The following is a 57,031-nucleotide window of genomic DNA, read 5'->3' as shown; positions in this document are numbered from 1 at the left end:
GACACTACATTATTTAGCTACAGCTAGCTGTGTGTGCAATCTTTTTCTGTTTTACCTTTGAAAGCCTTACACATTGCATCTCTCTTGCCATGATGAAGATTCTAAACTCGGAGAAATGGCAACACACACATAACCAGATAAGAAAGATTCAAATGCTCTTTCTTTGCCAGAAGAGAACGAAATATTTCCAGGGTTCACAACTGTGGATGTTGTGTGAAGGATGAAATACCCAAGATGCTACACTTGGTCTAGGGAAGAAGCAACAAGCAGAACTCTTAAGTGAGCTAGAATGATGTAAGGCAGGAACTGACAAGTTTTCTAGAAAGGCCAAAGCATTAAGTATTTCCAGCAATGTGATCCATACCAAACTCTATGATTATAGAAGGAAACCATCCACAGACAATATATAGATGGCTATATATTGCATGTCTATGTCCCAATAAAATTTTATGAACAATGAAATCTAGGTTTTTATAACACTTTTACAAGTCTCAAATTATTAATCTTCTTTTGATTTCTTCCAACCATGTATAAATATAAAACAGGTATTAGGGCCCATTTTAGCCTTATGGATGACAGTTTGCTGACCACTGACACAGAAAAATAAATACTTTTAGTTCTTATATAATTAATTAATACTAGGTTAGATTAGAAATTATGAATGGGAGAAAATGAAATGTCATTAGTTTGTAGGGTGGTTACTTTATAAGGAGTATTTTGAAATAAAGAAAAAAGATATAAGCTGGGCATGGTGACACAGACCTTTAATTCCAGCAATCAGGAGGCAGAGGCATATGAATCTCTGTGAGTTCAAGGCCAGCCTTGTCTACACAGTGAGTTCCAGGACATCCAGAGCTACATAACAAGATCCTGCCTCAAATATATATATAAAATCAAAATATTGTACAATATAAGTATTAGCTTGTATCACATATTTCCCTAAATATTTTGTTTGTCCCTCCTCAAACTAGGTGGAACGAGACATTCCCTCTGCGAAGAGTCCTCACACTCAGAAATATCAGAAATGAAAGATAAGATTTCAGACATTGAGGAAACAAAAAGATGAACACCAGAGTAGTTCCTACTTCTCACCGTTTGCAGGAGAAAAAGAGATGATGTGGATGTGAAATGAAAAGAACCCGATGCTTGCCCTTGCACCTCTGTGAAGGAGGACGAAGGAAGCTCAGTGGCAAGGGGTATGGATTGATAACGCGGGTCCAGTGACTGCAGCAGGAACCGATGCCACCGTGGTAGCGCACTAACCTCACCCTATTCAAAGCCCCGGAAATCCTGTGCCATTCCCAAGCCAAAGAGAAATGCTTAAATTGTCTGAATTGAATAAGATTAAACTTCTCCGAGGCTCTACAAGGGAGCTTTTAGGACACATGAAAGTTGGTGACTTGGGTTACTATACTTGCCTTGCTAATGCTACTCAAGTGTTAGCTACTCGAATGTTCCCAAAGCTTCAAAGTACAAAAGTCAAATCTCAGTCGAAGACACCCCCTCTATGAAGTTCATGTTTTTCTGTTATTTCCTGCTTGTGCTGAATTCTTGTGATTTTTCTCAAGTGTAGCTTCCTTGTTGCTCATTTGTCTGTCCTTCATCATTCCCAAACTCAAACAGCCTCTCTCTTTTTTTTTTCCATTATTTTCTCAGAATACCTTCAACACTAGACATCTCTGCACTGTGAATTTCACTGAAAACTTTGAGCTCACAGGGAAAAGAAAGGGAAGAGAATGCAACATGGAATGTCAGCTTCAGTAAACATCTCCAAACTGAATATTCGCTATCCTGTTCTTTAAAGATCTCTGACCACGACCCAGAGCTGCTCAGGCGCTGTCTTGCTCGGTCATCTTCATGGAACCTTTATACTCTACTCCCTCGGTCCCTGTTCATGCCTCCTCCTTTTACCCCTTTCTTCCTGGAATACTAACAAGAGTTTCAAATGTCTAAGTCCTTTCTGCGTTAGTGGAACACTTTTGTTCTCCTAACCCCATCTGGAGCATTTGCCAGCTAGCTCTGCTGTGGAAGTAAAGAGTGTTGCTCTTCTACTGTCACACCACTTAGTGTGACCCCACCCCTGCACAGCATTCTAAGACGTGAATGTCTTCTCTGAAGACTGAAATTCATCACACAAAGCCCTGACAGATCCTGATTAGCAGATGCTTCGAGAAGCCCCATTTCCATCCCTCTGACATCATGGACCCTGATCCTCAGGAGTGAGGCAGGGGACTGCCAGCTTGGTTATTCGGTGCCAGTGTTCGGTTCAAGACATAGTGAGAAAGGACTTAGTGCGTCCACTTTTCTACGTAGGCCCCACTGTTGTTTGTGTCTGTTACATCACCCTCATTGGGTCACTTCAAAAAAACATGCTCTGGCTAGTGATGGAGTTCAGTCAGTTCCGTGCTTGCCTAGCCTGACAAAACCTGAAGTTCGATCTCTATCTAGCACTACAAAAAACTATGTAGCACATGCCCAGAAATCATAAGCACTTAGAGATAGAGGCAGAAAGATTAAGGTTCTAGGGCATCCTAGGCTACATGGTGTAGTTTGAGGCCAGCCAGGCGTATCAAAAAACTAGAAAATAAAAATCTCAGTGTTCAAAGGCTGTAAGTACTCTCTGCAGCAAATTCTTCTGCTCTGACAGAACCTTTTGGGGAGGAGGGTTGGTGGAGAGTATATAAGAGAGCGAAGAGGGGAAGTTGGGAGGCGCGGGGGAGAGAGAATTTTACAGAATTATAGAGAATTAGGAAGATGTGGAAGAAACAAGTCTTGTACTGTTATGGGCCAAGTTAAACCTTGGCTGACACTGATGGTACCTCCACTCTCTTTATTCTACTTCGCCTCCAACACAGCCCAAAACACTGCTCTCCAGAGCTGATACCACACCTTTTGGGCTACTAGCCTCAAAACTTGTGAAGTAACCTTTTCTGTGTTACTTGGCCTGAAGTTTTTGTTATAGAATGGAAAAGTACAGAAGAGGTTTTGTTTTGTTTTTTTAAGCCTAAAGAAAAATAAGGGTTTTTTAAAATACATTATTACTGATTAAATTTGGACAACTATTTATTTGTTTATTTATTTATATTTTATGTTACGGATATTTTGCTTGCATGGATGTCTGTGTATATGCGTGCCGAGTGCGAGACGAGTCAGGAGGGGACATAAGATCCTCTGGAACTGGAGTGGCAGGTGTGCGTCCTAGGAATCAAGCCCAGGTCCTCTGGTGGCCTATTTTGAGTAGTTATTGTAAAGGGATCAAAAAGGCTTTGGTTGAAGAATACATGGGAAGAGAGTGTGTGAGGTAAGTGAGTATGCATAGCCATTTTACAAAGCTTGGTCAAAAAAGAAAAACAAGTTGAAAAGTGTCTGGAGTGTATGCATGACAGCAATAACAAAAGAGGAGTTAATATGGTAGACTCAATATCGAGGACAGTCATGGGAGATGAGAGAGTACGTTTGCTAGGCATTGTTATCGAACCAAGTAATTTTCAATTTAACCAGATACATTCTTCTTTTCCTCAAAATTTCTGAATGCATTAAAGGAGACACATACCGAGAAGACATTCTTGCATACAGTCATTCCCCCATCAGTCAAAATTATCAAAAGATCAGGAGGCTAGCTCTGATATCTAGATTTACAGTCACATACAGGTCACCGGGCTAATTGGATGGATTTTTCTCTCCTGGAGATTTGAAGTTTACATGGAAAATTACAGAGGCTACATTTCCACTGAAATTCAAACTCAAACATTTTTAATGTGCTGTACACTATAGATAAAGTCCAAGAACTCTTTTTTTTTTTTTTTTGAGCCATCCTTAAGTGCTACATTTTTGCTCGTCTGTGTCAGTCTTTAATTGGATCTGTTATTTGTCTAGCATCTCTCCAACAAATCCAATATATTTTTGCTCCAGATGTCAAGATGACGCCTGTTAGCTTCTAACAAAAACACAACAGTCTTAAGTGGATATCTCTGGAACTGGGCCTCAATATTTCAGAAACTTTCATTGCTGATGTCAGGCACAAAATGCATTCTAGAGTTTTGAATTATGAGTGTTATAGAATTTCCCCTTAATGCCTCTACAGAGAAAGTAGGAAAAAACCAAACCAATCAACCAAACAACAACAACAACAACCAGCTCAAAACACTTCCATTTTAGAGGAGTCTCTCGATTGGTGTTCATTCCTGGTCCTTCACATGTGCAGCAGGCAGACTTCGCTCCTCAGAGAGTTCTAGTTGTTGGTAAAGCCATTCAAGTGCAAACATAACCTTTTGAAATAAGAACTTCATTTTGTTTTCGAAGCAGAGTCTCACTGTGTATCCCTGGCTTGTCTGGAATTCACTATGTAGACCAGGCTAGCTTTGAACTCACAGAGATCTACCTGCCTTTGCCTCCTGAATGCTAGGATTAAAGGCATGCACCACCATGCCCAGCCACAAATTTATGTTTTAAAAAAGCAGATATGTCATTATTGAGTAGAATTAAAGCATAAGCCACATTTTCTCTCTCTTCTTTGTTTCTACAGCTGTCCCATGCCTCTGCCTCTGCCTTTGCCTCTCTCTCTCTCTCTCTCTCTCTCTCTCTCTCTCTCTCTCTCTCTCTCTCTCCTCTCTCTCCTCTCTCTCTCTCCTCTCTCTCTCTCTCTCTCTCTCTCTCTCCTCTCTCTCCTCTCTCTCCTCTCTCTCTCTCCTCTCTCTCTTTCTCCTCTCTCTCTCTCTCTCTCTCTCTCTCTCTCTCTCTCTCTCTCTCTCTCCTCTCTCTCTCACATACAGTCTACACATACATAGACATATTTTTAAAAAATAGAGATGACCGTAAGACAGTTGTTTTCAGCTGAGGGTGGTTTTGACCCTTGGGGGCCCACTTAGCAGTATCTGTGTTCATTTTGGTTGGCACAACACAGGAAAAGGGGCAAAGATGTTAACAGCAGCCAGAAGGTAGGTGCCAGGACCACTGTTAAACATCCTACCACACACAAGACAACCACCACAGAAGAACCATGAGAAAGAATTGCTTAAACCCAAAATATCAATTATACCAAGGTTAAGAATCCTTAATGGACAATTAAATGTAGACACACAAAGCAGATTCAGACCAGTTTTGGCTTTTTACTTTTTGTGCTTTTGGCACGTGCTGACATATGGTAAGTATGAAAGTATTTGATAAACCTTTGTATTTTTTTTTTAATTTTAAAAGGCATATTTTAAAATGTGGTTTCACTTACCATGTGCTCTTGTTTTCTTTTTTCCCCCACAGATTTTCTTTTACACAGTAAAGCTGAAGTTCTTTTTTATATGAGAAGTGTAAGAAAAGAAAATCTGTTTTTGATTAGAATTCAACCTTTATTCGGTGGAAAAAAAATAATGGCATATGATCTTATGAGGAGAAAAATGGTGCTGTTCAAAAGCATAAAATATACACAGTTCCAAAGCCCTTTGTATGTAGAAAGGGAAACAAATATGTTTCTTGGTTGAAGCTTGTTTTAGCTTTTATAAGAAAAAAAAATGGCATAAGAAAAGACTTTTAAATGTTCTTCTGGCTAGATAACTAACATACTCTTGCTTGTATAATCAGAGCTAAAACAAAAGATTGAAATAAATGAGAAACTGGAGTACCAAGTAATCATTTCACTGTCTCTCAGCCAGAACACGGAAGAGGACACAGGCTTTATGGAATGTGAAGCTAAACATTTCTTGGAAACCTGACAAGTGCTTATCAACATTATGTTTTTACATTCTTCTTGTACAGGCCTTTAGGGAGGACCAGGCAACCTTTCTTCTTTCGCTCTTCCTTCCTTCCTTCCTTCCTTCCTTCCTTCCTTCCTTCCTTCCTTCCTTCCTTTCTTCCTTCCTTCCTTCCTTTTCTCCTCCTCCTCCTCCTCCTCCTTCTCCTCCTCCTCCTCCTCCTCCTCCTCCTCCTCCTCCTCCTCCTCTTCCTTCTCCTCCTTCTTTTTTTGAGACTGGGTCTCTGACAGTCCTGAATCCTAAACTGATTACCCATCAACCATCAGGGATCCACCTGCTCCTGCCTTCCAGTGCTAGTATTACAACAGCAAGGCACCATGTCCAGATTCTTCCTTAATGTGCCACCATGTCCGTTTTTGTTTTGTTTGATTGTTTAATACCTGGGACCTGGGGATCATCCTCTGGTGTTTCCTGCTTGTAGGACAAGCACTTTGGGGACTAAACCATCTCTCCAGTCCTGGTCTCACTCCTTATCCTGCATGTTTTCATTGACTTTTTTTTTCTGATCGTATCTTATTCCTTCCAGTGTTCCTGGAAGCCTTAAGTGAAAATGCTTCCCAGATCAAATTCTCTGAGTTATAAAATAAGAAGGGCAAAGGGTGAACAGTGTATGAATGAAGAGCGTAGGCACTATAACCAAGTGAGGAAGGAGTCTTTATGTATCTGCCTATCTATCTATCTATCTATCTATCTATCTATCTATCTATCTATCTATCTATCTATCTATTGATCCACTTGCCTCCGCCTCCCTAGTGCTGGGATTAAAGGTTATGCCACCATGCCCAGCTGAGAAAGGTGTCTTAAAATAGCATTTCCCCAGTCCTTCTATTTTCTGCCTTGACTGTCGTCCTTGATTTTCCGTGGCTCTTTTGAACCCTCCTCTGAAAAGCATTTGCAATCTCTGTTTGTTTTGTTTTGTTTTTGTTTGTTTGTTTGTTTTTTGAGACAAAGTTTCTCTGTTTTACCCTGGCTGTCCTGGAACTTGCCCTGTAGACCATGCTGGCCTCGAACTCAGAGATCTATCCAACTCTGCCTCCCAAGTGCTGGGATTAAAGGTGTGCACCACCGTGCCTGGCCAGCACTTGCCATCTTTCAACTCATGTATCATTTGTGTTTTCTTTGGTATTGCCAGTTTATGCCTCTCTATTTCATTATTTTCATTTTTTAGGGGTTTGGAGAGGGAGCACAGATTAAAGTGTATAGTTAATTTCTCACATTTATTAGGAGGTTTTGATGACAATTTAATATTAGCTAGGGCACGAACCATATCTCTTGTAGGTGGAAACTTCTCTGGTTTTTGGTGGGTGACCTTTTAATGAGTTCTTACTACATAAAAGTAAAGCCCAGATTATATTCTAAAATGGAAACCCTATGGAAATAAAAATCAATATTCCTCTGCATAAGTCTGTGTTTATCTTTGTTGTGCTGATGTTACTAGTTTTTATTCTTATCTTTGATGGGGAGATAGAAATTTTGCCCTTTTTTATGTGGCAAGAGAGTAGGTAAGGAAAAAGCATGTTCAAAAACACCTCACTCATGGGAGATTTGATCCCTTGTAACCACAGCACTTGGGAAGTAAAACAGGAGGATGGGGGTGGGGGGTGGGGGATTCAAGGCTAGCTCAGGCTACATGAGACCTTTTCTCAGAAGAAAACAAAGCGCCCACCTGATGTACCAGCAGCACATTCAAGGGATCAGGGCAGTTCCTGAGCTCCCAGAGTGACCTGGAGCAGACCAAGACAACTAGGCTTTCAGACAACACTGTAGGGGTTTCATTTGAGGATTGCAACAGCTCTTACAATTACAATTGCCTGCAGAGAGCACCAGGGAACAGTGAAAGTTTCATCCATAGGACTCTCTACCCAAACTTGACTTTAATCTTGACCACTTACACATTAATATCTGTCATTGCTGTTTGGTTGTATATGAAGTTCGGTCTTACATAATATATATATTTATATATATATATAAATCTCATAGGGTGAGTATGGTGGCTAGTTTTATGTCAACATGACACAAGCTATAGTCATCTGAGAGGAGAGATTACCAATCAAGAAAACACCCCCATAAGATCGTGTTGTAGGCAAAACTGTGGAGCATGTTCTTTTTTAATGATTGATGGGGGATTGCCCAGCCCATTGTGGGTAGGGGCACTCCTGAACTGGTGGTTGTGGGTTCTATTAGAAAGCAGACTGAGCAAGCTGTAACTGCACTCCTCTGTAGCAGGAATCTTAACAGGTCTTATTAATAAAATCAAACCTGATGCCAGTTATTGGGGTGAATGCTGGAAGATCAGAGAAGCAGAACAAGCCACAGCTACCTCACCTTGCCAGTTCCTCAGCTGATCCTGTTTCCTCAGACTGGATGCCTCTGAGTCCTCATCCAGAATGAATCTCAGCTGAACTGCTGCTCGAAAGCCTGAAAGCTTAACCAGCCAAATGCTTCTAGTTCCTGGTCTTCACACCTTATATACCTTTCTGCTGTCTGCCTCACTCCCTGGGATTAAAGGCTCACTTCTTGGGATTAAAGGCGTGTATCACCATGCCTGACTGTTTCCAATGTGGCCTTGAACTCACAGAGATCCAGAGGGATTTCTGCCTCCGGAATGCTAGGATTAAAGGCGTGTGCTACCACTGCCTAACCTCTATGTTTAATATTGTGGCTGTTCTGTCTCTGACCCCAGATAAGTTTATTAGCGTGCACAATATTTCGGGGAACACGATACCACCACACTCCTCCATGGCCTCTGCATCAGTGCCTGCCTCCAGGTTCCTGCCCAGTTTGAGCTCCTATCCTGACTTCCTTCATGATGAACTGTGATGTCAAAGTGTGAGCCAAAGGGACCCTTTCCTCCCCAGCTTGCTTTCAGTCATGGTGTTGTGTCACAGCAATAGTAACCCTAACTAAGACAGTAAGGTAGGTCTTTTGTTACTGTTGTTTTGTAAATTGTAACAATTAAGCAACAAATAAATAAGAAACAAAAGTGGGTCTTATGTCTAATTTGGTTCAATCACTTAGTTTTATAGATGAGAAAACGGGTGTTCAAAGAGAAGAAATGGCTTGTCGAAGTGAGCAATGACGGATCTTGCAAAGTAATGCAGATGCCAGTCTTCAATAAAATGAAACAATGATCCCATAATTCTACAGCTCATATTCACAGTAGCTGAGAGGAAACCAGCCTATATGTCCATCAACCAATGAGCTAATAAACATCACACACACACACACACACACACACACACACACACACACACACACACTCAAACTTTATTCAGTAGTAAGAATAAAATTATGTGAGTAGCAGGAAAATGGATAGAGCTGGAGACCATCATGTTAAGTAAAACAACCCAGGCTCAAAAACATCAAATATTCCATACTCATATGTGGATTCTATACTTGAAACTATATACAAAAAAACTGAAACAGGAGAAGAGAGAGTGACTAAACTCATTGTCTATCAAAAGTGGTACAGAAGAAATCCAACTTTTGATAATGAGTTTGGATTAAGGCCTCTTATTGGATCCTACAATCAGTACTCTCTGCTTTTTCCTCATACCAGTGCTGCTCTTTGTTGTTTTCCCCTAGCTCTGATGTCTGATGCCTCTGCTCACACCCAGACTGTGTGAAATAAAAAACTTTAATTGACATCTGTTAATAGCTACCGATGAATAAAGACCTGATACTTTCCAAAAGGTTAAAAAAAAAACTATATCCACCAGACATAAGGTACAAAGAGGACAACATGGTATGTGTTGGGGAGGACCTGAAAGGAAGGGGGAACAGGAGAGCAATGGGGGAAAACAGAGAGAGAAACATTGCATTCTTTCCTTCACATGCAAACTCTACCTTTAGCTACACACATGATATGAAAGCAGAAGAGGAGTTCCTTGGGAGGAAGATTGGAGCCAAGAGGAAGAGGAAGGGGAGGAAGGGAAGGTAATGGGTGGTGAACATGAGCAAAACACAATGAAAATATTACAGCGAAACCCCTCACGTGCTATGCTAACTAAAACAAACCAATAGAATTTTACAAAGAGAACCGAATCCTGGGGCAATACACTAACAGACAGAAGATCAGTTACCTGGGTCTACTTGGTGAAAGGACTGAGCGCCGACTTGTCACTGCTGTAGTTTGAGACGACAGGAGACGGACAGACTGAAATTAAACCCTCACACTAGGATTTGCTCAACTATCACATACCAGGCAGACATCCAATCCAGATGGCACAACGCAGGGTCCAGCAGGTTCGGATGACAGCGCCCTGTGTCTGATGTATAAAATGAAGGGTTCCTCGGTGAGGTATTCCAGAAAGAGAAGAAAAGGATTTATTCGCCACCACTTAGCTGACTCATCCCAGAGGCAGAGAATCGTGATCCTGAAGGACCCGTACCTTCTGCTCAATGAAAAATGTTCTTGGACCAGAGAAATCCAGCGAATAAGAGCATTTCTTAAAAAGAAAGCCCCCAAGATTATCCAGTGTCCTCTGCTCTCCGAGTCTCCTTGTTTGGTTTTTAGTTCAGAGCCACAGCCCACAATGAGCAGGTTTGCTAGGTGTAGTGAGTGGTATTCGGGACCACGGGGCCGGGTGGGACCAGAGAAATTTACAGCTACAGCTAGGTAAAAATACAGCAACAAGTTAGAAGGCAATTCTCTTTTTTTCTATATTAATATATCAGCATTTCTATTTCACATAGTCCTTGAGAAAGAAAGTATTGAGTCAGCTAGTCTAGAGACTGTACGAGAGCCGCATAAATCCAGCTTCTATGAGATGTGCATCTTAATGACCTTACAGTTTAGTTGAGTGAAGCTTGTTTTAAAACCTGTACACTGGGAGCCAGGCGTAGTGCCGCACGCCTTTAATCCCAGCCCTTGAGAGGCAGAGATGGGTGGATCTGTGTGAATTCAAGACCAGCCTGCTCTGCATAGTGAGTTCCGGGACAGCCAGAGCTACATAGTGAGACCTCTGTCTCGAAAACAAACCAATAACAACAACGACACAAACAAGCGTTGGTGGGGCTGGAGGTGCTCATCTGACGAGAGCCCTGGCTGCTCTTCCAGAAGACCCAGGTTTGATTCCCAGCACCTGTATGGTAGCTCACAACCTTCCGTAAGTCAAGTCTCAAGGGATCCAACACCTTCTTCTGGCCTCTATGGGCAGCAGTCACACACGTGGTGCACAAACATACATTCAGACAAGACACCCATACATAACATAGATAGAATTAAAAACCAAAACAAAAACCCATTAGGCATTGGGCCTGAAGAAGCAGCTCCGTTGGTAGAGTGCTTGTCTGGCATGCATTACTGTGGCATTGAATGCCTGTAATCCCAGCACCCTGGGAAACGGAGTGGAAGCTGGAGGAACTGCAGTTCCAGGCCAGCCTGAGCTACGTGAGATCCTATCAACAAACAAATATTCATGCCTTAAAGTATGCATCCCAACCTTCCTGTTTCCGGTCCAGTGTCTCAACACTGGACCAACCTGCTCCTCTTATTTAATTTTTTTTCTTACACTTTTCTCAGATCTCAGGTCTGATTCTCATTTCCAAGGTTTTATACAATTATATAATTTTCACTTTTTTTTTTTGAGAGGTGGGAGTAGATCCAAAGTCTTGTGCCATGCTAGATAAGTGCTTTATAACCTTAATAACTGAGCTCTAGCACCCACTTCCTCCCTCCTCCCTGTTCTCCTCGTCCCGATTCCCTAGTAGCCTAGGCCAGCCTTGAACCCGCAATCTTCCTGCCTCAGCCTCCTGGCTGTTGATAGTACAGGCTTAGGCCACCATACCCAGTGCTTCTGATCTTTCTTTATGACTATTCTCCCACTCTGTTCTCCTGCACCCCTCAAAATCTGCAAAATTCCTAGAAATTGCAGTTTGGGGCAGACCTTTATAGGGCACTGACTCTAAATTTGGTTCTCACCGTCTGAATAGCTTTTCCTGGCTTTCTTCTGGGACAATGACCTGAACTAAGTCCTTAATTAACAGCACAACCTATCTTTCATAGTGAGGTTCATGAATTCAGAGCCAGATTGCCTGTGAGTTCTGACTCCACCTCTTGCTAGCTCTCAAGTTACTTAAACTTCTGGGCCTTATGTCCTCACTTGTAAAACAGACAGTTGATAGGCCAGTAGGACGTTGAGGCTGAGATAATGTAGTCACTGCTGTGGCAAAGGTATGTAGCTCACTGGTAAAACAGGTTCTGAGTATGTGCTAGGCCATGGGTTTAATCCTCAGCATCACCAAAAGGCAAAGAAAAAAAATCTTACTATACTGGGCACGTAGAAAATGTGGTGAATGTGGTAGTTCTTGTCATTGTCACTATTGTCCCTTCCTGCAACTTTAGAACTTAGTAATTTTTTTCTGAATGGAGAGAAAGCAATAAAGATACAAGGGAAAAAAGTAAGTTCAAAATATCACACTTCACCACAGTGGTTATTATCACATGAGCTTTGAAATCCCATGTTTTCCTTTCAATGGCAGCAGCTTGAATTCTCTACCATTTCAAATTCTGTATTTCCACTTCTCCTGTGAACTGTCCACTTCAGTTTAAATGACATTTTTTCCTTTTTTTTTTTCATCAGGACTAACTTTTCTATCATAACTTCCAAATCCTTCTAAGTAAATCATAAGAAAGTGTTTTACGGGAAGGTCAAACACAGGTAATGCTTTCACTCGGTAAATGACAAAGGACAGAAGGAAAACAACGTGCGTTTTACTGGAATCTGAGTTAGGAAACAGGAGCAACAGGACAAACAGCAAACAGCAAACAACTCCTTGAGTTACATCAGAACGAAAAGAGAGCGATGACCTGGGTTTCCACTCTGAAACTGTTACCCAACATGATTAGTGGAACTGGACCTGGAAAGTAACCTATCACGTGTTAGAAACTGCTGCAGAGGCTTTGAACAAAAAGCTTGTTTAGAGGAACAGCTGGTGTGTGTCCTCTAAGGTAAGTGTCACAATTTTACACATCAGACAATGCTTTGGCTAGTGGATAGGCCCACATCCATGAACCTGTGGGCAGCACTGATTGGACTTTATGGGGTTATAGAAAAAAGAAAGAGAGAGAGGAAGGGAGAGAAAGAGAGAGAGAAAGAGAGAGACACACACACACACACACACACACACACACACACACACACAGAGAGAGAGAGAGAGAGAGAGAGAGAGAGAGAGAGAGAGAGAGAAAAGTGAAGTTGGGAGGGGACGCACTGCTGAGGACATGGGGGAACTCAGAGGGGAATGGGAGATGGATAGGAATTTCATGTCTTCATGTCTGAACTTCTCAAGAATAAAGAAAAACGATGATAAAACAGATCAAATAAATGGGCCATCCCATCTTGGTGATTAGAAACCTGTGATGGTGAGGTTTTCATACCTAAGAAAAAATGTGGCCTCTATCCACGTCTTAGCTAAAGTCATACTTTAGCTCCCCTCTTGACAGGTGGCAGGTTATTAACTTTAACATCTATAAGGCAAAACTTCAGATGCACTTTGATTTTAGGATAGTTAAAGTACAAAATTCCCTGGGTGAGCATAACTATAAAAGGCTGAAGCAAGGATATGTAATCCAATAAAAATTTCATGTAATTGGGGGAAGTTGAAAATGTAAGAGTATTGGGGTTTGCCCTTGATTTATTTAATTTTTTTGTATTCCTTGATTTATTTTTTTGTATTCCTTCCAGTTAAACTGATTTCCTCATGTTGTTTTTGGATTACAGCCAGAATCAACTTTGCCTGTTTCTAATCAAATAATGGAGCAGACAATTTAGAAATTCTGACTTCAGTTTGAAGTTCCTGGGAGGCTGTGTCTGGACTGAGCCTAGCTGAGGACTCATTCATTTTGACTGGAGGTAAGTTATCTGCACTCTTGACTGGACTGTTATAATGCTGACTTTCTTTTTTTCATGAGAATGAATGACATTCACCACAACTTAAAAGAATAACCATGGGCCTTTCAGAGAGATTGGAATGACTGACAATAAAGGCAGGCCTGTAGTTTGGAGGAGAAATTCAGAACGAGCTTCCAGTTTCTTTATATTTTGAGTGAGTTGGATGGGAGTTCAAAGTATAACGTTCCATTTCAGCCTACGGAAAAAAAAAAAACCAGAACAGACCACATTGTGATCTGGGTGTCCCAAATGCTTTTCTTTACTTCAGCTATTTGGAGATCAAAAAAGTTTAGTTTTTTAAAAATATAAATTCTTAATATAAATAACAAGGATACAGTTATATTCCATTTTCAGAAAATGAGGGCAAGTTTGGAAAAAGCAGCATAGCATAGCAAGAGTCTCTCAGGCTATATTTTTGGGTAAAATTTTAACTGTCTATATGAAGGTTATAGCTCATGTGTGACTTCTAACTTAGAAAGCAGACTGCTTTAAATGACTTTTCCCTTCTTTTAAATGTATTCTTTTTCATTATGTTGAAAGGTTTCCCCCTACCCTCCCTGTGCTCCTCTTAGTTCCTTCCCACCTCCCCTCCCATCTGGATCCCCTCCCTTTCTGTCTCTTATTAGAAAACAAACAGGCTTCTAAGGGTTAATATAATATGATAGAACAAAGACCAACACATCTGAGTTGGACAAGACAAACAAATAGAAGGGAAAGAGCCCAAGAGACGGCACAGGACACAGAGACCCACTTGTTTGCACACACAGAAGTCCCATAAAAACACTAAAGTGAAAGGTGTATTATGTATGCTAAGGACCTGGTGCAGCCCCATGCAGGACCTGTGCATGCTACCTCAGTCTCTGTGAGTTCATACGAGCTTTGATCTCATTTTGATTTAGAAGGCCCTGTCTTCTTGGTGTCCTCCATCCCCTCTGGCTCTTCCATTCTCTCTGCTTCCCCCTTTTCAGGGTTCCCTGAGCTCTGAGGGGATGGATTTGAATGGTGGCATCCCACTTAGGACTGAATGTTCCAAGGTCTCTCACTCTCTGCATGTTTGGCTGTGAGTCTCTGCTTTTGTTCCCATTTACTGAAGGAGGAGGCTTCTCTGACCATGACTGAGCAAGGCACTGATCTGCTTCACTGGCTGGAGTCCCTTTTTTAAAAATTTATTTTGTCTTCTATCCTCTCATAATGGCCCATTCAGAACATATCACTTAAAAATTTTTATATGCTACTAACATACTTTGTGTTTTGATTCTATTCATAAAAGGCATGTACTAACCACAGCACATTTTATTTCTAAAGTTAGACATTTTTGCCTTTACATTTAATGTAGCATAATTGGTTAAGTTTTAAAACTGCGCCAGGTGGCGGTGGCACATGCCTTTAATCCCAGCAACTGGGAGGCAGAGCCAGGTGGATCTCTGTGAGTTCGAGGCCAGACTGGTCTACAGAGTGGAAATCCAGGACAGGCATCAAAACTACATGGAGAAACCCTGTCTTGAAAACCAAAAACCAACCAACCAAACAACAGCAAAAAAATCAAAACCAAACAAACAAAAAAACTGCTAGTCATAAATGGGGCATAGTGGCACATGCCAGTAACTCAGCATTTGGGAAGCAGAAGGAAGGGGATTATTTTAAGTTTGAGTCCAGCCTAGTTGACACTAGGAGTTCTGGGTCAGTCAGAGCTACGAAGTGAGACCCTTTCTCAAAAAAGTCACACACACAACACTGCCTCCCCCCACCCCACCCCCTGCCACACACATACACTTACTGGCCAATGAATTAAAATTTATGGCCTTAAAACTATTTATTTAGGTTCCCGGAACTGAACCAAGAGCCTTGGTTCATGCAACACATATTCTACTACTGATCTACATCCCCACCCTCCTTAAAATAATTCATTTTGGGCCGGGCGGTGGTGGCGCATGCCTTTAATCCCAGCACTCGGGAGGCAGAGCCAGGCGTATCTCTGTGAGTTCGAGGCCAGCCTGGGCTACCAAGTGAGTTCCAGGAAAGGTGCAAAGCTACACAGAGAAACCCTGTCTCGAAAAACCCAAAAAAAAAAATTCATTTTGAATAATAGAGGCTATCTAAGAGCAGCTATTTGAAAATAATTTCAAGGGATGATTAATTTTATAATAGATTTAAAGTATTATGATTTATAATTCAAAAATGCCCAAAGCAAAAATACTATAAAAGAAATATAACAGTCATAGTGGATGATAAGGGACAGGGTATTTGATATGACATTAGTATAAACTAGATGTGCAGAATACAGGATGGTTTATGGTCATAAATAATGAAGACTGGATTTTCATTTAAATTAATTATTTATTTGTGTGTGTGTGTGTGTGTGTGTGTGTGTGTGTGTGTGTGTGTGAGAGAGAGAGAGAGAGACAGACAGACAGACAGAGGCAGACACACACACACAGATGTGATGCATGCAGTTGTGTCTGTGGTTATAGAACAACTTTCTGAGGGTCAGTTTCTTTTTTCCTCCCACCATAAGTCTGAAAGTGGAATAAATTCAGACAGTAGGTATATATTAGTTACTTTTCTATTGCTGTGGTAACATCCCACGACCAAGGCAACAACTAATGGCAGAGTTTATTTGGGCTTCTGGTTCCGGAGTTAGAGTTCACAACTGTAAGGCAGAGGCAGTAGGTGTAGCCGGAACTATGAGCTGAGAGCTCACATCTTGAAGCGCAAACCTGGAAGCAGGGAGAGCAAACCTGGAATGGCGAGAGGCTTTGGAACCCCCAAGTTTGTCCCCAGTGACACACCTCCTCCAGCAAGGCCAGACCTTCGAAACCTTCCCAACCAACGCCACCAAGTGGGGACCAACGATTAAACATGCCTGAGACTATAGGGCAACATTTCTCATCTAAACCGTCACTCATGGCTTTCTGCAAAGTGCTTTTATCTGCTAAGCCTTTTCCCTGCCCCAAGGACAGATTTTCAAGGAAAACTCTGCAATACTCAAAAAATTCTTCCTTAATGAAGTAGATGTTGGGTAGAATTACAAATCAGGGCGCAAAATTTAGCAGACAGCATATTCCTCATAATGTGTTTGATAGTCACATTACTATAAACCCTTTGAAAAAGATAATGACATTCTGAAATGTCTTTTTATTTAAAGATCTGCCAGACAAGGGGTTGCTTTTGAATTGGTAACACTAGTCCACCAAGAGACAGAAACCTGTCAAAATGTTTTCATTGGCGTTTACAATTTTTTGTTTGTTTGTTTATTTATTTTCTATTATGAGCTCGATACAGTACAAATTCTTATCCTAATAGTGAAATGTTTCATTGAGGCTTGCCCAGTAATTGAGTAAAACCAAAACTTATTATAAGCCACAGTCATCCTAGGGTCCCCCCTGCTATGTAACCTCCCTGGTTCTGTGGGTTGCAGTCTGATTGTTCTTTGCTTTATATCTAGTATCCACTTATGAGTGAGTACATACCATGTTTGTCCTTCTGGGTTTGGGTTACCTCACTCAGGATGATATTTTCTAGTTCCATCCATTTGCCTGCAAATTTCATGCTGTCATGTTTTTCTCTGCTGAGTAGTACTCCATTGTGTATATGTACCACATGTTCTTAATCCATTCCTCAGTTGATGGGCATCTAGGTTGTTTCCAGGTTCTGGCTATTACAAATAGTGCTGCTATGAACATAGTTGAGCATGTATCTTTGTGGTATGACTGAGCATTCCTTGGGTATATGCCCAAGAGTGTTATGGCTGGCTCTTGAGGTAGATCAATTCCTAATTTTCTGAGAAACCACCATACTGATTTCCACAGTGGTTGTACAAGTTTGCATTCCCACCAACAGTGGAGGAGTGTTCCCTTTGCTCTGCATCCTCTCCAACATTGACTGTCATTACTGTTTTTGATCATAGCCATTCTGACAGGTGTAAGGTGGTATCTCAGAGTCGTTTTGATTTGCATTTCTCTGATGACTAAGGATGTTGAGCAATTCCTTAAATCTCTCTCAGCCATTTGAGATTCTTCTTTTGAGAATTCTCTGTTTAGCCCTTTAGCTCATTTTTTCAATCCATACTGGATTGTTCAGTATTTTGATGCCTAGTTTCTTGAGTTCTTTATATACTTTTTATTCAATATAGTACTTGGAGTTCTAGCAAGAGCAATAAGACAACAAAAGGAGATCAAAGGGATACAAATTGGAAAGGAAGTAGTCAAACTTTCACTATTTGCAGATGATATGGTAGTATACATAAGTGACCCCAAAAATTCTACCAGGGAACTCCTATAGCTGATAAACTCTTTCAGTAAGTAAGGTAGCAGGATACAAGATCAACTCAAAAAAATCAGTAGCCCTCCTATACACAAATGATAAAAGGGCTAAGAAAGAAGTCAGAGAAACATCACCCTTTACAATAGCCACAAATAATATAAAATACCTTGGGATAACACTAACTAAACAAGTGAAGGACCTTTTTGATAAGAACTTTAAATCTCTAAAGAAAAAAATTGAAGAAGATATCAGAAAATGGAAGGGTCTCCCATGCTCATTGATAGGTAGGATTAGCATAGTAAAAATGGCAATCTTACCAAAAGCAATCTACAGATTCAATTCAATCCCCATAAAAATCCCGACACAATTCTTCACAGACTTGGAAAGAAAAATACTCAACTTCATATGGTGTTTACAATTTTTTTTAAAGATTTATTTATTTATTTATTATGTATGCTATGTTCTGTCTGCATGTATGCCTGCCCACCAGAAGAGGGCACCAGATCTTATTACAGATGGTTGTGAACCATCATGTGATTGCTGGGACTTGAACTCAAGTCCTCTGGAAGAGCAGTCAGTGCTCTTGACCTCTGAGCCATCTCTCCAGCCCAGCTTTTACAATTTTTCTACTAAATATTAATGATAAGCAATATTTCTTTAATTTAGAAAACCTTTTCTTTAATAATTTATTTGTGTGTGTGTGTGTGTGTGTGTGTGTGTGTGTGTGTGTGTGTGTGTAGATATGTGCATGCCTGCATGTATGTAAGTCAGAGGATCCCAGAAGTGAAGAAGGCTTTAAGATGTTTTTTGGGTGTCCCTTCTCTCCTTCCATCATGTAGGTCTGAGGATGGAATGCCTGTCTTCTAGTTTCTTGGCATTTTTTTTTTTTTTTTTACCATTGAGCCATCTTGCTGGTCCCCTAAGCAATATTTATATGTGTTATGTAATATATAATGTAATAATAGTTATATATGCATATCAAATTATATGTTATATACATTCCAAATATATATTCCAAAGCACTTTTTATTTACCTGATTTTAATTTTTATTTAATGTTTATATTTTTTAAAAAATTTTGCTTTTTTATGTGCATTGGTGTTTTGCCTGCCTTTATGGATGTGTGAGGGTGTTGGATCTTCTAGAACTGGAGTTAACTGGAGTGAGCTGTCATGTGGGTGCTGGGAATTGAACCTGGGTCCTCTGGAAGAGCAGCTAGTGCTCTTAGCTGCTGAGCCATCTCTCCAGCCCCCTAATGTTTACATTTTTAAAAAAGCAGTTTTATCAAGTCCATTTTACCATTCTCTGTACTCTCCTCTCCAATTCCTTCCTTATCCCCTGACCACTATTCTCTCCCACCTTTATGTGCTCTCTATTTTTTAAAATCTACTAACTTTTTCTAAACCTTCTGCCTCTATGTGCAAGGGTGTGGGACCACCTACTTGAGCACGGGAAGCCTCTCAGGGGCCACATCTGAAGGAAGTTAACTCTCCCCCATCAGCCACCAATTGCCAATAACTACCCAGCTGAAGGTGGGACTTTGTGACTCCCTCTCCCATCCATGCTTGGACTTTGTCTGAACTCATCTTGTGCAGGGTTTGTGCACAGAATCATAGCATATGAATTCATACGTGTGTGAATGCTCATGTCTAAAAAATACCATTTCAATGTAGTCATCAACTAACCCTGTCTCTTAGAGTCTTTCCTCTTCCATTATTCCCCTGTAGTCCTTTGTTCCAATGTACGGTATTTTCCCACCCTCCAAAGCTCCACTACCAGTGGCCCTTTACTATTTTTTAACCTCTATAGGTATACCAAAGGAAACATATGTGCACATATATATATGTGTGTGTATATATATATATATATATATATATATATATATATATATATATATATATATATATATACATACACAGATGAGGGAAAGCATGAGATGTTTATCTTTTAGGGTCTGGGTTATCTCACACAGAATACTTGTTTCCTACTCCATCCATTTACTTGCAAATTTTCTAATTCAATTTTTCAATAGCTGAATAATTCCGCTATGCAAATGTACCACATTTGCATTAACCATTCATCGACTGGTGGACATCTGGGATGCAATGAGCATGGCGAACTCCTATCTTAACATCAGGGGAAGAGCCGGTTGGGTATCTGCTCCAGAGTGATACAGCTGGATCTTATGGTAGATCTATTGCTAGCTCTTTGAGGAACCTCCTCTCGGATTTCCACAGTGGCTGCACCAGTTATACTCCCAGCAGCAGTGAAGTTCCTCTTCTCAACATTCGTGCCAACATATATTGTCATTCATTTTCTTTTTCTTCTTTAACTTGGCCATTCTGACTAGAAAAGATGAAACCACAAAGCAGTTTTAATTTGAATGTCCCCAATGGCTAAGCATGTTGAACACTTAAAAAATGTTTCTCGTCTAAACTTATATTTCACCCTCTGAGAACTCTGTTTAGTTCCATGTTCCATTATTAATTGGGTTGTTTGTTTTCTCTTTTGAGTTTCATCTTTTGAGTTCTTTGTACACTCTAGATACTAATTCTCTGTCCAATGTGTAACTGGTAAAGATTTTCCCTATTCTGTAGATTGCCTCTTCACTCAAATAATTATGGTCTTTGCCATGGCCTTTTAGTTTCATGGGGTCCTACTTATCAATTTGATTGCAATGACTTGGCTTCTGGGAGCCTATTTAGAAAGTTCTTTCCTGTACCAATGACCTCTGTGAGAGTGGAGGTATCAGGTCTTATGTTGAGATCCTTGATTGGTGAGAGATAAGGATCCAATTTCATTCCTCTACACGTAGCTACCCAGTTTGACTAACATCATTTGTTAAAGAAAGCATCTTTTCTCAAATGTGAATTGTGGGCCTCTTTATCAAAAACCAGGTGTCTGTAGGGGGCTGGGTTTGCATGTGGGTCTTCAATTCTATTCCATTGATCAATGCCCTTCCCATTCTAGAACCATTTTTATTGACCCCAGGGGAACTGAGAACTTCCCAACTTATAGGTGTGGACTTCAATAATTGTTTAAGTGTTAAATCACTGTGCTCAAACTTTGCTATTCACTAGAATTTCTTGGAAGTCTTCAATACATTCTAGTGCTTACACCTGTAATCCCAGTGAAGGCAGGAAGAGTGCCCCAAGTTCAAGGTTAACCTGGGAAACAGTGAGTTCCAAGCCAATCTGAGCTACTACCACCTATAGACATAGAAATTAATCTTTGGACACAAACGTTACAAAGTTTTCTTTGTAAAGCTCCTCACTCTGATCTCAGTGAGTAATGAAGTTTAGGAACCATTTATTTTGTTACAAAAAGGTAGAGAAAGTGACTGATAAGAAAGATTAGCCATCATACGTTCTACCAGAATAAATGGGCCTATAAATAATGCAGCTCATTCAAGCAGGAATTGTACATAAAACTTAAGATTATGCAAATATCTTCTGCCATTAACTTCTAAAGTTTATGAAAAACTCATCATGCGACCACACCCTGAAGTTATTCTGAGTATGAGCAAAGGTTTTCAACAGAAGTCATGACTTCAGGTCTGATGTAAAAAGCTTGAGCTATAGCTTAGTGGGAGAGAACTTGCCTAGATGCACAAGGCTCCTGGGTTTGATTTTTAGCCCTGAAAAAGGCAATCTCAAGAAGTGGAAGCCAGGCATTCAAGGTAGAAGCAGGAGGGTCTTGAATTTGAAGTCAGCCTGGGCTGCAAAATGAGACCTTGGAGAAGGAGAGAGAGGAGGGGAGGGGAAGAGAAGAAAGGTGGGTGAGGAGGGGGAGTGAGAAGGAGGAGAAACAGCAGCTGTAACGTTAGCTTTCTCCCACAAATTTAATAAAGCAGAACTTAACATTTTACGTTATCATGATTTCTTAATACATATTAAGAAAAATATCAAGATAAAGAGTTTACAGTACTTGGGAACCAGAGTCTGTGAGTTCAAGGCCATCCTGGCATACACAGGGGGTTCCAGCCCAACCAGGGATACACATAGTGAGACCCTGTCTCAAAACAAATGAAAGAAAGAAAGAAAGGAAGGAAGGAGGGAAAGAAGGAAGAGAGAGAGAGGAAGAAAGGAAGGAAGGAGGAGGAGGATGGAAGGAAGGAAGGAAGGAAGGAAGGAAGGAAGGAAGGAAGGAAGGAAGAAAGAAAACAGTGCACAGCAACCCCCTATTATAACTTTCTTCTTCTAAAAATAAAAATAGTCCTCCCCTTAGAAATTCCACATCATTATCTGGTATTTATTTAGCACATGCATGCCCAGATACCTAAAAGAATTATCTCAGAATTTCTGCAGTATGTAAGATGGTTAGGAACCTCCACTTTACAGAACAGGAACACTTTAGTAAGTTGCCTGGAGTCATACAGCTAGGACCTGGCTGAGCCAAAAGGTGGTCCCAGGTCTTTCTTCCTTTTCCTGTCCTTTTCCACACTCTCACAAAGCAACACATTCGAGCCCTCGATGAAACTGGAAACCCTGTGTCTGTGTTACCAAGCAGGTTCAATGATTTCTAAGCTTTGATGTGGTTGGCTCCCATCGTTTTGTGTGACAGAAGGCTGAATGGTAAGTAGGGGATACATTTCTGGGTAACCCCCAGGAGCTCTGGGGTTTTATCTGAACCAGTTGAGTCTGGTCTCATGAGGAATTCTTTCCCTTGTAGTTCTTTCAAGTGGGAAGAATGGGGGAGATTCACAGCTTCGTCCTGGTCACCATTGCTCTGATAATGGGCAGGGAAACCTGGGTAAGCCTTTTGTGCAGACTATTATATCTATAAGGCCCACTTAGAGATGGAATTTCTGTTTAATTTTTAAAAAAAAAACCTATATTAACTTGCTGCTGAGGAATGAAAAAGTTCTGTGGAAACATGTGGCACATAGTAACACTTAAACATTTTAAAAATAAAAATTAGGAATTATAACAAATAAGTGAAATATTTTTAAGCTGTTATTTTTTTTTTGCATGATTTCAGGCATTCAAAACTGGCCTTGGTAGTTCATATTGGCCTTGGGCCAATATTGGACATAATTATCATATACTACCACGATTATCTGAAGGTGGTGTCAATGAACTTGTGTCCTCATTTACCTGTACCAAAAGGACAAAAGATTAACTTACTCAAAGTTCTGGGGAAAATGAAATGACTTTCTGGTGGAAATAGTGTTCTGGTATGGGAGTAGGAGACAAAATCGGATCAAGGGTTTATCGAGATTATTAGCAACATCTCTTTTCCATGAACATGAGATGCACATTGCCTTGCAGGCCCTCGAGAATGCCAACTGTTTGCAGGAGCAGGAAAGGCTCAGAGCTCAGGTATACCAACTTGAGACTCGGGTCAAACAACTACAGACCGTGATCACACAGCTCGTGCATGAGAAGGAAGTCCAGTTTCTGGATGAAGAACAGGAGGACAATTTCATTGACCTTGGAGGCAAGAGGCAATATGCAGGTCAGAATCGGTTTACCTTATCTTAATCAGCTGTGGCACACATCCACATGGAATGATGGCATTAGGTATTCAGTGACCTTGGGCTTTTTCTTTGTTCCATTTTGGTTTTTTAGTTTTTATTTTCAACTCAGGATCTCACTATAGCTTAGGTTGCTCTGGTACTTAACTGTCTTCCTGCCTCAGCCTCCATAAGGGTGTATCCCCGCCCCACCTATCACCACCACCCTCAGCTTACTTCACATCTTACTAAAAAGCTATGCCTACTCCAATTATAAGCAGCATAATTCACTCCATCAATTTAAACTGTCTTCTTCCATATTTTACTCTTTTCTCTCTAGTATGTGCCCAGAGGGTGTTTGATAAGAATACTAAGTATCTGAGGATTTCTGTATCTTAATAAGAAATCAGGATGACAGATTGTTAAATATTCACCTAACAATGGCAGATTATAATTGAGAATATTTGTTTAAACTTTGTTTTTATTTATGTCTTTCCTCCTTATGTGTATGCAGTTTTCCCTTCTGTTTATTTTGAGCTGTTGTCTAGTCTTGAAATTCAGAGTGCGAGCAATCCTTCTACCTCAACTTCCTGAGTAGCTCGGACCACGGGTGTGTGCTCCCATGCCTGGTTCTCCCTTCTGAAACCCACAGTGAAAAACAAATGAATAGAATAAAAGGATAGGGCTGGGCGGTGGTGGCACACGCCTTTAATCCCAGCACTCAGGAGGCAGAGCCAGGCGGATCTCTGTGAGTTCGAGGCCAGCCTGGTCTACAGAGCAAGATCCAGGAAAGGCACCAAAACAACACAGAGAAACCCTGTCTTGAAAAAAAAAAAGAATAAAAGGATAGGAAAAGAAAAATCTCATTTTTAAGGAAAATAAAAAGAGTAGTTTTCAAATATGTATATTTAATGGTTTGGCATTTTTTCTTTTGAATAGGCCAACATTTATATCCTAGAAATGAAATGATGTTGAACTGTGAGCACAGTATAAATACCACTGCACACATCACCATTCCCCACAGAAAAGTGTCCTTTGGTTTTCTGTACATATGAATGGCTTCTGTAAGAGTGAACAGTGATGGTTAGAAACAAAGAGAATGCTGTCTAGAACTCTTTGTTCACAGCTGTCTCTATGCTGCACATATATGATGAATTCTAATTCCTCTGTTGAATATGTCTCTGGATTGATTAACTGGTCACTGTAAGGTCTGCAAGGATATCCAATGCATTTGAAAATATTTCTTACTATCTGATATGATGGATGTTTTGCCTGTGTGCTGTATACATGGTTGGTGTCCATGGAAGCCCGAAGGGAGTCAGTCCCTGGGAACTGGAGTTACAGACAATTGTGAGCTGCCATGTGGATGCTGGGAATTGAAACTGAGTCCTCTTGAAGAGCAGCCAGTGCTCTTAACTGTTGAGCCATTTCTCCAGGCCCAGCCAATGCATGTTATCTTCCCATTGACTATCAGAGCTTTGAAACATAGTTGATCCTCATGTTTGAAGATGAAAAAAAAAATAGGGAACAGATGAACAAGTATAAATTGAGAAATTTATATGACTGTAACCAAAAGCAAATGTCAAAGACATGCCAATCCTAGGGGAATAAAAACGCCCCATTTTGAGCCTGTGAATGCCTTACTAGGGCGGTGTACTACTTTCCCGTCACTGAGAAAGCACCTGACTAGAACCAATTTAAGGAAGAAGAGATTTATTTTGGTTTAAGGTTTGAGGGGATCCGTTCCATCAAGGCAGGGAAAGCATGGCTGCAAGAGCAGGGGACGCCTGGTCACACTACAGCTGTAGTCAGAAAGCAGGAAGTGAAGAGAAACGAGGTGGGGCTGTAGACATCAAGCCCATGCCTAGCGACCCATTTTCTCCAGCATGGCTCTACCTCCTAAAAGTTCCTCCGTCTCCTCAAACAGCGCCACCATCTGGGGACCAAGTGCAAAAGGAGGCCTATGGAGACATTTCACATTTGAACCCCTTGTGGGATTTAGAGTTGTGCGAACTATAGAATTTACGCTTTGGTAAAATGCCCACGTTCGTCGTGAAATCTTCACCCGGATTCTAATCTCTATGCTTGCCCTGAATGCCTCACCTTCTGCTGCTCAGCCGACTTAGCTGAGGTTTCTGTTGCTGTGGAAAAAGCAATTTGGGAAGGACAGAGTTATTTCAATCTACAGTTCCTCATCACAGTTCATCACTGGAAGAAGTCAGGGCAGGAACGCAAGCAGGGCAGGAACCGGGAGTCAGGAGCTGAGGCAGAAGCTATGGAGTAGTGCTGTTTACTAGATCACTCCCCAGGGCCTAACCTACCTAGAGGTAGCACTGTCCACAATAGACTGAGCCCTCCCACATCAATCACCAATCAGGAAAGTGCACCACAGGCTTGCCCATTGGCGAGGCTGGTGGTTACATTTTTCTCAATTGAGGTTTCTTCTTCCCAAATGACCCTTGCTCGTGTCAGTGTCAAGTTGACATAAAAATAGCCATTGCAAAAGCATCTTGATATTTAGAAACTCCCTTCTCCCCCCCACAATGTTTCCTATGCTCCCCTTTAGAGGTCAGAGAAGGTCAGAGCCATTGGCTTACAGTAGTAAGGATAGATATAACATAAGGATAGCTGGGGCTCCAGAACATGAAGCAGAACTGAGGCTATCTCAGGTTAAAGGGGGCCTGGGAAACACAAAGGGATGGATAGTTTGAAGAAGTTCCAAGGGCAAAGGCACAGAAATTGCATTCTAAGAAGAAAACTACAGAGAATATTGGTTAAGACAGTAAATGAAAGCAACATCTACAAGGAATCAGACTCTGTGTATGTCCTTGGAAGACAGTGATTCCCTGCCATAGTCACTCATTCGAAGTAGCTGGCGCCCTTCTACAGTGCTAATACTTACCCCCAAATTGAAGGGGCTTGAGATTTTACTCAATTTGCAGGCTAATCAGCTTGCCTGCATGGATCTAGCAGAGGGCTACAGCTCAAGGGTCAGAAGTGTACGTTTCATATTCACATTAATGTCTCTTGTTCTCAAATACCAAGAGCCCGTGTGAGCAGTTAATGGGGCTGCATCACAGCTGGACACCCTGAGATTAAGAAACTCCAGTAATTTATAGTGGGTTAAAGGGTGTTTAATCTTCAAAGTAGATGTTATCTTTATTTTAGTGTACAGCAAACAGAGCAACTGTCTGTCCAGAAGGAGATATTATCTCAATATCTTTCAAGACTGTCCAAATGTGCTTTAAAACATAATCTAGAATATAAACTCTGTTGGAAAAAATGTGTAGAAATGCTAGTGCCCTCTGGGGAATTGTCTACAAACATTGCCTACATTCTACCCCAGCCTAATGAATGAAGCATCACTGCAGGCCAGTTGATAATTTATGAATTTTCTGATGGATGTGTGTAGCTAGAATTTTTCTGCCTGGCCCACAGTCAGGACAAATCTCTCTCACCCGCTAGTCCTGCAGCTGCTCAGACCCAACCAAGTAAACACACAGAGACTTATATTGCTTATAAACTGTATGGCCGTAGCAGGCTTCTTGCTATCTAGTTCTTCTATCTTAAATTAACCTATTTCTATTAGTCTATAAGTTGTCACAGGGCCCGTGGCTTACTGGTACCTTACATTTCACTTTTCATGGCGGCAGCTGGCAGTGTCTCTCTGACTCAGCCTTCCACTTCCCAGAATTCTCCTCTCTGCTTGTCCCGCCTATACTTCCTGCCTGGCTACTGGCCAATAAGCATTTTATTTATACAGAGTGATATCCACAGCAGATGTGGATGATATTGTTTAAAGGACAGAACCAGGTCAGACTTCTTACCATATTTCCTTCCATAGACTGAGATGGGACAAGATGATTTGGAGTCACCAAGTAAATGTTCTGTCTTTTGGGTGAATGGTGTATTCTTTATGGTACCCTTTTCATTGGTTGAAGTTTTTGGGCTTGACTGTAATGTGGTCAGGTATCTATCCTGAAACTTTTGCTACCTATCCTATGGCTAGTAGGTCCAAGAGCTGTAGTTTTTGTTTTTTTGTTTTTTACTCTTTGGGGGCTTGCCACCCAGCTCCCAAATAAACACACAGAGACTTATTCTTACTTATGAATTCCCAGCCTTAGCTTGGCTTGTTTCTAGCCAGCTTTTCTAACTTAAATTATTCTGTTTCTCTTTAACTGCATTTTGCCTCTGGGCTTTTTACCTTTCTTTATTCTATATGTCTTTCTATCCTTCTTACTCTGGCTGGCTGGCTGGGTGGCTGGGTGGCTGGGTGCCTGGGTGCCTGGGTGGCTGGCCCCTGGCGTCCTCCTCTCCTTCTCCTTTTCTCGCTCCTCCTCTTCTTCCCAAGATTTCTCCTCCTATTTATTCTCTCTGCCTCGTAGTCCCACCTGTTTCTGTCTCCTGCCAAGCTAATGTTGTCTAAAGAATGAATAGTAGCAGTCAGTTCAGGGGGAAGAGTAGAACCAAGGAGTTCAGAGCAGAGGACAGGGGCTCATGAAAACCTCAGAGGTTCAGGAGGGATGGATACTATTGACAAATCGACATAAACTTAGTGTGCTCGCTTGAACATGCAAAACAGAAGCGTTTAGTGTCAGATAATGGACAAAGTCTGCTTCTGACAGGAGTTTTTTTGTTTGTTTGTTTAATTTTTGCATGTTTTCCACTTATTCTTCCTGTCAGTCTCAGGAAGAGACTGACAAAGTTTGTGTTCTTTAACCAGTATCTCCACAGCCCCTCACCTCCCAGCTTCTGGTAATCACTGTTTTCTTTACTTCTATGTACTCAACTTTTAGAAGTCCTGTCTTAGAGTTTCTGTTGCTGTGAAAAGACACCATGACCACAGCAACTCTTATAAAGGAAGGCATTTAATTGGGGCTGGCTTACAGTTTCAGAGGTTTAGTCCATTGTCATCATGGCAGGAAGCATGGCAGCATGCAGGCAGACATCGTGCTGGAGAGGCAACTGAGAGTTCTACATCTGGATAGACAGGCAGCAGGAAGAGAGTGAGACACTGAGCCTGGCTTGAGCACCTAAGACCTCAAAGCCCACTCCCCATGACACACTTCCTCCAAAAACGCCACACTTACTCCAACAAGGCCATACTTCCTAATAGTGCCACTTCCTATGGACCTATGGAGGCCATTTTCAAACCATGACAGGTCCTTGTACACCCTACCCCACCAAAAACAAAACAAAACAAAACACCCAGTGAGATCATTCAGAATTTGTCTTTCTGTGCTTGATTTATTTCACTTGATGTAATGTCCTCCAGAATAATTTACCTTGGTGAAATAGCAGGATTTCTTTCTCTATTTTCAAAGCTAGATATTATTCAGTTTCTACCTATACTAAGTTCTCTTCATCTACTCATGCATTGGTAGACTCAGGTTGATTCTATTTCTTGGCTTTTGTGAATAATAACACAACGAACATGGGAGTGCATATACCTTTTCCACATAGTTATTTCATTTCCTTTATGTGTTCCCATGAACAAGATGGTAGTTCTGCTAAATCTTTCTGATCCCTTATGTACCACATCCACAAAGCCACTGAACAACAGGAGTCAGCTCAGGGAGCGAAGGTAGGATAGAGATGACATTGAGGATGGGTGGAGGAAAACGCTATTGGACAGCCCCAAAGGCTCAGGGATGGATGCTATAAAAAAAAAAGTGAGATGCTATGTGGGTTGCTTTACCACACTTCTCATTGTCACTATCACAGCCTCTGCTGTCCCACTACAAAGTTTTATTGACATCAGAGATCCCTGTAGACACTGCTTTGGAGTCAGTTATATCAGAATGTTCTGCTGTCTTGGGATGATTTTCAGATTTTTAAAATTTAGAAGAGAAAATGGAAACATCATCGTTACTTCCTCTCTGGCTTGAAAGTCTATGGATCCAAATTTAGCTTCCCCTTCTAGAATTAGGCTAATGTCTAATGACTGTCTGTCATGGACTGGCCACCAGTTGACCACAGATTTAGGCAATATGTAACTGGAGGTGGTTATCATTCCTGGTCGATTTGGCTTTTTTTTTTTTTTTAAGATTTATTTACCATGTATACAGTGTTCTGCCTGCATGTTTGCCTGCAGGCCAGAAGAGGGCATCAGATCTCATTATAGATGGTTGTGAGCCACCATGCGGTTGCTAGGAATTGAATTCAGGACCTTTGGAAGAGCAGCCAGTGCTCTTAACCACTGAGCCATCTCTCCAGCCCCAATTTGGCTTTTGACTAGGTGCTACAGTGGAAGAATTTTAGCTCCCTGATCTCAAGGGCAAGCAGTTGATTGATGTAAATGAAGAACTGTTATCCTGAGTTCTAAACTCAGCTCAAGATTTTGGTCGGGATCTAGCTCTACTGCTTCTATGTATATAGCAGAAGGAATCAACACAGATATACAGTAGGGATACCTGCATCTGTGTGTATCATAACCCTAACCATAACAGCCAAGTTATGGAATTAGTCTAGGTTTCCATCAACAGATTAATAGAATGTGTGTGTGTGTGTGTGTGTGTGTGTGTGTGTGTGTGTGTGTGTACATATACACACAGAGAATGGATTTTTTCATCCATAAATAAGAACAAAGTCATTTCAGTCAGAGAAGAATTGATAGACCTGAAGATCATCCAGTTCAGGAAAATAAGTCAGATTCAGAAAGACAAACTGTGTATCTTCTCTCAGATGCATAATCTAGAAGTAAAAAGATAGGCATATAGAAGGGGGGGTTGTTATCTAATAGAAGACAGGTGGAGGGGAGAAGAAATTGAGGTGCATCTGATCAAAATTTACCACATGGGTGTATGGTGTGAAATATAATGAGAGATTCGAATGTCCATGTGAATACTATGCAAGCAGCTTGTCAACCCACATACAAGGGTCAGATAACAGCAGCAGGCAGGCAATCAGAGACTTGGCACAGGTTTTGTGTAGCCAGTCAAGAGACGACTGGGGCTTAGGTGCTAAAAATGGGTGTGCTGGGGAGCAGATCCTGAGAAACAACAGGTACTAAGGAATAAAGCAAGAAACCAGTTACTAGAAAGTGAAAATGGAAATGCCAAGGTCAGAGCAGGACTGACTGGGCAAATAGGAGTAAGATAGATAAGTTATGTATGCTAGGTTGTATGTGTGTGTGTGTTATGATGATAAGATGAATAGTGGATGTTCAAATTGACTGTTTCTGGATATAACAACTAAAACAAATCTAGCAGCCAGTATATCTGCATTTAATATTCTTCATATATGGTCCAGACATGAAGTAAAAGAATAAAATCTGAAATAAAGATACGGTTTGATTATACTTTGGTTTTTAACATAGTTGCAAGGACTGACTCACAATAAATATACAATACAAATTCTAATAAAAATGTAATATAGGGGCTGGAGAGATGGCTTAGTAGTTATGAGTACTCTTTTCAACAGAGAATTTGGGTTCAATTCTCAGCACCCACATGGTGGCTCATGTCTGTCTGTTCATAGTTCCAATTCTAGGGAATGGGATGCCCTCCATAGGCACCAGGCACACACATCGTACACATGCATACCCATACACACATTAAATAAATCTTTAAAATTAATTTTAAAATGTAAGTATAACAAACATGTTCAATGTAATACCATATAAAACAATTGATATTGTGCTCTCATCAAAGTTTATATTTTTGGTGTTCTTAAATTTAAAAAAGTTGGGGTTGAGGATTTAGCTCAGTGGTAGAGCGCTTGCCTAGCAAGCACAAGGCCCTGGGTTCGGTCCTCAGTCCAAAAAAAAAAAAAAAAAAAATTAAAAAAGTCTTTTCATGCATACGATTTGCATAAATTAGATGTCTTTGTTCTTATTTATAAGTCACTATACTGTTACTAAATCAGTAATTTCCCTGAATTATAATTCATCACATGCTAGCAAACACATAATTACATACAACCTAGTAATTTTTGCAAATAATGAATAAATCACATATGGGTATAGCATATAATTAAACTATCTTTTTTAAGCACATGGGAGATAATGACCTGTGAATTAAAAGTTATTGTATCAAATTCACATTCATTGGTAACAATTGCAACACATTTGTTTGGCTGATGACACCTGCTGCTCTACAATGACTTCTATAGACGCTTCTGGTTTTCAGGGCAGTTTCTCGAGGAAGTATGGGTAGTGAGTAGTTAAAGTGTATTCTTCGACACCTGGTACAAAGTCTAACAGTCCTTTTGCTGTCCTTGGACCCTGGACAAATTACTTAACCACTCTGTGTCTCATGTTCCTCCGCATAAAATGGGAATGGCAAACCTTTTTATTTCTTGTAAGGATTGAATGAGTTAAGATTTTAAATATAACATTTGGTCTAAAGAAATAATGTTGGGGTTGGGGATTTAGTTCAGTGGTAGAGCGCTTGCCTAGCAAGCACAAGGTCCTGAGTTCGGTCCTCAGCTCCAAAAAAAAAAAAAAAAAAAAAAAAGAGAAATTATGTTATGTCGGGCGGTGGTGGTGCACACCTTTAGTCCCCACACTAGGGAGGCAGAGGCAAGTAGTTCTCTGTGAGTTCAAGGTCAGCCTGGTCTACAAATCAAGTTCCAGGACAGCCAGGACTGTTACACAGAGAAACCCTGTCTTGAAAACAAACAAACAAACAAACAAAAAACCAGAAAGAAAGAAAAAAGGAAAGAATGTCATATACGCATGGACACTACTCTGCCCTTTGCTTTAGAGGAAAGAGCCCACTCAGTCTATGTTACAAGAATGTTGCAATCTCCAATGAGCCAGTATCTTTTCTCCTTCTTCCTTTTCTTCTTCTGTCACCTTGCAATGAGGATAACCGTGGTGAGGCTAGTTCTGGCATGTCCCAGAGTGCTCTGTGGACTGGTAGGTGACCTCTGTTGCTAGCCGTTAAAAACAACTAAGACTGTGAGATACTCCAGGAGTGATGGTGCATGTCTGTAAACCCAGCGCTAAGGAAACAAAGGCAGGTGAGGAGGTTAAGGATAAATAAACTAGTGAAAAATAGGACCGCCTGCAATAGATAGTCATACTCTCTCAAAAGCCAAACCAAAACAGCAACATGATTTCTGGGCAAGAGGGAGTCCTTTTCAGTCCTTAATTCTCAGTCTTGAGCTTCAGCCACTATTCTGAGGCAATAAGAAAAAAAAAAAACGCTCTAGCTGGGATGTTACTTTATGAAGCTTAAACACATAGTCTTCCTTAAGTGGCTTGCCTTCTGTACAAACTATTCGTATCACTGAATGTAATGCAGTGTTTGACAGAGTGAAACTCACATGCGCTTTCTTCTAGTAGCATGTGAGCCTTCAAAAATCTTTTCTTTAAAAAGTCCTATAAAGGGCTGGAATATGGCTCAGTGCTTAAGAGAACGTACTGTTCTTGAAAAGGACCCAAGTTTGGTTCCCAGCACTCAAAACTGCCTGTAACTCCAGCTACAGGGAATCCAATACCCTCTTCTGGCCTATACTCACTCACTCATGCATATACCCCCGCCACAGATGTACATATGATTTTAAAAACTAGGTAAAATATTTTTAAAGTCCTATTGGTTCACATCTTGTCCAACCTGTCCTCTTCTATGTGTGGGCCAGTGGATTGAGTGGGTTGACATGCTTCAAACAAAATATTTAGTTGATATTTTAAAAATTATTTCTTTTCTTTTTTTTTGTTTTTTGTTTTTTCTTTTCTTTTCTTTTTTTTTTTTTTTGGTTTTTTGAGACAGGGTTTCTCTGTGTAGCTTTGGAGCCTGTCCTGGATCTCCTTCTGTAGACCAAGCTGACCTCAAATGGCCTCAAACTCACAGAGATCCACCTGGCTCTGCTTCCTAAGTGCTGGGATTAAAGGCGTGCACCACCACTGCCCAAGCTCTTATTTTTAACTTATATGTATGCATGTGTATCTGCCATGTGCATGGCTACCCCAAGAGGACAGAGGAGGGTATCTGATCTCCTGGGGCTGAAGTTACAGATGTTTGTGAGTCACCATATGGGTGCTGGGAATGGACTGGGATCCTCTGCAAGAGCACTAAATGCTCTTAACTGCTGAGCCATCTCTCTAGCCCCACTACTTGATATTTTAATCTCTACTTTGATCAAACTTTCTGCTATTTCTGCTATCACAGTTTAAGCCATGACTCTCCCATGACAAGCTCCTAAATTGTTCTTTATAAGCTGTTTGCTTTTTAAATGTGTATTTATTGACTTTTTATCTGCTTGGTTTTTTTTTTCTTTTTTGGGGGTGGGTTGTTTGTTTGGTTGGTTTTCTTCCATTAAAAGCTCTCCTGGGGATGCTTAGTTGTGTTTGGCACTTTCTTCTGGAGAGAAAGAAATTTATAAAACAAAAACTGAAAGATGGCATGAAATAAAAACAAACAGAAAGTGTTGGCAGAAATCCCCGTATTCATGAAGTTTTTCTAAAGCAAGTTAGAGTTAATCATTTCCATACTTTCCTGGAAAAGAGTTTGAACCTTGTGCATCTTTGCTGTTCAGCTCTTTGATAGGAGAGCAACTATAAACAAGAAGTTCTTTCCTAATGGAGGGGAAATGTGCTGACTTTAATGAAAGTCTCCTACAATATTCTTGACCACAAGACATAAGCTTTTAAATAGCACTGAGTTACTGTACATGGACATTTTCTTCTTCTTTAGTCACCTAACAGGATCGTTTTATAACCCAGCATGCATAAAGAACACTTGTGTTTTTGAATCTTGAAAATAAATGCATGAACAAAGCCCAAGTCACTAAAAAGACCAACAGTAGTGCACAATGGAAGTCAGCCTTGTAAAGTCTATTTATTTTCTCTTCAGATTCCCACTGCCCACTCAACTTAATTAATATGGTATGTGTTTCATTTGTTGACAGTTTGGCATCAAAACAATGAACTGAAGAACTTAAAAAAACCTTGTAAAATTTACATGATTCAATCATAAGACAATTTTTAAAGAGGAAATTAATGAAATGATAAAAGTCAAATGTAAAAGAGATTTTTACATATTATTTTCAGAAGTTCTGTACCTGGCAATCTTTTCTGTAGTGTGGCCCCTGCTCCAATCATCTGCAAGCTGCCTGGGTATCTACATAATACTTGGCCATACTCTCCAAGTCTGTTCAAATCAGCCTAGAATGAGACTCAATGGGTATTAGCTTGTCCTACCTCAAGTGGCTTAAGAAACAATATTTCAGCTGGGCGGTAGTGGCGCATGCCTTTAATCTCACAACTCAGAGGCAGGCAGAGCCAGGTGGATCTCTGTGAGTTCAAGGCCAGCCTAGTCTACAGCGTGAGATCCAGGACACGCTCCAAAGCTATACAGAGAAATCCTGTATCGAAAAATTTTTTTAAATTTTTAAAAAAAAAATTTATTTTATTTTATTTTACAATATAATTTAATTCTGCATATTAGCCACGGATTCCTTTGATCTCCCCCCTCCCACCCCCCTCCCGTTCCCTCAAGCCCATCCCCCATTCCCCTCTCCTCCAGGGCAAAGACTCCCCCGAGGACTGAGATCAACCTGGTAGACTCAGTCCAGGCAGGTCCAGTCCTCTCCTCCCAGGCTGAGCCAAGTGTCCCTGTATAAGCCCCAGGTTTCAAACAGCCAACTCATGCACTGAGTACAGGACCCGGTCCCACTGCCTGGATGCCTCCCAAACAGATCAAGCTAATCAACTGTCTCACTTATCCAGAGGGCCTGATCCACTTGGGGGCTCCTCAGCTATTGGTTCATAGTTCATGTGCTTCCATTCATTTGGCTATTTGTCCCTGTGCTTTATCCAACCTTGGTCTCAGCAGTTCTCACTCATACAAACCCTCCTCTTTCTCGCCAATTGGACTCCTGGAGCTCCACCAGGGACCTGGCCGTGGATCTCTGCATCCAGTTCCCTCAGTCATTGGATGGGTTTTCTAGCTCGACAATTAGGGTGTTTGGCCATCCCATCACCAGAGTAGGTCAGTTCGGGCTGTTTCTCGACCATTGCCAGCAGTCTATTGTGGGGGTATCTTTGTGGATTTCTGTGGGCCTCTCTAGCACTTTGCTTCTTCCTATTCTCATGTGGTCTTCATTTACCATGGTCTCCTATTCCTTGTTCTCCCTCTCTGTTCTTGATCCAGCTAGGATCTCCCACTCCCCCAAGCTCTCTTTCCCTCGACCCTCGCCCTTCATTACCCCCACTCACGTCCAGGCTGTTCATGTAGATCTCATCCATTTCTCTGTAATTGGGCAATCCCTGTGTCTTTCTTGGGGTCCTGTTTTCCAGGTAGCCTCCCTGGTGTTGTGAGTAGCAGTCCAGTCATCCTTGTTCCACATCTAGTATCCTCCTATGAGTGAGTACATACCATGTTTGTCTTTCTGAGTCTGGGTTACTTCACTCAGGATGATTTTTCTAGATCCATCCATTTGCCTGCAAACCTCATGATGTCATTGTTTTTCTCTGCTGAGTAGTATTCCATTGTGTATATGTACCACATTTTATTTATCCACTCTTCAGTTGAAGGGCATCTAGGTTGTTTCCAGGTTCTGGCTATTACAAACAATGCTGATATGAACATAGCTGAGCATGTGCCCTTGTGGTATGATTGAGCATTCCTTGGGTATATGCCCAAGAGTGGTATAGTTGGATCTTGGGGGAGGTTGATTCCCAATTTTCTAAGAAAGCGCCATATTGATTTCCAAAGTGGTTGTACAAGCTTGCATTCCCACCAGCAGTGGAGAAGAGTTCCCCTAGCTCCACATCCTCTCCAGCATAAAGTGTCTTCAGTGTTTTTGATCTTAGCCATTCTGACAGGCGTAAGGTGGTATCTCAGAGTTGTTTTGATTTGCATTTCCCTGATGATTAGGGATGTTGAGCAATTCCTTAAATGTCTTTCAGCCATTTGAGTTTCCTCTGTTGAGAATTCTCTGTTTAGTTCTATAGCCCATTTCTTAATTGGACTGTTGGGCATTTTGATGTCTAATTTCTTGAGTTCCTTATATATTCTGGATATCAGTCCTCTGTCAGATGTGGGGTTGGTGAAGACCTTTTCCCAATCTGTAGGCTGTCGCTTTGCCTTGTTGACAGTATCCTTTGCTCTACAAAAGATTCTCAGTTTCAAGAGGTCCCTTTGATTGATTGTTTCTCTCAGTGTCTGAGCTACTGGTGTTATATTTAGGAAGTGATCTCCTATGCCAATGCATTCAAGACTACTTCCTACTTTCTCTTCTAGCAGGTTCAGAGTAGCTGGATTTATGTTGAGGTCTTTGATCCACTTGGACTTAAGTTTTGTGCACGGTGACAGATATGGATCTATTTGCAGCCTTCTACATGTTGATATCCAGTTATGCCAGCACCATTTGTTGAAGATGCTTTCTTTTTTCCATTGTGCATTTTTGGCTTCTTTGTCAAAAAATATATGTTCATAGGTGTGCGGATTAATGTCAGGGTCTTCAATTCGATTCCATTGGTCCGCATGTCAGTTTTTATGCCAGTACCAAGCTGTTTTTATTACTGCTGCTCTATAGTAGAGCTTGAAGTCAGGGATCGTGATGCCTCCAGAGGTTGTTTTATTGTATAGGATTCTTTGGCTATCCTGGGTTTTTGGTTTTTCCATATGAAGTTGAGTATTATTCTTTCCAGGTCTGTGAAGAATTGCGTTGGTATTTTGATGGGGATTGCATTGAATCTGTAGATTGCTTTTGGTAAGATTGCCATTTTTACTATGTTAATCCTGCATATCCATGAGCATGGGAGATCTTTCCATTTTCTGACATCTTCTTCAATTTCTGTTTTCAGGGTCTTAAAGTTCTTGTCATATAGGTCCTTCACTTGCTTGGTTAGTGTTACCCCAAGGTATTTTATATCATTCGTGGCTATTGTAAAGGGTGATGTATCTCTGATTTCCTTCTCAGCCTGTTTGTCAATTGTATATAGGAGGGCTACTGATTTTTTTTTTTTTGAGTTGATCATGTATCCTGCTATGTTGCTGAAGGTGTTTATAAGCTGTATCAGTTCCTTGGTTGAATCTTTGGGGTCACTCAAGTATACTATCATATCATCTGCAAATAGGGAAAGCTTGACTTCTTCCTTTCCAATTTGTATCCCCTTAATCTCCTTATGTTGTCTTATTGCTCTGGCTAGAACTTCAAGTACTATATTGAATAAGTATGGGGAGAGTGGACAGCCTTGCCTCGTTCCTGATTTTAGTGGAATCTCTTTGAGTTTCTCTCCATTTAATTTGATGTTGGCTGTTGGTTTGCTGTAAATTGCCTTTATTATGTTTAGGTATGTTCCCTGTATTCCTGATTGCTCCAAGACCTTTATCATGAAGGGGTGTTGGATTTTGTTAAATGCCTTTTCTGCATCTAGTGAGATGATCATGTGTTTTTTTTCTTTGAGTTTGTTTATATGGTGTATTACATTGACGGACTTTCGTATGTTGAACCACCCTTGCATCCCTGGGATGAAGCCTACTTGATCATGGTGGATAATTGTTTTGATATGTTCTTGGAGTCTGTTTGCCAGTATTTTATTGAGTATTTTTGCATCAATGTTCATGAGGGAGATCGGTCTGTAGTTCTCTTTCTTTGTTGTATCCTTGTTTGGTTTAGGAATCAGGGTAATTGTAGCCTCATAGAAGGAGTTTGGTAATGTTCCTTCTGTTTCTATTGTGTGGAATAATTTAAAGAGTATTGGTATTAACTCTTCTTTGAAGATCTGGTAGAATTCTGCGTTGAAACTATCTGGTCCTGGGCTTTTTTTGGTTGGGAGACTTTTAATGACTGTTTCTATTTCCTTAGGGATTATTGGACTATTTAAATAGTTTATCTGGTCTTGATTTAACTTAGGTATGTGGTTCCTATCCAGAAAATTATCCATTTCTTTTAGGTTTTCCAGTTTTGTGGAGTAGAGGTTTTTGAGTATGACCTGATGATTCTCTGGATTTCCTCAATGTCTGTTGTTATGTCCCCCTTTTCATTTCTGATTTTGTTAATTTGTATGCTCTCTCTCTGTCTTTTGGTTAGTTTGGATAAGGGCTTGTGTATCTTGTTGATTTTCTCAAAGAACCAACTCTTTGTTTCATTAATTTTTGTATTGTTCTCTTTGTTTCTATTTTATTGATTTCAGCTCTCACTTTGATAATTTCCTGGCATCTATTTTTCCTGAGAGACTTTGCTTCTTCTTGTTCTAGAGCTTTCAGGTGTGCTGTTAAGTCACTAGTGTGAGATTTCTCCAACTTATTTATGTGGGCATTTAGTGCTATGAATTTCCCTCTTAGTACTGCTTTCATAGTGTCCCATAGGTTTGGATATGTGGTGTCTTCATTTTCATTGATCTCTAGGAAGTCTTTAATTTCTTTCTTTATTTCTTCCTTAACCCATTGGTGATTCAGTTGGGTATTATTCAGTTTCCATGAGATTGTAGGTTTTCTGTAGTTTTTGTTGTTGTTGAAATCCAACTTTAGACCATGGTGGTCTGATAGAACACAGGAGGTTATTCCAATTGTTTTGTGTCTGTTTAGATTTGTTTTGTGGCCAAGTATGTGGTCAATTTTAGAGAAGGTTCCATGGGGCGCTGAGAAGAAGGTATATTCTTTTTTGTTAGGATGGAATGTTCTGTAGATATCGATTAAGTCCATTTGTGTCATAACATCAGTTAAGTCCTTTATTTCTCTGTTAAGTTTCAATTTGGGAGATCTGGCCAGTGGTGAAAGTGGGGTGTTGACGTCTCCCACTATTAATGTGTGGGGTTTTATGTGTGGTTTAAGCTTTGGTAATGTTTCTTTTATATACGTGGGTGCCCTTGTGTTTGGGGCATAAATGTTCAGAATTGAAACTTCATCTTGGTGGATCTTTCCTGTGATGAGGATGTAATGCCCTTCTTGATCTCTTTTGATTGATTTTAGTTTAAAGTCTATTTTGCTGGATATCAGGATGGCTACACCCACTTGTTTCTTAAGACCGTTTGATTGGAAAGTCTTTTCCCAGCCTTTTTTTCTTACGTAGTGTCTACCTTTGAATTTGAGGTGTGTTTCTCGTATACAGCAGAAAGATGGGGTCCTGCTTTCGTATCCATTCTGTAAGCCTGTGTCTTTTTATAGGTAAATTAAGTCCATTGATATTAAGGAATATTAATGACCAGTGATTGTTCATTCCTGTTATTTTTTGGTGGTAGTGTGTGTGTACTTCTCTTCTTTGGGGTTTACTGCTGTGGCTTTATCTATTGCCTGTGTTTTCGAGGGTGTATCTGACTTCCTTGGGTTGGAATTTTCCTTCTAGTGCTTTCTGTAGGGCTGGGTTTGTGGATAAGTATTGTTTCAATCTGGCTTTGTCTTGGAATGTCTTGTTCACTCCGTCTATGATGATTGAAAGTTTTGCTGGGTATATTAGTCTAGGCCGGCATCCATGGTCTCTTAGTGTCTGCATTACATCTGTCCAGGTCCTTCTGGCTTTCAAAGTCTCCATTGAGAAATTAGGTGTTATTCTGATGGGTTTTCCTTTATAAGTCACTTGGCCTTTTTCCTTTGCTGCTCTTAATATTCTTTCTTTATTCTGTATGTTTAGTTGTTTAATTATTATGTGGCGAGGGGATTTTTTGGGGGGTCTAGTCTGTTTGGTGTTCTATAGGCTTCTTGTATCTTTATAGGCATTTCCTTCTTTAAGTTGGGAAAGTTTTCTTCTATGATCTTGTTGAATATATTTTCTGTGCCTTTGAGTTGGTATTCTTCTCCTTCTTCTATCCCTATTATTCATAGGTTTGGTCTTTTCATGGTGTCCCAAATTTCTTGGACATTTTGGGTCATGACTTTGTTGGCTTTAGTGTTTTCTTTGACTGATGAATCTATTTCTTCTACCGTATTTTCAATGCCAGAGATCCTTTCTTCCATCTCTTGCATTCTGTTGGTTATACTTGCATCTGAAGTTCCCATTTGTTTACTCAGATTTTCTATTTCCAGCATTCCCTCTGTTTTTGTCTTCTTCATTTTTTTTCTATTTCCCTTTTCAGGTCTTGGACTGTTTCCTTCATCTGTTTCATTGCTTTTTCATGATTTTCTTTCAGGGCTTTATTGTTTTCTTCCAGGGCTTTATTGTTTTCTTCTGCTTTATTTGTCCTTTCCTCTAGTTTTTTGTAGTGTTCTTCCCATTTTTTGTTTGTCTTTTCCTCTATATAAGCCTCTACCTTCTTCATGATGTTATTCATAAGGCTATTTTCTTCTGCTTCTTCCAATTTTTGATGTTCAGGTCTAGATGTTGGAGGAGGGCTAGGTTCTGGTGATGCTGTATTGCTCTTCATTTTGTTGTATGTACTTCTGTCTTGACGTCTGCCCATCTCCTTGTGGTTCGTTCTTGGTCTTATCAGCGCATTTGGTCCAGACAGAGCTGACAGATTCAGGAAGTCTCTTTCTCTTGTCCAGATGGGAGCTCTCTTGTCCAGATGGGAAGTCCAGGACAGGATGGGAGCTCTTGTCCAGATGGGAAGTCCGGGGCAGCATGGGAGCTCTTGTCCAGAAAGGAAGTCGGGGGCAGGATGGGAGCTCTCATCCAGAAGGGAAGTCCGGGGCAGGATGGGAGCTGGGCGCCAGACTCTAAGTCTCAGGAAGTGGCTGGGGTCTTGGGTGATGATGGGCGTGGGGGCAGGGCGTGGAGATTGCAGGGTCTGCTGGGGATCTTGGAGAAGGGGAGCCTTCCCGGTAGGGGTGGGGGTAGAAGGGATCCTGCCTGGTGGCCAGAACCTGGGGCCAAGTTGGGCAGGTCTTCCCTGGAGTGGCTGGTGCCCAGGGATGGGATCTAGGCTGAGCCCTGACACTCACCTCTTGTCTAGAAGGGAAGTCCGGGCAGGATGGGAGCTGGGGGCCAGTCTCTAAGTCTCAGGAAGTGGCTGGGGTCCCAATATTACTTTTTGTAACAAACTGGTAGCTATTTAACTTCAAAAGCCAAAGAAATACCATGGCAGAGAAAAATACAAGGATGAAAGAAAGCATACAAGCTTGCAATTTTTAACAAAAACATCCAAGGATATGTGGATTGTTAGGAATTTCAGGGGAATGTTTAAAAAATGTAGTGAAACTTGTTGGACCCCAAAGGTTTAGGGTCTTGAGTGGGTGCCCCAAGAACCCAGACTCCAGTCCAGTTGATGCAATAGCAAGAGGTTTATTAGCAACTGTACAGATGGGCAAACTCTGCTCCTAAGAGCAAGAGTCGCATCTTACTGCAGCCAGTAAGGATGGGGGCTTTTAAAGGAAAAACCCACAAAAGCCATAAGATTACAATTCCCATTCAATTTCGTTTCACAAGATCATGGTCTGATCACAGAGTGGGTACAATCACATCCACATGTACATTCTTCCTGAAACCTCAAGGGGGGTATCAGGGCAGGAGTGGAGTTTACACAAAGGTCACAGTGGTCCTTCCTGGAACACCTGCAACTATCCCAGTCACAGTTGAGCACATCTCTTAACAGAAATCTTTTTACATTGTTACATTGTGGCAGGGGTGATTGAGTAGTGGCTGAGTCAGGTTGCCCTTGGAACTAGATTTTTAGTTTCTCATTTCCTGGGGCTTGGGGGATGTAAGACTGAAGGGTTAGGATCTTTCAAAACTGAGAGATTATAAAAACCGAACAAGATTACTGTTTGGAGTTCAGCCCCAAATGTTCAGTAAGAATTTAGGTCAATATAATTTATATTGTAATATTTATATACTGTTGCATTTATACTTTCATTGTTCAATTCATTGTGCAGCTGAGTTCCACTATGCTGCCCAATAAGCGACAAGTCTCACCTGAGTACAAAGCAATAAACCAAACACTAATGATTTGTTTTTAACCTACTTTCTACAAATATTTCAAGCATCCCCGCCCCCGATCTTAACAAGAGGTCAATGATAACTAAATTGCAGAAAAGAAAAGATTTTCTGAATATCCACTAGAAGATACACAAGGTGGCATTTTATGAACTAATCATGTATTCCATTTGTTTTATCTCCACTGATACTGAATTTTAGGAACAAAGACATATAACTATGCTTTATTACCCTGTTTTGTAAACAGATTGTTCAGAGATTTACAATGATGGATTTAAGCAGAGTGGATTTTACAAGATCAAACCGCTCCAGAGCCAGGCAAAATTCTCTGTTTATTGTGATATGTCCGATGGAGGAGGGTGGACTGTAATTCAGAGACGATCTGACGGCAGCGAGAACTTCAGCAGGTAACTGCTTTTAACAAGTAATTATTTAGAACAGTAGGTATGAGATTTGTGAGTCAGGGCTTCTTATGCCTCCAGTTTAATAATGTGGCGATTTTCCTTTCTCATTTTTAAGTAAGAATACGAGAGTGAGTAAGCTAATCAAGAGAACATTGGAGATGAGAGAATGGGATGAGTGTCATAGGTGCTGCAGGTATCTATTCACATTTTGCTAAAACTAACTTTCAGTTTCAACTTTTTAGGGGTTGGAATGACTATGAAAATGGCTTTGGAAACTTTGTCCAAAACAATGGTGAATATTGGCTGGGTAACAAAAACCTTAACCTACTGACTATGCAAGGTAAGTTTTGCGCTTGCAGATAGGAGGCAGGAGGTCTTAGGCTCCATCCCCAGTACTACAAAACCAACAAAGCCCATGTAGCATTTTCCACTAAATCACAGGCTTATAGAACAAATTCAGTATATATCATGATTTATCAGATGTAATGGTACTTGCTGACCTATAATCTCATTTGTAAAATGCTACTTAAAACAGGCTGAATTGTATTGCAAAATAAATTAAAATAAATTAAAAAAAAAAAAGAAAGATTAAAAAAAAACTAAAAAAAAAAAACAAAAAAAAACAAACAAACAAAAAAAAAAAACAGGCATGAGAGGAAAAGACAGTAGGTTGGTAGGGAATATATATTTTCTCATATATGTTTCCTATTTCTTGAAATGAAATGTGTTGTCAAAATAATTGTTCAAGACTTGAGTGACAATTATATATACATATAATTATATATATCTATAATTTATTACCATAATAATACCAGGTGATAAGCCACTTCAAAACAGTAGTAGTTTGGGGCTAGAGAAATGACTCAGAGTTCAAGAGTTCATATTGCTCCTTCCAGCACCCACATCAGGTAGCTCACAGCTGCCTGTAACCCCAACTCCAGGGAATCCAGCACTCTCTTCTGGCTTCTGAAGGCACCCACACATGTGGTATGACTCACACAGACACACACATATACGCATAAAAATAAACCGTGAAAACACAAAATAGATAACTTAAAGTAAATTATGACCCTCTATACAATTCTCCCCATACATGTTCACTTGTCTATCACCCTCCTTAGCTTACATACAGCTTGAGACTGTAGGCAGTCCCCTTTGGGTCTGATCCTCAATATCTCATACATCCCAGTTGCACTGCATAAGAAAACATGTTAAATCACACTAGCAATGCCAAGGATTATTTATTCCATCCAATCTCAGGTACCTACTGGTCAGTCTGTATTCAAAATAGTCAGTAGAGGACTAATTACAAGGGTCTTTGAGACATAACCCTGGGATGTCAGAACCCCCTCTCCCCCACCGTGATCAGTATTCTCTAAATCTACATAAGGTTTCCTTGCCCTCAACATATAAATTATCCTGGTTTTAAAAGTATTTTTGCCAGGTATGTAAGGTTTATCATGCCTCATTCTGTTTAAGCTATGAAAATCCCATTATGTCAATCTAAGCACAGAGAATTCAAACTTATTTCTCAAGTTATTTTTATGTGTATATTCATGCTTGGGTGGACGTTTTCAACAACAAATTAATTGCCCTTCATCTTTTCTGGCTTGGTGCTGGGTGTTGAAATCAGGCCTTTGCACGTGGTAAGCATGTGTTCTACCATGGATCGACATACCCATCCCTTTCATTTTCTTATTTGGTGTTCAAGCTGGTTACTCTTGGGTAGTACAGAGAAATGTATCTATCAATTTTATTACTTGCAACATATCATAGCTCAAACAAAAGGAATTGCCTCTGTCCTTATATTCTTTAATTATGACAGCAGTTAAGGCTACTCAAATTGCCTCTGAAAATAGCTTTATTACTATTAAATTTTTTTTTGGTGAGAGGAACTGTCTGCGATAAAATTAATCTAGAAATGATCTCTAATTCCAAGTTTATTCACTTATTGACCAAAAAAATTGAGACAGTTATCTTTTTAAAACTGTGTAATATTAGCCGGACAGTGGTGGTGGCGGCGGCGGCGGCGGCGGCGGCGGCGGCGGCGGCGGCGCACGCCTTTAATCCCAGCACTCGGGAGGCAGAGGCAGGCGGATCTTTGTGAGTTCGAGGCCAGCCTGGTCTACAGATCGAGATCCAGGAAGGGCGCAAAGCTACACAGAGAAACCCTGTCTTGAAAAACCAAAAAAAGTTGCAGGTGTTCCAGGAAGGACCACTGTGACCTTTGTGTAAAAAAAAAAAAATGTGTAATATTGTCTCTCCACTAACACATGCACTTTTGGGGGTACCTGACATATCTGATCCTACTCTGCCCACCCAGGTCACAGGCTTGACCCATATGAGCTAAGTTAATGCTTTTAGAGAGCTCCATCTAAAGAAAACCCCTCTCCACACTTGTTCCAGAAATGAGAATCCAGAATTCTCCTCCAAACAGCTTTGAACTTTGGTCCTAAGACCCGTTCAATGCTCTTCTTTTTCTGTCTTCTGAGCCAGAGGGAAGGGTAAGTGTCACAGGCTTTCTTTGGGCCACCAGCCAGCTCCCAAATCATGACACAGTTATGAATGCTTGGCCTTATGCTTGTCCCACTAGCTCTTATAACTAAATTTAAACTGTTTCTCTTTATCTACATTTTGCCTTGGGGCTTTTTACTTTTCTTTCATTCTGTCTGTCCTGCTTTTCCTGCTTCTTCCATGTCTGGCTGTCTGTTTGCTGGCTGGACCCAGGCATCTTCTTCTCTTTCTCCCTTGTTCTCTTCTTTTTCTCCTCCCAAGCCTAGATTCTTTCTCCTCCTTATTCTCTCTGCTGGCCAGCCCCACCTAACCTTCTTCTCTCCAGCTATTAGCCATTCATCTCTTTATTATACTGATCAGATGCCGTAGGCAGGCAAGGTAAAAAAGCATCACATCTTTACATCATTAAACAAATGCAGCATAAACAAATGTAACACATCTTTGACTAGTTAAACAAACATTGCACAGCAGGTAAGGAACAGCTTTTTACAATAAGTGTAGGCAGAGGTAGAATATACAATATGGGTGTCCACAAGGTATGTCCAAGGTATGTCCACATGCACATCATAGGAGATGGGGTGCCAACCATAGTCTGGACTGAAGGGTTCTGTTTATTTGCACTTGAAACTGCAAGAAATCTGAAACTCTAAATTCTACCTTCCTGTGAGGTTATTGTGGCATTTTATTGAACAAAATAGGAAGGTAAAATATATGTTACCTAGTAGTTTTATTTCTAATTTTCATTTTGAGACAAGGTCTCACTATGTATCTAGGTTAGCCCAGAACTTGCTTTATAGATCAGGTTGGCCTTGAACTTGTCATAATCCTCCTGCCTCTGCCTCCCTAGTGATAGGAACAGAAGTGTGTGCCACCGTACCCATCTAATTTCTAACATTTGACCACAGTTCTACTTGAGGAGGAAGACCGGCCTGTTGTTCACAAACAGGGACAATGGGAAAGGGGAAAGGGGGTGACTTTATGTAGCAACTATTTCACTAATTTGTTTCACATAATGTTTTCTATCACATAGAATTTTTACAGTCATCATAGTATCTCTTTTTATATTTAGAGGTTTTCAACATGTATCATTTTTAGCATACACAAATAAGACAATATGCCAAATAAATTAATTTTGTTTTAAATATTTCCCCATTGGCTAGGAACTCCAGAAAACCTTCTTGATGCAGAGTCTGATGTCAGTGTGTTTATAGTGATAGTCACCTTTCTACACCATGAAGCGGGCGTAGGGCAGAATTCTCTAGGTGCTCCTCAATGCTCTCTTCCAGTGACATATGTTCCCCAGGCTTTGATGCTAGCAAAGGAAGGTTTTCATAAAACAACCAGGATTCTTGTTTCTTCTTCAAATGGTTCTTAGACAGTTTGCTAGCTGATAACTTATTCTGCCACAAAAAACAACCAGGTTCATACATAAGCAGGGGATGGTGACTATATTATGAAACACAGCCAGGATACTAGGGGTTATAAGGTGTTGTTAATAGTGATTAAGTCTTAAAAAGTTGATTGTCGCTGGGCGGTGGTGGCACATGCCTTTAATCCCAGCACTTGGGAAGCAGAGGTAGGTGGATCTCAGTGAGTTCAAGGTCAGCCTGGTCTACAAAATGAGTTCCAGGACAGCCAGGACTGTTATACAAAGAAACCCTGTCTCAAAAAACAAAAACAAACAAACAAAACAAACAAACAAAAACTAGATTCTTAAGAAATTAAGAAAAAAGGAATACACATAATTCTTAAAATTCCCATTTTCATCACCTCCACCCCCGCCCTTGAGTTTTTTTGAGATAGAGTTTCTCTGTGTAGCCTTGGTTGTCCTGGAACTCACTCTATACACAGGCTGGTCTTGAACTCACTGCCTCTGCCTCCTGAGCGCTGGGATTAAAGGTGTGCGTCATCACTGCCCGGCTAGGTTTCTTAATCTATTAACTAAATAATAACATTTTCTGTTCTTTATGAACTGAATCATACATTATTTTTGGATTTGTTTTTATTCTTTAGACAGGAGAATTTTTCCACTTTGCTATTTTGCTGTCATTTTCAAGTAAAATAAACAATAAAATGCTCACATTGTATTATTACACTGGAGTCACGGTTTATTCTCTCTTTCTTAGCAGAGGAAATGGTAAAAGCAAACCAAAACTGCAATTTATTTTTAAACCTAAAGTCATTATCATGTCATGCATTTAAAAAAGAAAAACAATAACAATTTCTTATTGTTTCTGTTGGCTTTTTTTTTTTTAGGAGACTATACTTTAAAAATTGACCTGACAGATTTTGAGAAAAATAGCCGCTTTGCACAATACAAACATTTTAGAGTTGGCGATAAAAAGGTACTAAAAGATTTATAAAGACAATGTCTTAAGTTAACACTGAAACTGTGCAATGAAGCCCTGAAAGTCTGTAGAAATAAAAAATACATAATATAGCCTGTGCTGTTTACTTAACCTATTTTTCAAATGTTTTCCACTGATGGTGAAAAATGCCTCTTTTTTTCCCCCCCCTCAGTCCTCTTACGAGTTGAACATTGGAGAATATTCTGGAACGGCTGGGGACTCCCTTTCAGGGACTTTTCACCCTGAAGTGCAGTGGTGGGCTAGTCACAAAAGAATGAAGTTCAGCACGTGGGACAGAGATAATGACAACTACTATGAAGGGAACTGTGCCGAGGAGGAGCAGTCAGGCTGGTGGTTTAACAGGTTTGCTGCTTGACACACACAGCTGGGAGGGTGATAATGATATCTCACCAGCGGGCACTAATTATAACAAGTGAGGTAATGTTGACCCTATGTGTGATAGTGAGTAATCCTTACTAGGATTCTTCAGCCGTGAGGTGCTTTTAAGGACTTGTTCATGGTGTACATTAGTAAAGCCTGAGCACTACACAACAGAAGTTGAGTATGATGCCACTTTCCTATAATCCCACAGCACTTGGAGGCAGGGACAGAAGATCACCACAAGTTCAAGGCCTGTCTAGTCTACATAGCAACTTCAAGGCTAGCCCGGGACACTTAACAAGATCATGTATTGAAAACATACATAGAGACACAGACACAAACACACACAGACACAGACACACATAGACACACAGATATATACACACACATATACACACACCAAAACCAAAGATTCTCCAGTAATATGTCATGGAAATAAATCAAATTTCTACTTATACAAGGATTTTTTGCAAAATGCATTACTGTAAAGTTATAACCAGAAGGCCACAAATTGACATAAGGAAGTGGAGAGCATGCACACATGTACATATTTGTCAGCCAGGTGTGATGGCTTACATCTGTAATCCTGGCACTTGGGAAGATGAGGCCATGATGGGTTATATGACGTCTCGGCCAGCTGGACCTTGTCTTAAAAATAAATAAATAAATAAATAAATAAATAAATAAATAAATAATAATAAATAATAAATAAAAAGCATCATGAACTGAGCTTAGACCCAAGGTGATTTTTAATTTGCTTGTTTTTATAATAAAGATTTTTTTAATTTTAAAAAGAAAGAGAAGAGGAGGAAGGGAGGAAGGAATCTGTGGCACTCTATTTACCAACTAGCTTTTCACTATCTCATTTTATACAAAAGAACTCTATTACTGCTATAATTTTAGTACTACTCTTCACTCATTGTGCCTCCTATTAGTTCATTTAATGCAATCCTTCCCAATGTAGGAAAAATTGCTACAATATTCTTGATACTTAATCCTACCCCAACACCGCTGTTTGAATACTTCAACATCATCATCAAGCTCATTCTTTTGAATGTGGAGGGCCTGGGAGACTGGGTTCTGAGGATCAAATCCTGGGCCTTGTGCATGATAAACAAGTACTTTACCTCTGAGGTACACCCTAGCTTCATTTCATTTCTGATGATACACAGTTCTTCATTTTATAAGCCTGAGATATGCTTCCTTTTTAATTTTTATTTACTCATTTTTTTTTTATTTGGTTTTTTGAGACAGGGTTTCTCTGTGTAGCTTTGGAGCCTGTCCTGGAACTCACTCGGCAGACCATGCTGGCTTCACAGAGATCCGCCTGCCTCTGCCTCCTGAGTACTGGGATTAAAGGCGTATGCCACCACCGCCCGGCTCTTTTTTTATTGTTGTTCTCCCACATACACACTTTTTTTTGAGACAGAAGCTCATGTAGGCCAGGTTGGCCTCAAACTCACTGTACAGCAAAGAATGACTTTGAACCCCCGATGTCACTGACTACCTCCCAAACGCTGGAACTGCAGACCCGACATGTAGCCCTCACTGTGCCTAGCTGAAATCTGCTTTCTTGCTAGGTCAGTAGCTAGAGAGGAGCTGCAGTCCCATGTCAACACAATTCTTCAGGCCTTGAGTGAGAAGGAATGCATTGTGTCATTTAGAGTTCTCCTGTCTCCGGACCAAACGTCCCTGCTTCCTGTATAGCTGTTTTCCAAGCTGCGTTTTTGTTGGATCATCCAGTTAAGGCAGGGATGGAAACTTCACGCAGTTTTCCTTAAAAATGACCCAGTTGGCCTGATACATCTGCAGGGCACGTGTGGGACTTGTTAGATAAAGCATCAACTTTGGAATCTTCTTTTTTCACTAGAAAACAGGAGCCACCTCAAAACGTCTAGACAATCAAACTTTCCGTGAAGAAGTCTTTGGCAATTTTGGAGTGTCGTGTTTTTTCATAAAACTGGACTAGCCATGTAAATCCCATAATCTTTATATTTTTTTCTTAATGTGATGAAAGCATCTTAGACTCTCTATGCTATGAGTGGATCTATTCTATACTTGCTAAAATTAGACTCTATATGAGTGGATCTATTCTATACATGCTAAAATTAGAATCTATGCGCCCTGAATGGATTTTTCTATACATGCTAAAATCCCGTAAAACCATGAGAGTCTTCATTATGACATCGCTTGTTGTGATTTGTTGGCTTTTAATTAATTATTATTTTTTGGTTTGTGTACTTGAGACATGGTTTTACCATGCAGTGCAGTCTGCAGTCTGTCCTCAAACCCGTGGCAACCTGGTGCTGGGATTATAGGTGGAAGCAGCCATACCTGGCTGACTTTAGAGTGGGGGATTTCAGTGCAGGTGCAATGAATTTAAGGTATTTCCATCAGTTAAAATAAGTGTGTGCAGTTGTGAGAACAGTAGGCTTCCCGCTGGGTTTTACTTTTCCAAAATTTGAGTCTATTTAACAGTTGGCCATTTATTAAGGAAATGGAGTCACACAACAGTGTGAAGGGACAGAGAAGGAAAATCATTAAATCATTTTTCCTACTGTGCTAACGTGAAACATGGTGAAAACCTTTTTCCCTCTTAGCTTTCTTGTTCTTAAAAAAAAAAAAAAATTGCCGGGCGGTGGTGGCGCACGCCTTTAATCCCAGCACTCGGGAGGCAGAGCCAGGCGGATCTCTGTGAGTTTGAGGCCAGCCTGGGCTACCAAGTGAGTTCCAGGAAAGGCGCAAAGCTACACAGAGAAACCCTGTCTCGAAAAACCAAAAAAAAAAAAAAAAAAAAAAAAAAAAATCATTCCCTTCTCCTCCTCTTCCCTTTTAGTTCCTCTTCTAAGTAAGCATCATTTAATGCTTACCTATAATTAACAGTGTCAGCTTTGAACATTTATTGATGTCTGATTTTGAACAGACTTAAAGAAATCATCGTTAATATTGCCGAGATCTAAAGTGTGTTAATATTACTGAGATCTAAAGTGTGTACATCATCCAGGTGGTTAGATTGCTCTACTCCTGATTGGCAGTTGTACACATATTAAGGAAGGCAAATAAACGATATGGTTGACTCTAGAAACAGGGGTTTGGGAGAACAAAAAAGGCAATTTAGTAGCAGGAGCTACCAAAGAAAAAGAGGTCACCCTAGAGAGAAAGTAAATTGTTCCAGAAATCTGGTCTTAACTCTTCGTTTTCCAGTGTCACATTCTAATTTACGGGAATTGTTGGCACTTCTTAGTGTTTCTCGCGACTGAGGCTGGAACTGCAACGCCCCCTATAGGCTTATGTATTTATAGTCCAACCCCGCCCAGGTCGGAGCCCTCCATTTCCTACTGAGTCGTCTGAAAAACAGCCGCCATGCGTTCCTGCCACGGATGCTTACACCCTATGCTTTTTCCCCCGGGAAAGACTCTAACCCCCTGATTCAGGAGCCAACATCAGTCCTTCCTCCCTTAAGTTGTTTTTGTGTGGTATTTGGTCACAGCCAAGAGAAAAAAATAACTAAAACACTCTTTGCTGCCTCCCTCTCCTCTCTGGTCTCATACTTTAGGCAAGTCGTGTCCCTCCCCCTCTTCCCCACTCCCATCTGTCCCCCCAAGTGCCTCTTTACCTGGGAGCACCAATCTTTAATAACTAGTGTCAAGTCCAGGCTAGAAACTGAAGGATACTGGAACACTGGTCTCAGAACTCTGAGTAGTATAGCCCATTTCTCAATAGGCTCCAAATCAGACCAGATATAATAGTTTCTCTCTTTAAAGATATGCCCAAATATTTATTCTGGGTATTCTGGAGGTCTTTCTTTTTAAATGTGACTTCTCCTGGTACTTTAAAAACACAGTGGATACTGAATCCCTGCAGATTTAGCATGCATGGTTTCAATTAGTCCTAATCATTTAAATTAGGAGCAGTGCCAGGATGGTCAAGGAAAGCAAATCACAAGCTCAGTGATCCAAGCCTGCTGCTTTGCATTTATGAATGAATTATCTGCTTTTCTGATTCAATGGTTTTTTTTTCCAGAACTACTTCTGAGTATTCTTCGCATAGCCTACAGTCTGATATCTTTTCATAAATTACATCAATAAATAATATATGGTGATTAATCTCATAACAGGAAAATGACCACAAACTGTTACACGAAATTTATGTATGCCAAGGACAGACAAGTGTGCAGATACCAAAGGAGGAAGAAGGAAATGTTTACATTTTATAATAACCTAACAGACCTATCTAGATTCGTGCAGTATATGTAAAAAATTAACCTGGCAACTCAAACAAAAGATTGTTTGCTGACAGCTAGGAAGTTTTTTATAAGGAAGTTTAGGTTCTGTTTGCTTATCTTGAAGATTCAAATATTTGATACACTAACAATCAAAGAAGGTAAAGAAGGGAATTTGAGTCATGAAAGCCACATCTTGACTGTAGATTGGTGAGCTTGGTAGCACAAGCTGCCCAGGAAGCTGTAATAGAACCATTTGTCCACATCCTACTTTGCTAATCGCGCCATCTTGGCCAAGCATGAGGTTAACACCGTTCAACCAGGAGGATATAGATGAAGGTTACAAAACAGTTTTTCTTTGTTTCTTTTTCTTGTCTGTTTAAAGGTGTCCTAGTCAGGGTTACTATTGCTGTGAAGAGACACCATGACCATGGCAACTCTTATAAAGGAAAGCATTTAATTGAGGTGACGGCTTCCAGTTTCAGAGGTTTAGTCCATTACCATCATGGCGGGAAGCATGGCAGCATGCAGGCAGACATGGTGCTGGCTACATGTTGATCAGAAGGCAACAGGAAGTAGTCTCACCTTCACACTGAGCAAAAACGTGAGCAAAGGAGACCTCCAAGCCTGCCCCCACAGTGACACACTTCCTTCAACAAGGCCACACTTCCTAATAGTGCCACTCCTTATAGCTTATGGGGGCCAGTTACATTCAAACCACCACAAAAGGCTACTAAGAACTGCAACGGCTATTTTTCAACACACTCCAAGTGGTCTGGGATGGATCCTCACACTTACCGTGGGACCAAAACTCACCTGTTTAAACAATAACACTCACGTGTATAAAGGTCTCAGGTTTGGAAAATGATGTTTTTCTGGGAAACGGCAGGAGTCATCATCTAAACGTTTTGATCATTTTTTAGTGAGCTTCAGTTTCTGATGTATACTTTCCTTCTGATTGTTCTGTTTTCTTTTCTTCTCCCACTAGGTGTCACACTGCAAACCTGAATGGTGTGTACTATCAGGGCCCCTACACAGCGGAAACGGATAATGGGGTTGTCTGGTACACCTGGCATGGGTGGTGGTATTCCTTGAAGTCTGTGGTTATGAAAATTAGGCCAAATGACTTTATCCCAAATATCATTTAGTTGTTCCCACTGGGCTCTTCTTTCTGCAATCCATCTTGTTTCAAAATAGTTGAGAAATACAATCCTGAATAAATATATGCATGGTGATGGCAATTATGTATGACTACTTCTCATTCTTTATACCGCCTTTATTACTTAATGTACTTTAAAGTTCAGTAGGTACAGACTATCCACCAAATAAATGTAGATTATGTTAATGTTTACTGAGTTCCTCTGTGTATAGGGGTATGATAAAAGTTCAAATTGTATAGGAGGGGTTTGCTTTCCTGAGTTTGGAGTTGCACAGGCTGTTTGCAACGATATTGGTTTAGTATGGTCGCCCGTAAGAGCTTTAAGTCGCTCGTCCAGCTGCAACAGCAAGAAGGGACTTCATTTAAAGTGGTCGGAGACTCTAGCAAGCTGCCCAAGTGGTTCCATACCGAGCATCTGGATGATCCAGAAACAGTGTACGTGGATGCTTGGCTCGTGGAAAAGATGTTTGGTAAGGATGGAGAGTACATCCCGCATGTGGAGTGTGTGACACGTACCGTGCTTCACGTGAACCAGTGGAACCCTGAAGCAGAAGCTGAGATTTTGATATTCGGGCCTCCTGATTACCAAAAGAACGTTTCCCAGATGATCTGGAACTTGGTTGACTATTTCTGCAAAGGAAGACTGTTCTCAAGAGACTAAGACCCAGTGTCTTCCTGTGGCGGTTCGGGAGGCTGCCACCCAGCTGGCTCCCGTGGAGGTCCCTGAGTTTGCACCCCCAGCCGTCTCCAGTGGAGGGCACTGAGGCTGCCCCCCAGCTGCCTCCTGTGGAGAACGCAGAGGCTGCCACTGAGCTGTCTCTGGTGGAGGATGGTGATGCCACCCAGCTGGCTCCGGTGGAGGACGGTGTTGTCACCCAACTGGGTCCTGTGGCGGTCCATGAGGAGGCTAGTGAAGCTGGCAAAACCCATACTTCAGGGGAGGTCCATCAGGATGTCACTAAGCAGTCTCCCATTGAAGTCTGTGAGGCTGACACCCTCCCTAGCAGCACTCTGTAGAGGTCTCTGAGGTGGTTCTTCGCAGGGGTCGCGGGTTTGGGGATTTACCTGTTGGGGGGTACCCAGAGTTCTCCAGTGGAGAACCATGAGACTGGAGCCCAGCAGTCTTTGGATGTTAGTATTGAGCCTCCAAAGGCTGCCTGGAAGCCAGTTACCTCCTTATAAAGGTGACTCAGGTGTTGAACCAGGATAAATGTACACACCTCTAATCCCAGCACTGGGAGGCAGAGGCAGGGGGTCCCTAGTTCCAGGCTAGTCTGGGATGAATGAGGCAGGGATCTTTAATCCCTGCCGAAGTCTCCTGACATCTTTTTCTGATTGTTTCACCCTAGAAGTTGGAAGAATGGAGTAGGATTGTTTGTTTTCCCCTTGTGTTCAGTGTTTGCAAACACATTTGAAAATATTCCAATAAAGAATTTCACCCCCCCAAAAAAATTGTATAGGAAACAGCATAGACTAATTAACATGATTAAGTAATAACACAAGCCTAAATTTGTAATAATAAATAATGTATGGCTGTGTGTGGTAGTGCATGCCTTCAAACTCAGTGCTTAGGAGGCAGAGACAGGTGGATGTCTGAGTTTGAGGCCAACCTGGTCTACAGAGTGAGTTCCAGGACAGCCAGAGCTATACAGAGAAACCCTGTTTCATAAAAACCATAATAAATAAATCATGTATGGTGCAGCTGATAGAGCATGAGACAAAGCACAGCTAATGAAGGATATTTTGGCCAAATCTACTGTATAGATAAGTATTACAAGTTGGGCTTTGGATTCAGGTCTCTGACTACAGAACTACAGAACTGTTAATCACAGTGCAGGTTCTTAAATGATATAAACACTGCTCATGTCTTCAGGATATTTCCATACTTTACATCTTCCTTCACAGGCCTCATTTTACACTGGATGTTGGTCGATGGTGGAGAAACAACCAGAGGTCTCATCTTCCTTCATATGTCAGCCCTGGGAAGATATTATTATTGCCGTTTAACTGAGCTAAGACTTTCTGAGTTCTGGTTAATGCTCGAAGTTATAAGGTTGGCAAAGAAGCAAAAACTCAGATCCAATGGTTTGGTGCAAAGTGAAATTATTTGACACCATCTTGTGGCTCTTTTGGAATGAATCTGGATTAGTGTTTTTAAGTGTGGATAAAAGAAAGATCTTCCAAAAACTGCTTGCGTGCTAACTCTGTCAGGCCCAGAAGATGCAGCTTGAGCTCAGACAGCTAAATTAGGGGGGAAAGACATACACCAATCACATACTGTAAGCATTTTTGCCGCTGAGGCCATCATAGGCAGGTCAGCAAGATGGCCGCCTCCCGCTGGTGCCAAGAGAACCAGTTCCGTAATCTTACTGCCTCTGAATAATTTGGCATCTTCGACCTATTGGAACTGCCAAGAATGCCTGGCTTCACTCTGCACTGTGGCCTGTTCATTTTAGACATAGCCAGAGAGCAGTGATGTCCTCAGCTCCCAGACTTGTCACATCTGTCAGATACCTAACATGCAGACACACTTGCAACAATCCTTAATACCGTGTCCCCTCTTGGTTCCCAGTATCCTGACTGTCAGTCAGAACTGTAGCATACAACCTGACATGAAAAGGCAAGAGAAACATGGTAAAGGCAGCCATCCATCAGTTCCTCTGCCTTCATTCTGGCCTCTCGCTAAGGAGAAAGGCTAGTTATAGGAGAAATGATAGAAAATGTCAAAGAAATGCTTGAGAGGGCAAGTGTTCGGCAACAAGACCCATAGTAAGTTCTTAGATGAAATGAGGATGACTTTTTGGAAGTGGGTGACTGGCTTGCTGCTGATCCTTACTAGAAGTGCTATGATCTAACGAACCTGAAGGTATAGTTTGAAACTCTCGCAGTTTCCAAATTGTAGAATGTGATTATTTGTATACATGTATACATGCAAAAGAGGTATGCACTGACCTTGGTGTGAATTGTGCCAACTGATGGGTAAACATAGACTACTAACATTATACTTATGAAGGTTTTAAAACTGAGTAGTGTAAATATTCCTAGAGTTGGTCAAAGATCTAAAAGCTAAGAAAGAGAATGAATATTTTTAAAAGATGGTAAGTAGGAAGTAGAAATGTGGGCCTTGATGGCTGTATGATATAAAGCAGGGTCCTGACCTGGTAGAGGTGGAGGTGAGGTGGCAATCAGAGAGACTTAGAACTTTTGAGCTGAAGCCTAAACTAGATATATGTGGGGAAATCATTGCAGGCTGAGGGAAACCTAATGCAAAACACACAAAATAAGGGTATGCAAAGGAAAAAAATGAAGGTTAAAGAAGTAATATAGTTTACTGACCCTTAATTGCGTATGTTATAGCAGGTTTACAGCTTCTGCTCTACAGCATCGTGGCCTTGGGTAGGCTGCTGATGTCTCCAGGCCTTAGTTATTCTATCTATAAAACAGAATGTAGGGTTGCTCATAGAGTTATACAAGGGAAACAGCATAATCAATGCACAAGGTCAGCGTTCAGGAAGAGCTGGTGGTGATGATAGTGAAGTGGGCATTAAAGAAAAATGCTAGGAGCCTTTGGAAGGTGTTAAAGCATCATGTCAAATTATCCTCTAAACAGTTCTTCCCAAAGTGGCATTTCTTTTTTAATTTTTTTTTGTTTTTTCGAGGCAGGGTTTCTCTGTGTAGCTTTGTGCCTTTCCTGGAACTCCCTTTGGAGACCAGGCTGGCCTCGAACTCACAGAGATCCTCCTGGCTCTGCCTCCCGAGTGCTGGGATTAAAGGCATGCGCCACCACCGCCCAGCCCAAAGTGGCATTTCTTAACCTTCAATGCCATCCAAATCACTGGGGCTCTTGCAGACACATAAATTCTAATTCAGGGCAGGGCTTAAAAT

At 40.8% G+C, this 57,031-nt stretch overlaps 1 protein-coding gene across 1 annotated transcript; it reads left to right on the top strand.

The window, feature by feature from the left end:
* The first annotated feature begins 22,590 nt into the window (after positions 1-22,590).
* Positions 22,591-53,135, top strand: Fgl1 (fibrinogen like 1). Its single transcript, XM_052752787.1, has 7 exons — positions 22,591-22,653; positions 23,172-23,358; positions 42,366-42,525; positions 42,765-42,862; positions 47,293-47,381; positions 47,557-47,747; positions 52,976-53,135. Exons 1-7 carry the CDS (start codon positions 22,591-22,593, stop codon positions 53,133-53,135), a joined length of 948 nt encoding a protein of 315 aa, XP_052608747.1.
* The last annotated feature ends 3,896 nt before the right edge of the window (positions 53,136-57,031 follow it).

The sequence above is a fragment of the Peromyscus californicus genome, unplaced genomic scaffold (assembly GCF_007827085.1).
Source record: "Peromyscus californicus insignis strain IS unplaced genomic scaffold, ASM782708v3 Scaffold_23__1_contigs__length_62951481, whole genome shotgun sequence".
NCBI lineage: Eukaryota > Metazoa > Chordata > Mammalia > Rodentia > Cricetidae > Peromyscus > Peromyscus californicus.
This window is presented reverse-complemented; position numbering and strand designations above follow the sequence as displayed.

Coding starts and splice junctions, on each gene's coding strand:
- Fgl1 (XM_052752787.1), top strand. CDS start 22,591: ATGGGGGAGATTCACAGCTTCGTCCTGGTCACCATTGCTCTGATAATG. Junction 23,359..42,365: donor AGGCAAGAGGCAATATGCAG/GTCAGAATCGGT, acceptor TTTTGTAAACAG/ATTGTTCAGAGATTTACAAT. Junction 47,748..52,975: donor TCAGGCTGGTGGTTTAACAG/GTTTGCTGCTTG, acceptor TTCTCCCACTAG/GTGTCACACTGCAAACCTGA.